We start from the raw sequence: 72089 nt of genomic DNA on the forward strand, positions 1-72089 counted from the left end.
GCTCCCGTCTGAAGAGACCAGGTTAAAAGAAAACTGCCATTGTTGTTCGAGAAAAGCCCACTCTCAAGACGTTCGGGACCCACGTATTCCTAGAAAACCAAACGTGCTGCTTTACATAGCCACACATATACAAGCGCACGAAAAAAAAAAAAAACCTGATTATCAATTTGGATACATGGTGAGGAACATCTCGGACCGCTTAGAAAGAGCGGCTAAGCGCGTCCGCATTCCCATTTAACTTCCCCTTTTTGTATCTTATTTCAAAATTGTACTGCTGTAAAATCAAGCTCCACCTAAGAAGGCGACTGTTCTTCGATGTCGCAGTTTGCAGCCAAGCCAGGGGACAATGGTCCGTCTCTACGGTGAATTTGGCCCCTCCAAGATAGCACTGCAATTTTTGAATGGCCCATACAATGCAAGCGCACTCTTTCTCTGACGCGCAATAAGCCCTTTCTCTAGAACTCAGTTTTCTGCTCAGGTAGAGCACGGGGTGCTCATTACCGTCGTCATCTCTCTGGCAGAGAACAGCACCTAACCCTCGATCACTGGCATCACACTGGACCGTGAATTCTCGGGCATAGTCTGGAGCTCGCAATACCGGACGGCTAATCAGCACAGCCTTCAGGTTTACGAAGGAGGCTTCCTTTTGTTCGTCCCAGACTACATTTGTCGGTTCTGTCTTGCGGAGAGCGTCGGTCAGAGGGCTAGCCAAAGCTGAATAGTTAGGGATGTAGTGATTGTAGTATCCCGTCAGACCCAGGAATGCTCGAATTTCCGTCTTCGTGCTCGGCCGCGGGTAGTCTGCTACCGCAGAAATCTTAATCTCGCTGGGTTTCCTGAAACCCTGACCTACATTGTGACCCAAGTAGTCCACGGTCGCCCTTGCCAGGCAACATTTCTCGGCCTTTACGGTTAGTCCAGCTTGACGCAAAAGGCTCAGTACAGCTCTTAGATGTACCATATGGTCCGGCCATGAGTCGGAAAAAACCGCAATGTCGTCTAAATAAGGCACCGCGAATGTTTCACACCCCTTTAAAACCCTATCCATGAGTCGGGAAAAACAAAATGGAGCATTTTTGAGCCCGAAACTCATCATTGTTGGCTGGTAGCTGCCCGTCGGAGTGACGAAAGCCGCGTATCTGCTGGCGCGTTCAGTGAGCGGTACTTGCCAGTATCCTCGAGTAAGGTCCAGCGTAGTCACATATGCCGCTCTACTGACCTGTTCTACTCTCTCCTCAATATTCGGAATAGGATACACTTGATCCCTGGTGAGAGAATTTAGCTTTCGGTAGTCTACCACAGGCCTAGGATCTTTACCTGGAGCTTCTACTAAGATCATAGGCGAAGCATAATCGCTTTCCGAGGGTTTTATTACTCCCAATTCCAGCATGCGAGTTACTTCCCTATCCAGAATTTCTCTTTGCCTTGGAGAGAATCGGTAGCACCTTGATCGCACTGGCACGTCTGAAGTCAGCTCAATATCGTGCTCAGTCAAATCAGTCCTGCCTGGCCTGTCCACGAAACAGGCCCCAAACTCTGTTATTATTTCGCCCAGATCGGACAGCTGGGATTTCTTTAGTTCTCCTCTCTGCTCCGTCTTTCTGAGAAGCTCCTGAGCGTTGCTTCCTTTTCCGCTGAGGCAAATCAAGTTGTCCCCCATCTCCTCGGGAAGGTTTAACGTTAGATTTACCATGGTTTGCTCCATAGCTAAGTCCTCTCGGGTTCCACTTAAAAGTCTCGTGAGATTACTAGACACTGGCGGCAAGAGGTTACTCTCAATAACGTCCTCATTCCGCGTCTCATCAAGCTCACTTTCAAGTTGACTTATCTGAGATGCCTCGCTCTCGAAGTTTTCTGACCCGCTATCTTCCACATCGACCACTGTTTTAACTGCCGTTTCCTCCGCTGTGGAATTTTCTGGTGTGAGCAGTGTAGCTAGTTCTCGCGCCTTTGAACGTGTTAAGGCTTGCACAACTCTGTCTCCGAACAGGAGGCCCCTCTTTCGCAGTAGCATGTCCGATTTGTTGGAGAACAAATACGGATAGCACTTAGGAAGCTTTCCTGAAACGGCAGCCTCGGTTATTAATTCGCCGAAAGGGCCCTCGATGACCACGTTCGCGATCGGCAAGCACACACTCTGTTCCTCAACTACCTGTCGGATCCATGCACACTGTCCTGTATAGTCGGAAGGCGACACATACGCCGGATGGACAACATCCATCGTTGCGGCCGAATCGCGCAGTACCTTGCAAGGCTTCCCGTTGACTACTAGGTCATGCAGGTAGGGTTCTAAAAGCTGCATGTTTTCATCGCAGTCACTGACATACGAGAAAGCAAACTTTTCTTTCCGGCAGTTGACGGCAATGTGACCCTGCTCATTACACCTAAAGCATGTGAGCGGCTTCCTAGCGCCAAGCTTGTTCTTTGTGTTCTGCGCGTTGGTCACTTCCCCACTTTTCTCACTGCCGTCCTTTCTAGGGCGTTTGCCTGAAGAAGCCTTCGTTTCTTCGTTTGCAAATCTAGCAAAGTGCCTTTTCTGACGGTTGTTTACACTCAACTTGGGATTGCGGGGCCTATCCACTACTGGGTTGCTGAATTGTCGGCGCGAAGTGTACTCCTCAATGAGTTCGGCAGCTTCAGTTGCCGACTTAATGTCGCCTCGGTCCTGTAACCAATTTCTTTCTTTTTCTGGGAGGCAGGTATAAAACTGCTCCAAAAGAATTCGCTCGACTACAGCGTCCCTATCACGGTAGGAATCAGTGCTCTTTAGCCACTCGCCCAAATTGACTCTTAAATTATACAGGAATTCAGGGTAACTCTCGTCCCTGGACTTAGTAGCGTTCCGAAAACGTTGTCTGAACGCCTCGGCGCTAAGCCTATACTTTCTCAGAAGGCAAGCTTTGACCTTCTCGTAGTTGTCCGCGTCCTCCTTGCTTAGCCGCGCGACAACCTCCGCTGCCTCGCAGGGCAGAACCGTCAATAATCTCTGAGACCAAGTGTCTCGCTGGAAGGACAGTTTTTCGCAGGTTCGCTCAAAGTTAGCCAGATACAGACCGATATCCCCTGATATCACATATGGCTGCATGTACTTAGACATCTTGAAATCTGCCTCCTTGCTGAGACGAGGTACCGCTAGCTGGGGACGATCGCCCGACCTCTTGCTCAACTCTAGTTCTAATTTCCGGAGCTCAATGTCTAGCTTCTTTTCCTCTTTTTCCCTCTCACGTTCGCGCTCCTTTTCCTCTTTTTCCCGCTCAAGTTTACGCTCACGCCTCGTTTCCTCTTTTTCCCGCTCTTTCTGCTGTCTGAGTTGTTCCTCCTTTTTTTGTCCGATGAGGTTCCATGCTTCACTGAGCTCCTCATCATCGGCTCCCAAATCTGTGATTGCCTTTATAATCAAAGGTTTTCGTGCCAAACCACTTGTATCAATTCCCAGTTCCTCACACAATTGCAACAGTTCCGGTTTCTGCAGCTTTTGTAGGTCCATGATCGCTCCGAGTGTCGGCTACTTCCAAAACAACAGTGCAAACTACCAAACCTAAAGGCGTTTCAACACTTTTTACCAGTTCTAAAATCTAACCCTGTTCTAGAACCTGGTCCACATCAGAAGAAAAGCCAAGCACTCACCCACACATGCGATCGATGTTCCGAGCTGCTCTCTTGTTGGCCGATTGTTGCTCCTGCTTGTTGCTTGAGATGCCACCTCCGATCACCAGATGTTGTGGCTTGTAGATTCTGATCCACCTCGAATCACCAGATGTTGTAGCTTGTAGATCCAGATCCCACCTCCAGTCATCAGATGTTGTGGCTTGTAGATTCAGATCCCAACGCTGGTCACCAGTTGTCGTGACGCTGGGGCTATGTCGACCCGGCCTTCACTTGGTAGCGTGCAGAGACTCGGGGTTGAAGTAGGATTTAATCTTCGAAGTTGGTGAAATATGTACAAGCAGGTTTAATGGCACTTTGAGAAACTTATTTACAAGATTATTTACAAGAATATTTACAAGAAAAAGAAGGGTACATCAGCAAAATGGCAAACGTTAAGAGTTCATAGCGAGAAGCGACTGGATGAGCCGTTTACCCAGGGCCCAGAGCGACATTTCGTGCTCTGCAGCGTCCTTAAAACCCCCTATGTCCAGCCCCTCTCTGAAGATGCTGACCAACCAAATCCAGGGCACGCCCCTCAGGTATCGGCATCCAATCGAACACATCACTGCACTGATGGTCTGAAGCACTGACTGGTCCGGCATTCATTCGTTGGGCGTGATCACTTGTTGGCGGGAAAAGCTTGGGAACGGCGAGGAGAGGAGGTACATTTCTATTCTTCAGCAAAGAAACCACAGGCTGGTTCTGACAAGTGGTTTTACTTCTCAGAAACCCGAGTGCACGTGGCGCCGCATCCGCTCCCAGCATTGTCCGTTTTCGACAATTGCAAATCTTTCCTGCATTCCTGGGAAATCACTTAATGGCTGCATGCGTCATGCTCCTTTCTTGTCCTGCACGTCAGCGGACATGTCACTCTGTCGTCTCCTTTGGAAAGTAGGCATTCCTCACTGGACGATAGGGCTTATCGACTGGAAGGGTGAACAAAAGAAAGAAAGCACTTCCTGCATTTCCCGCAGGGGGACGTTTCTTTGTGTTTTTCCAGACGTTCTCTTGGCAGGGTCAATTTGGCATTTGCAGAGTGTCCACAAAGCAAAACAGGCTTACAAAACAGGATTCCTGGAAACAGGCTCACTTAGAGCCATTGGACCATCACCACATATTCACAGCACTTATCCATGCCCACAGGCGAACAATAGAGCGCGCAAATGCGGATGCTTGGTCGTAACAGGAGTAAGCGACCCTTTGAACGCGGAAAGTGAATTGATGGACATGGGTGACCATATCGGAAGTGCAAGAAAACAAGTCGGCTGCCGCCTTGTGACCAAGGAGGTTACTTGTGTCTAATAAATAGTTTGGCTCTTGCTCTCTCTGTCATGGTGCTGAACAAAGCTCAAGCCTGAAAAAATAATTGGGGGGGGGGGGGGGGAGGGGAGGGTGCTTAGGATCGAGTAAATCAGGTAAGTATCTTTCCAGTAGTGTGATGAGCATGCACACATCGGACGAGCTCACGTAGCCTTTGTGGGAACAATGCCTCCTTTATTCTTATAAAAAATGAAAGAGGTGTTGGTGCGGATCGCTAGAGCAGTGAAGCAGAGAAAAACAGAAATTGTACGGCACACCACGTGGTTTGTTTTCGAAATGGTGCTATTGGCTCGAGGGCTACGCACATGCCTGGTATATAGCGAGTTTTGATTCGATTTCAGCAAATGAATCGCGCGAACTCTAACATGCATATCAAACGAACGGAACCATTTGTTTTGGCGAATGTTCCGATGTCGCTTTCAATGGCAGCCGAGTTTGAACTGGGTGAAAAAAGAAAGGAAAAACGAGAACATGAACGAAATACGTACAACTGTGCTTCGTATTACTGTCCTGGATATGTGTCCTGCGGTAACAGCTAGTTAAAACGCTGGCAAAAACATCCTTGTACGCGGGCTTTTTTATTGTAGGTAATTTAACATGTCAATTGACTGCATTTTCTCGAATCGGAGAAAACTGGCAGTCGGCTGAGGTAGAAACTTGCGTTGTTTTCATCGTGATGGGCGCAATGCCCGCCTCTGCTCTGCTCAGTGATCCATTGCTTCGCAATTCGCCAAGATAATGAGCGCATGTTCAGGTGATAAATCACTTATCGAAAACATCGACCACCACGCGGTTCCGTATTCATCTGTTATACAACAGATGAATACGGAACTCAGTACAATACGAACGAATGAAGTGCGCTCGCTGTCTTGCGTATGTGCCATGCTAGTCTTTCGTTTCGGAAAATTACCTATGTACGCGCAGGCCTGCATAGGCAGTGATTCGAAATCAGCTGAATGACCCAACGTTGCTGGTAATCTCGGCCGTCGGTTCGACTGCGGTTGTGCCATGCACGAGAATTACGTTTGTTTACACGCTCTGCAAGAAATAGGCTTCCAAAGCACCGTCGAGCGGCGCTGCTGCTGCTGATAGCGAGCGCCATCTCTGACAGAAAAATAGAAACTGGGTATAGGCTCCCAAAGCATCGCTGGGCGGCGCTGCGGCTCCTGAAGGGCAGCGCCATCTGTGGCAGAAAAACACACACTGGGACGCCGCCGGCTCGGCTCGCTGCCTTCGCGACGTGCGCCGCGCGCTTTCTCTCGAACGAGCACGCGCCCTGACGCGCCCTGACGCGCCCCCGCAGGCGCATCGCAACGTGCCGCCTGCATTCCGTCTTGATTATTGGACAACCTGCCGCGTATTTCCATGGAGGAAACGTAATTATAGGCGAGAAAATTTTTATTCACGTCAGCACTGTAGAGAGTAAATTGTGAATGCGTTTCCCACGTTAGCGAAAACGTAGGAAGTTTATCTCGAGGTAAGTCAGCTATGCAACTATATTGTCGTATATAATATGTTTAAAAACTGCGGAAATATTATCAGTACTCTGAGATAAAGTTGCTCGCTTGTTGATTATTGTTTTGGCCTGTAGCATGAGATCTATATACGGTTTTGTTTTTATTATTACGATGTTACTAAAGCAAATCTTGCAGTAGAAGAATAAGCTATAGTCCGAAGGAGATGTTTCTTCAAAGGCACGAACGCTAGCAGTCTCAAAAGCACATGCGTGCTCCGCTGGCTCGCTGGCTCGGAAGGGAGGTGAAATCCAAGCTCGTACTACAGTCGTGCTTTATTTCGGTTCTTACTGAATGGTTGTGCTTTATTTATATTTGGTTTGCATTTACGAAACCTGTGACGCGAAGACGCGAATAGGGTGCTCCGTGCGAGTAGTGTCAATCGAGCCATAACTAGGATCGCTTTTGTATTGCACTTCCAACATATCTTGGTTATGAATAATGATAATGTTGGTTCATTTATTGGCCAATTTGCGGAAATCTGTAAAAGCGGCTCAGTCAAGCAAGTCCCCCCCCCCCCCCCCAAAAAAAAAAAAAGGCCTCGTTCCTAGATATTTTCTTGGTCGTAGGGCACATTCAAACATCATTATCGATCGCGGACGTCGCACGCTGGATATCTGTTGATTTGGTTGCTTTCAGAGCACTCGCAAAGCAGGGAGAGAGCACAGAAAATCGGCAAAGCAAGACACGCGCGGAGCGAAGAGCAGGATAATCCTCTACCCCTTTCACTGTGTTAAACCATTGTACTCTTTTGATGCCTCTCTAAGACGTCTTTGTCAACTGTCGAACATTTCTGAGTTTATGGAGAAGGGTAAAATTGGCCCTTTTCGTTTCCACAAAGAACGCCAGACTTCTCAGAATGCTGTCATGCGGTTGGAAAACAGGTCTTGTGGAAACGCTTCCAATGAAATCTGCAAAGTTCCACACGTGAGCCTCGTCTTTTGGCGCTTCGCCTACTATTGTGGCTACCCATGACACAATGCTACTTAGTACCTCCGTTTCGCATCAGCGGAAGCGTTTTTGTATCGCCAAATAACCACCAGGCGCAACTCGATCGCCGCACGTGCACAGGGAGCTAGCGGAGCGTCTGCTACGGCGACGTCCCATCGTTTCCCATTTCGCCACCATGCCAGGAATGCGGCGCTGCCATCGCGCGGCGAAACTTGAGCTTGGGTTCCCTATACACGCGGCGGTACCACCTAGGCATCCCGTGCAAGTTTTCTCCTTTTGCTCGCTCGCTTCCGCGCACGTGCAGACGTCTCGCGCTGCTTTGTCGCGCGGGCGCACACTGGACGCTGCCGGCTCAGCTCGCTGCCTTCACGGTGTGCGCCGTGCGCTTTCTCTCGCACGAGCGCGCGCCTTGACGCGCCCCCGCAGGCGCACCGCGATATGCCACCTGCATTCAGTCTTGGTTATGTGATACACCTAAAACCATCGAACACTGTTTCATTGCCTGCAAAGATGCAATATTATTTTGGGACATTCTACAAAGAACATTGAAGAAAGACTTTATTTTGAATTCCCACAGTGTGCGTTCCTTGATGCCCATCGAACATGACCACAAACCCTATGACATTATTTTCCTCCTTGGACTGCACAGCGTGTGGAAAACGCGTATGTTTGATCGGAATTTTGAGTCTCTCGTCTCCCCCGCTGCTCATTTTGGCCAGTTGGTGGACGAGCTTAGAGAAAAAACGAAGATGGTGATAATCAACCGGACTGGCTGCCATTGTTGATGTGTTGTCTTTCCTTGCCACCGTTTTAGTGAAGTTTTACTAAGTCGTATCCTAGCTGTGTGTTGCTGTGTTGTATGCTTCAATTGGACTTTCCGCCTACAGGCTGATTACTTTGTAAATAATGTATATAGCTCTATGCTTAATTTAGAGACATGTAATAAATACCATGCTGAAGAAAACAAATTCTCGGCATGACCGAGTGGTTAGCGTAGCAAGCTAATGAGGTACCGAGTTCGAGAAACGCTATTGCAGACATTTCTTTTTTTTTGTCTGCTAGCTGTTTTTTTCCACGTTTTAGCATATTTTAATGTATTTTAGGTGCTTCGTTACTTTCTAGCTTTTACTTTTTATTTGCGGCCTTTTTTTTTTGTCCGGGCCTCCAGTGTCGCCAGTGCTAAGCGTGCCAGTAAAACAAAAAAGAAAAAGGTCAAATGTTAGTCTCTTGGGGAGCATCTGCAAGAAGCAACCGTTCCTCCTCCTACAGCTCATCCTTTGGAGACTAAGTGTTTATCCCCTTGCAGTTGGTCCCCAAAAGGATTAATGGTGCTGGCAAACCAGTTGGCTCCCAAAAAGACTAATCTCACTACCCCTTTTAGTTCTTTTTTCTTAGAGTGATGCTTTATTGGATTTGCCGCGTGCTGATATTGTTTTTCCTTTGTTTCGAGTCTCCGTGCAGTTCTTCAGACATTTGTATAAGATGCGCTAATGGCCGATAAATTGCGATGCACTGCGCAATACGCGGCGCCATTTTTATGTAACTCGGAACTGTATATATTGATCATGTGCACTCCTCATGCACTGCGACTTCGAAAGGTGATGCAGATATCATGTTTCAGATACAAATCACAGCCGATTTTGCGCGACCGAGACAACTCGGTTATGCACAGCAGGTTTTTAAGACAGACTGCCCTACGAAGGGCCACGGCGAGCAGTTGGCTACCTAGTGGCCTCAATTCGACGAATGTCTCTCCTCTTAACACTCGTGATTGACAACACGTGAGCGCTAGTCAGCACAATGTGATCGAGAGCACCGGAGAAAGCGCGCGTGCGTGTGCGCGAGAATACTAGCTGCTACTTTTCCCGTCTTGGTATTTTTTTCCTCCAAGCCATCGTACCCGTCCTGCGGCCTCGTTTCATTGCTGATGAAACGGACACTCAAGCTGCGCGATTATTCCGGTGCTGTCCACTACAGTACCTCGCTTTGTTTTCGCTCACGGATTTGTCGCGGCGTTCAGTAAGTGGGGCAGTTACTTTCCATTTAATTTCATTTTATTACCTTAAAGACCCATGAGGGGTATTTAATTAAGGGTCTTACTTTGTGCTCTTGCCTTTCCTACCATTCGTTTTTCTTTTTACGTGAACACGCAAAAAGTATGCAAAGTAAAAACTCTGCTCAGCTTTTGGTCTATTGATGTGCAGCGTTTAATGACGAACCGCGCGTGAGAAAGTACAAATTTTTGGAGTGTGATTCCTAACCTGGGAAATTACCTTTTCTTACCTATTCCAGGTAGGGAAATATTCGGCGTGTTCCGCAAGCAGTTGGTACAGCGTATGAAGGGAGTAAGCGACCCCTTGAACGCGAGAATTGAATTGATGGACATGGGTGACCATATCGGAAGTGCAAGAAAACTATTCGGCTGCCGCCTTGTGACAAAGAAGGTTACTTGTGACTACTAAATAGTTTGGCTCTCGCTCTCTCTGTCATGGTGCTGAACAAAGCTCAAGCCTGAAAAAATAATTGGGGGGCGGGTGCTCAGTATCGATTAAATAAGGTAAGTTTCTTTTAGTGTTGAGATGTGCATGCACACATAGGACGAGCTCACGTAGCCTTTTTGGGAACAATGCCTCATCTATTCTTAAAAAAAAAATGAAAGCGGTGTTGGTGGGGATCGCTAGAGCAGTGAAGCAGATAAAAGCAGAAATTGTACCGCACACCACGTGGTTTGTTTTCGAAATGGTGTTATCGGCTCGAGGGCTACGCACATGCCTGGTATATAGCGAGTTTTGATTCGATTTCAGCAAAGGAATCGCGCGAACTCTAACATGCATATCAAACGAACGGAACCATTTGTTTTAGCGAATGTGCCGATGTCGTTTTCAACGGGAGCCGAGTTTGAACTGGGTAAAAACAAAAAGGAAAAACGAGAACATGAAAGAAATACGTACAGCTGTGCTTCGTATTACTGTCCTGGATATGTGTCCTGCGGTAACAGCTGGTTAAAACGCTGGCAAAAACATCCTTGTTACGCGGGCTTTTTTTTTTGTTAGGTAATTTAACATGGGAATTGACTGCATTTTCCCGAATCGGAGAAAACTGGCAGTCTGCTGAAGCAGAAACTTGCGTTGTTTTCATCGTGATGGGCGCCATGCCCGCCTCTGCTCTGCTGAGTGATCCATTGCCTCGCACTTCGCCCAGATAATGAGCGCATGTTCAGGTGATAAATCACTTATCGAAAACATCGGCCACCACGCGGTTTACTAGTTTTCGTGGGAGAATGTTATACAACAGATGAATACGGAACTCAGTACAATACGAACGAATGAAGTGCGCTCGCTATCTTGCGTATTTGCCATGCTAATCTTTCTTTTCGGAAAATTACCTATGTAAGCGCAGGCCTGCATAGAGAGTGATTCGAAATCAGCTGAATGACCCAGCGTTGCCGGTAATCTCGGCCGTCGGTTCGACCGCGGTTGTGCCATGCACGAGTGCTACGTTTGTTTACACGCTCTGCAAGAAATAGGCTTCCAAAGCACCGTCGAGCGGCGCTGCTGCTCCCGACAGCGAGGGCCATCTGTGACAGTAAAATAGAAACTAGGGATACACGCGGCGGTACCACCTAGGCATCCCGTGCAAGTTTTATCCTTTCGCTCGCTCGCTTCTGCGCACGTGCAGACGTCTCGCGCTGCTTTGTTGCGCGGGCGCACACTGGACGCTGCCGGCTCAGCTCGCTGCCTTCACGGTGTGCGCCGTGCGCCTTCTCTCGCACGAGGACGCGCCTTGACGCGCCCCCGCAGGCGCACCGCGACATGCCACCTGCATTCAGTCTTGGTTACGTGATACACCTAAAACCATCGAACACTGTTTCATTGCCTGCAAAGATGCAATATTATTTTGGGACGTTCTGCAAATAACATTGAAGAAATACTTTATTTTAATTCCCACAGTGTGCGTTACTTGATGCCCATCAAACATGACGGGTGGCCGTGTTATGAAACTGGTTTCCTTCGCCTATATGAAATAAACAATTTTTTAACGCTTGGCTAAATATCTTTGGGCATATCAGCGTGGTCTTAGTCTTTGCAGCAGCTGTTGCCTATTGAAAATGTTGCCCCAAAAGCAGGCAAACATGTAATTCCACTGATGGCAATTAAAGGCTGAGACCAAAAAGGGTTTAGTGCGAGTGCACCACAGCCGCCATAGGCGGGGCGGCCAAACACTAAATTATAAAGCTACAAATTAAAACCCTAAGTGCCATCATAAGAATAAAAAATATTTCAATAAATTGTTTTATGAAATAAATAGGCTTTAATTAAATGCTTCTTTTCTTTTTTTAAATAATCTTCAACACTTTTAATGCGCCCTCTCTTAATGTTAAGTGGACCTTGGTGAATCTTTGCAGGCTTTGTTAGTTAGGTGTTTTCGAAGGAGGACCCCGCTGTCTGCGATGATGCTCCCGGGAATGGTACATAGTTAGCCCGCTTGTCTCAAATGTGCCGGTTGTAAATTTATCGTCTTAGATGCAAGTTGCCTCTCAGTCATTACTATTTGGTAGGATGCTTCCTAGTTTTGTAAATCCGTCTTTTTATTTTTCTGCGTGTGGCCAGTGCCATCTTGTCTCGATGTTACGGCATGCTTTTCGTTCCTTTCAGAGTGCTTCTAAAACTGAGCTCGAGGCATGCAAACGACTGATGCGCCGTGAAATATCGAGGACTTTGCCGTCGGTGCGAAATACATTGTTACCCGAGGAACTTTCGCACGTGAGCTGCCGTCTGCATGTTTTTCGGCTTTACGTAATGCACAATGCTCACATATATATTGCGCGACTGTGCTGTACATTTTGTTGGCATGCTTGATCATCGTATGGCGTGATTGATATAATAAAGCACGAATACATACGAACCTGTCTTGTTCGACGCTGTATTACGCATTGCGTGGCTACGCCAGCGCTTTATAGGTCGTACTGCAATGAGTGCGCAGAGCTCGTCCTTTCTGAATAGGTGCTGGTTGGCTCCCTTCCTGTACCGCTTTCTTTGCCAGCTAAATCCCCCTTAACAATAATAGGGCTGGGCCTATTTTGCGAACGCTAGCTGAGTGCAGGGCTGGCCTCGCGTAGCCTGTACAGAGACGCATGAGTGACCTGTGGACGGGATGCGGTAAAAACGTGTCCGTTTGCAAAGTAGGAAAAAATGTCCCTAGGGGGTGCAATAACACAATGCTGTAACGCAAAGCTTCCCCTCCCCTGGCGCCCAGCTTATCACAGATGATTTGCTTTTACCCTCGCTGGTTTTTACTGATTTTACCCTGACCCCCCCCCCCCCCCCCCCCCCCTTTACTTTTTTATAATGCATGACAAGATCCTTAGCCAACCCGGATTTGTCTTGAGTGGAAGAAAGGAACAGCTCAAACGGTCGGGACGTGTAGGAAGGCAAGACAGACACATGAGCTGAGTCAGCTCATGTGTCTGTCTCGCCTTCCTACACGTCCCGTCCGTTTGAGCTGTTCCGTTCTTCCACTCAACGGGAACCAACCAGCCCGACAAAGCCCTCTTCCTGATTTGTCTTCTTTTCAGTCGACCTAGGGACGGCAAAAATACACTGCATGAATTTTTCCGAGGTCCTAGAAGATGCTATCGGAGGCAATTGTTCCACGCATCGATGAAGCGAGGGACGTCGTTTCGTGGAAAAGTACGTGCAGCGAACTCCTCCCCACATTTTCGCATAGCATCCAGGAGAAAATGCCGGCCAGCAGGCTTCGCCCATGCGTAGCAGAAACGCACGCCAAAAATTGTCAAAGCCTAGCTCCGATGTTTTTCGATGCTAGCCTTGATTACGCAAGAAATCTGAAGTAGCGCCGGCGAATAGTGACGAATTAAAAAAAATACAATAACACCAGGCAGCTCTTTTAATGTCGTTTGCGCATCTATGTTACGTGTCCGTTCCTTTTTAGGTTGCTTTTATGTTACGGGTATTTGCAATTCCACTCCTTCTCGAGATTACCATCTTGAGCGAGAATATGTATGCGGGCTCATGTCGTCTTCGGCTGCACAATTCGAGTACTGCGAAAGACAGCAAAGTTATGCTTGGTAACTGCATTTTCAGTTTAACCTAGACTGTGCGCCTTATACGCATGCGTGAACCTGTGACTGTGTCAAAAACAGCACTCGAAGCAGAGCAGCACCCTAAAAGCAGTACGCGATGCGACGAGTAGCATAGAAGTAGCATAGCCAGGCGTCTTCGCTGCTACCACACTTTGCACTGTTCCAGAGGCAGCCGGAGCTTAGTCGAAGCAGCGGCACAGCGAGATCGTACGTGGAACTTGCGAATGGGAGACGTGTAAAGGCGCAGTATCTGTCACCCATGATGAAAATCTCGCGGCTGCGAGATGTGTCAATGATATTCCGCGACTGACAGGTATAAAGCAATTATAGAACGCAGGTGAACTTTGATGCGTGCAATGGAACTCTGGTTGTGGTCGACAAAAGACGCACGATGTATCGTGTGCAGCAACGAGTGGAGTGGGAAAAGGTATTTTTCCACGGCAGATTCTGCAGTGTTCTCGGAAAATTGTTTTTTTTTTATTTGCGGCGGTTTTTTAATAGCTAAAACTAGGGAGCCTTCATGTCTCGTCGCACCGCATGCGGAAAAAAAAGGCTCAAGAAAAAACAACGAAAAAAAAAGCCTGCCAGCTGGCTCCGCCCTTTTACTTTCGGCGCCTTCAGGTTGGCCTTTCCAAAAAAAAAAATCATGGAAAAGAAAGGCGTAGTCCTCTGCCTTGTGTTCACATACAGTATGGAGGGAAAAAAAGGCCAAAGGATTGGGGAATGCCGTCAGTGAGCAAAGCTGGTGGTAGGGAGAAATGAGTGTTCACTTCAGCTCAGCCTTCCCTCCCCCATCGCGGAGGCCATGGGTATGCATTCTACATCTCAAGCTGCGTCTGAAACGTCCCCGAGTATTTTCTATTCCCACCTTGCCCCTCACCCTTCCGCCCTTTCCACATGTCAGCCGAGGAAGTACTTTGCATTTGCGCTCGGGAGTCGGGTAGGACGGACAGAAGGAAATCGTCGGGCTTCGCCGCAAGTGGCTTTGGCGGCAACGAGGCTCGCAGGCCTGGATGCCTTGTGTAGTGCGCACATTCCGGCGGTAGTGCTCGTCGACTGGGCCCTTTCTTCTTCGGCGCCGTCCATTTGTTGCTCGGCGTCTGGAGTGGACTCTGCTGCACATTTCTCCAAAAACAAGCGCCCCGCATCTCACGTGAGTGACGCAACACTTTTGGGAACGCTCATCTGCCTGTGCCGTAAGCTGGTAATATTCGTAAAACGAAAATATTTCGCGTCCGCCGAATGGGCGCGACACTGTTCTTTTTATTTTGTATGGTACGTGAACCAGTCCGGCTTTTTCCGCAACCAATGCGAGGTTTGCAAATCGGGAAGATGCTGTCCATGATTGTGAAATCTACTTCAGCCAGAGATAAGGCTGGAATTTGTCCTAACCAGTGGCTGCTTCGCTACGAAACGCAGCATGATATTTTTCAGTGGATACTTGTGCAATACTAATATCACACACACGACGCATGCAACTGAAAACTTGTGCGCGCACTACGTGGTTGGCAGAACTGTCTTACACTCGCGTAATTAAGTCCGGTTCACGCTGCGGAAACATTTGGTCGACTCTGTCTGGCGACAGCCTGTTCGCATAATGTCATCTACCCTGTCAAACTGCTTCAACACGAACTGTCTGGAAGTATGTCTTTGTCGCCTGGCTCCACAGAACGAAAAGATCTGTAGGAATGTTTGGCGAACTCCTTGTCACACCGAAAAAATAACTTCGGCGACGCTCCTCTGCTGCCTGTCTAGCCTAGCCGCGGGAGACACCGGAGACCGGCGCACCAAAGAAGAGGAGAGCCAGGGTGACCCCACCACATTTGGTGACAATTACGGCCCCCCGCTCAACTGCTTGCAAAACACAGTACTGCGGCAGACAACACAGCGATGAAGGGGAGCTTTCTTTTTTTCAAGCACTGTTTGCGAGTACGAAAACCATTAAAAAATCATCAATCATGGTTAAGCGCATGCTAGGGTGGTGTATTATCACTGGGATTTTCGCTCGGCCAGCGAACGAGCCAAACACTGCTAGCGGGTGCTGTTCGCATTTAGTCTTCGGGACCCAACTCTGTCACACCGATGTAACACCCCGGCAACCTGCCTTCTTTCACAGCTGCTTGTGTAGTGTGACAAGCTGTTTGGAAACAAGCGTCTCGGGAAACAAGTCTCCGGCTTGACGGCGGGACCTGTTTTGGGCATTTTCCTAACTGGTGTACCTTATTTCTCCTTACCACTCCCGACTGTCCTCCTCTCTCTTTCCTTCTCCCTCTCTATTTTTTCACTCTCCTGTCCACCTTTCATGACTCTTCCTCCAACGGGGGGGGGGGGGGGGGGGGGGAGGGGGGGCAATGGCGCAGAGTTGGGGGTCACGTAAACTGGTGGTGGTGCGCGCCGATGAATGCGCGGTCTCCTCCTCTCATGGCTCTCTCTCCAGCTGTCCGGGCTCGTTTGCAAGCTCAGCGGCGTGCGCTTGGTGGTGGCTGCGGTGCTTGCGCCGATGGATGTCCAGCCCTATGCGGCGTGCGCTGAGTTTGGGGGCACGTTGCGCCGATCTAAAATTCCTCTATTTACTGCTGGAAACAGAGACGCATCAGAAGTGCCTTCGGCATACAGAACCACGTCGCAGGGGTTCCATTTACATTCCCTAGCAACATCAAGTTCCTTCTTGGACGCACCTTAAAGAAAAACATTATGCAACGCCAACTAGGCCGGCCGACCTGCGAGCATGGCGTGCGGCGCTGGACTCGAAATTCCTCTATTGCCTCTCACATACTCCTCCAACTAAACCAATCCTGTGCTAGCTGCATCCGCTTGACCCCTGCAGACGTCCTAACCTTATCCTCCCACCTAATTTTCTATCGCGCGCTGCTACGCTTTCTTTCCCTCGGAATTTAATTCGTTACCCTTAGCGAAAATGTCCGACCCATGCCCATGTTTTCTTTTTGATTTAGACTAGAATGCCATTGACTTTGCACGCTGCCTATTTCGAAATGTTACGCCTACCACATTTCATACATTACCTTTCTGAGTTGTCATCAACTAAAGTAGTTAGGACCTTTTTCGTTACCCTCAAGTTACAGCCCTATTGATGAATACCGGTAGGATGCAACCGTTTTAAGCTTTCCTCGTGAGCGATACCACTGCTAGCGTTGATCTGCAAGTAATTACCAAATGGGATGCATCCCCATTCTATTCCCCTCATTATTTACCATTAATGACCCGGATCTGCGGGTACTACCTATTCCCAAAGTAGGCATATTCGCTACCCACTGTACTGAAAATTACAATAGGCAGTGAAAAAGACACTACTTACCAAAACAGCAGTAGCAGCAAAAACGCCGGGTATGGGCATAAACGCCACTTGGTGTAGAGAGAGGAAGTGGGGCGAGAGACAGTGGTGCGCATCGTGCCTGCTCTGCCAAGGCTCGTTTGGTGGCCCCGAGAGGGACCGTTAAAAAAAGAAAAAAGCTGGCAAAGCAGCTTTGCGGCCCATAGGGTCTCAAAGTGTTGATGGCAGATGACGACTGAACACTTCACATGGGGTAGTGCTTTGCGATAACCTCCATCAGTCGAAGGAAGGGGTCATGGCAGCGCCGTCCACCATTTAGAGACAGCCACCAAAGCCACCCGAGGTAGGACTCTGTAAGCGCTGGGGTCAGCTTGCGGCCGCTTCTTAAAAGACGGGCCTTGGCCTTCCGCCAACAGCTCTCAATGTCCTGAGTGTGGGCACCAGTGACGGGATTCACAAAAACTGTGAGTGATTAACGGTGTTGTGGGTGAAGTTCATGTTAACACCGCTGCTGTCCTGCAGCCCCGGTACACACTGGTACGCCGCCCACTCATCACTGACTATCATGGTCCCCGGTCGAAAGTTGTCGGCAATAATCTTTCCCAGGGTCGCCGCGTCTCGTCTGTCGACTTTAAACAGGCGAAGTTCTTTGGTGGCCACCCAGATCATCCCGAAGATCCACGGTCCGCGGTCGACTACACCGCCATAGTTGTTCTGGCGGTGTGGTGGCACATTGTCGCCTGCCAAAAGCCGGCCACGATTGTATTTGCGTTTGCCCCTCATGAGGCATTCATCTACTTGCACTTCTTCCCCCGGTCCACTCATTGGGGGCTGCTCCGCGAGCTCCGCGCAGCAAATTTCGCGGACGTAATTGGTCCAATCCGTACACGTCTGCTTCGAAATCTTCTCGTTCTGCATCTCTCTGGCGAGGGACTTGGATATCTCTTTAGACATGCAGAACGTCAAATACAGTATAGTTGACCGCGGCAGCTTTACATTAGGACTGCCTAGGCGGTCCTTACGGGCAAAAAAACTGGCCGAATCACCTCCGGCGGCTTGTAGGCCAGCCGATCCTTGCAAAGCAGCGATGCCGTGAAGTTGCGACAGTTGCTTGCGGCACCTGTTGCATCGGAACTGTGCACGTCTTCCTTTCGTCGAAGCGCGATAGTACTTCACCACTTCGCCACTGCAGTTCGGCTTGGTGTCGTTAAAGCCCAGTTGGCCGCAAACTCCCCAGTACTCTGACGTAGCCGGATGGCCTGCCGATGTGGAGGAGGGATGCGGTCGCATAGTAGACGACTGAGGTGCGAGTCGCAAACGTCGCACAAATTCTTCTTGCAACGCTTCGCCCTCCATGATGTGGCCCATCTCATTGAACTTTGGGTCCCAGCGAACCGACGACATCCTGAATTGGCGCAGGAAGCACAAACGCTTCGCAAGGTATTGCACGAAAATGGCACTTCCAAAAAGTGAAGTGACTCGAGTCGTCAAAATGCCGTGTGTAATGGGTGTTATGACCGTGCATGGTATGCACTTGCGCGCACTATTGTTCGCCTGTGGGCATGGATATGTGCTGTGGATATGTGCTGTTGGTGCAAGAGCTTTAATTGAGCCTGTTTCCATGAATCTTTTTTGTGTGAGCCTGCTTTGCTTTGTCGAGACCCTGCAAATGCCAAATTTGCCCTGTCAAGGGAACATCAAGAAAAATACAAAGAAACGTCGCCCTGTGAGAAATAGCCGGATGTGTTTTTGTTCAATTGTTCACCCTTCCCATCGAGAAGCGCTTTTAAGTGAGGAATGCCTATTGTCCAAAGGAGACACCAGAGTGACACGTCAGCTGACGTACAGGACAAGAAAGGAGCATGACGAATACGGCCATTAGAGGAATTCCCGGGTATGCAGGAAAGATTTGCAATTGTCGACAAATACGACAATTAGGCAAGATGGGGCTGTATCTGTAGACAGCATTGCTGACGCAGGGGCTGAATAGTTTCGAACATTTGTCCAAAGTACCCAAAATATATCCGGAATCCGCCCGGCTTTGCTGACCTATCCCGGAGGAAAAAGCACCGGCCTAGTTGGCGCTGCATAATTTTTTTTTTTTCAAGTGCGTCCACGAACGGACTCGATATTGCTTGCAAATGTAAATGGGGCCCCTGCGACGCAGTTCTGTATTCCGGAGGCTCTTTTGATGCGTCTGTTTCCAGCAGTAAATAGAGCAATTTCGAGTCCAGCGCCGCACGCCATGCTCGCAGGTCGGCCGGCCTAGTTGGCGTTGCATAATGTTTTTCTTTAAGGTGCGTCCACGAAGGAACTTGATGTTGCTTGGGAATTGTGTATTAGGTGCTGCCATTGTGTATTAGGTGCTGCAAACGAATTCTTGAATGCCACGCAGTACGCACTGCCAAAACAATTGTAAAATACTAATTTGACTGAAGACAAAGCGCACGGGAAGACACACACAAGAGAAGAAGACACAGGACACGCGCTAGCTCACACCTGGTTTATTGCAGCAATAACAGCAAATATATGCTGAAAAAGGGGCATGCGCAGTACATAAAAATCACATAAAGACAGAGGAAAAAATATAAGGAATATTACAAAACATTATCAAGGAATATCACAAAACCCGATCAAGAAAACTGATCTCTGCCTTCCAGAGCCGCACCGACGTATCGCTGACACACCTATCTCCCCTTTTCCCGATATGGAATGCCTCCAAAAGCTCACGCGCTGTCTTGTCACGGCCTCTGCCCAGAATCTTAATGTCAGCCAGTCGCGGCTCGCACGCAGTGCAGTTCGCGCAATGCGCTGCCAAATTTGACCCTCCACTCCTTAAAGCCCGCAAATGATCCCCTGCTCGATCATTAATACAGCGCCCAGTCTGGCCAATGTAGGCCTTCTCACAGGTCAGCGGGATCTCATAAACGACCCCCATGCAGCAGTCGACAAACCGCTTAGCATGTTTTTTCTCACAACCGCTCGGTTTTCCAGCACGCGAAATGCGTGAGCAAAGCTCCGCCATCTTCTTCGGAGCGGAGAACACCACCGGCACGCCGTGTCTGTTCGCCACTTTCTTCACGTGGTGCGCAACCTTATGCATATACGGTACCACAACAGGTTTAGCCGTATTTCTCACCGGAGCATTTTCTTTCCAAACATGGCTCGCTTGGTTTTCTGGAGCAGGGCTTCCGTCACTGACATAATGACCGCGCAGGGGTACCCAGCAGACAGCAACCGCTGTGTTTGCCTATTAAAACTCGACTGCACAGCATGCGGGCACGACTTCGTGAGGGCAGACCCTAAGCATTGGATAGCGATAGCTCTTTTAACAGTTTTAGAATGTGCCGAAGAGTAGGGCAAAAGTTGTTTCTGTGCCCGCGGAGCGTACACCCAACAAACATGATCATTCCCTAATGTAACGTTAATATCTAAAAACTGTAATGAACCCTGTGAAGGAGTTCATGAGTGAAAACCAGACCTCTCCCATTCTGCCGAAAGTTGTCCAAAATCCCACCCACCGCGTCAGTGTACGTCGAGTTTGGTAGCTTGTTAAGAACAATCAGAAAATCATCCACGTACCGGAATACTTTTAGAACACCTTTCCCATTAAAGTTCTGCTCAAGGGGCGGTCAACAAAAGCTAAAAACACATTACAAAGAACCGGAGCAACACAAGAACCAATACATATCCCTTGTTTCTGGCGATAAAATCTGTTCTCAAAAGAGATAAACGTAACACCAATATAAAACTCAAGAAAACGTATAAAATTATCCACTGTTAGAACACTAGAGTTCTGAAATTGCACAACCCCACTTTCTTCAATAGCATCTCTCACAGCAACGAACAGGGCAGCATGAGGCACCGAATAATATAAATCTTCCACGTCTACAGAGAATACATAGCCAATCGACTTATTATCCTCGAGAAAGCTCACCACTTCATTCGAATTCTTCGTTAAAAAGGGGTCTTGAAACTGCAGTGAACATAAATGCTTCTGAAGGTACTTGCTTAAAACATGCTGCCAAGTACCATTTTCACTAACAACAGACCTAAAAGGAACATTCAGCTTATGTGTTTTAGCCGTAAAAAACACTGAGAGGGCATTGCACCTAGTACTAACAATATCATTTGCTAACCTGTCGAGAACCAAGTCTTTGCACAAGGCAGCCGCTTTACCCTTCACTCTAGTGGCGCTGGACTTTACTTCCTCGAAATTCTTGGCGATCGCATCTTGCGCTCTCCTGTGGTATTCCTCTTCAGTCAACACCACGAAGCCTCCTTCCTTGTCAGACTGAAGCAGTCGTAACTCATTGTGCTGGAAGAAGGAAACAACCTTCCCCCACCCATCCTTGGAACGGCCCGCGGAGGTCAACATGTGTGTTTCCTTCATTGCCGTCTTAACCTGCCGTGCAAGATTCATTGGTTTCTGCCTTCGGAATAGTCTGTTGCCGATGGACGTGAGTGCCTTTCTGGGATTTCTGAGACCGCCTGGAAACTTTTTGAAGAGTTTTTTTAATTTGTTGAGGTCCGAGCTGTGGCGACAAGTGCGAAGATGTAAGGACCATTTGCTGGCCCTGTGTTATGCATTAGACCCTGGTTGGTTAGCCGAGATCAAGCTACGTGCCTTTAGACGCCATGCGGCTAATCTGACGGAATTCCTCTGGGCCCAGACCTTGAACCAAGCCTTGCATTCGACTGAGGGCAGGCAGAGCTGTGTTCGTCGGGCTACTGATGTGGCAGTGGTTGGTGATGCGGTGTTGCCGGGGGACATTTCCTAAGCAAGGGTCCCAAATTCTGCCAGGAACCAAGTGTACCGGGCCATGAATTGCTCGCCCTCAATCGGCAAATAGCTAGGAAGGCTGCAGGAGAAGACCAAGAAAGATGCCTTCTTGATGGTGTGGACGCGCTGATGAAAACTGCCAGGACCTCCGCGGGCCGTTCCAAGGATGGGTGGGGGAAGGTTGTTTCCTTCTTCCAGCACAATGAGTTACGACTGCTTCAGTCTGACAAGGAAGGAGGCTTCGTGGTGTTGACTGAAGAGGAATACCACAGGAGAGCGCAAGATGCGATCGCCAAGAATTTCGAGGAAGTAAAGTCCAGCGCCACTAGAGTGGAGGGTAAAGCGGCTGCCTTGTGCAAAGACTTGGTTCTCGACAGGTTAGCAAATGATATTGTTAGTACTAGGTGCATGTGCCCTCTCAGTGTTCTTTACGGCTAAAACACATAAGCTGAATGTGCCTTTTAGGTCTGTTGTTAGTGAAAATGGTACTTGGCAGCATGTTTTAAGCAAGTACCTTCAGCATTTAAATTCACTGCAGTTTCAAGACCCCTTTTTAACGAAGAATTCGAATGAAGTGGTGAGCTTTCTCGAGGATAATAAGTCGATTGGCTATGTATTCTCTATAGACGTGGAAGATTTATATTATTCGGTGCCTCATGCTGCCCTGTTCGTTGCTGTGAGATATGCTATTGAAGAAAGTGGGGTTGTGCAATTTCAGAACTGTATTGGTCTAACAGTGGATAATTTTATACGTTTGCTTGAGTTTTATATTGGTGTTACGTTTATCTCTTTTGAGAACAGATTTTATCGCCAGAAACAAGGGATATGTATTGGTTCCTGTGTTGCCCCGGTTCTTTGTAATGTGTTTTTAGCTTTTATTGACCGCGCCCTTGAGCAGAGCTTTACTGGGAAAGGTGTTCTAAAAGTATTCCGGTACGTGGATGATTTTCTGATTGTTCTTAACAAGCTACCAAACTCGACGTACACTGACGCGGTGGGTGGGATTTCGGACAACTTTCGGCAGAATGGGAGAGGTCTGGTTTTCACTCATGAACTTCCTTCACAGGGTTCATTACAGTTTTTAGATATTAACGTTACATTAGGGAATGATCATGTTTGTTGGGTGTACGCTCCGCGGGCACAGAAACAACTTTTGCCCTACTCTTCGGCACATTCTAAAACTGTTAAAAGAGCTATCGCTATCCAATGCTTAGGGTCTGCCCTCACGAAGTCGTGCCCGCATGCTGTGCAGTCGAGTTTTAATAGGCAAACACAGCGGTTGCTGTCTGCTGGGTACCCCTGCGCGGTCATTATGTCAGTGACGGAAGCCCTGCTCCAGAAAACCAAGCGAGCCATGTTTGGAAAGAAAACTCCTCCGGTGAGAAATACGGCTAAACCTGTTGTGGTACCGTATATGCATAAGGTTGCGCACCACGTGAAGAAAGTGGCGTACAGACATGGCGTGCCGGTGGTGTTCTCCGCTCCGAAGGAGATGGCGGAGCTTTGCTCACGCATTTCGCGTGCTGGAAAACCGAGCGGTTGTGAGAAAAAACATGCTAAGCGGTTTGTCGACTGCTGCATGGGGGTCGTTTATGAGATCCCGCTGACCTGTGGGAAGGCCTACATTGGCCAGACCGGGCGCTGTATTAATGATCGAGCAGGGGATCATTTGCGGGCTTTAAGGAGTGGAGGGTCAAATTTGGCAGCGCATTGCGCGAACTGCACTGCGTGCGAGCCGCGACTGGCTGACATTAAGATTCTGGGCAGAGGCCGTGACAAGACAGCGCGTGAGCTTTTGGAGGCATTCCATATCGGGAAAAGGGGAGATAGGTGTGTCAGCGATACGTCGGTGCGGCTCTGGAAGGCAGAGATCAGTTTTCTTGATCGGGTTTTGTGATATTCCTTGATAATGTTTTGTAATATTCCTTATATTTTTTTCCTCTGTCTTTATGCGATTTTTATGTACTGCGCATGACCCCTTTTCAGCATATATTTGCTGTTATTGCTGCAATAAACCAGATGTGAGTTAGCGCGTGTCCTGTGTCTTCTTCTCTTGTGCGTGTCTTCCCGTGCGCTTTATCTTCAGTCAAATTACAATGCACCATCTAGCCCAACTTCAAGTTTTGGTAAAATACTAACCTTATTATAAAAGAACATATGTATGTGACAAACATTGTGGCAGAAATAACTGGCATCAATGCTTCCCTGATTCTGTCTGTTGAATAAGTAAAAAATATTAAACGAAATCTAGAACTATATCAGCTCAAACCAGCAAAGCAGTGCATACCGCTGATATGAAAACGTAAAGGCCAAGAAATGAACACTTTGACGGGAAATGCTTTATTGAATCTGTCATCCAAGAAGCTTGTTTACATTTTCGTACACGTCCAATGGCCAATGACGCTGTCCTTTTTTCCACTTATTGCACAGGAACACCTGTCACCGGTCGTATACTGTGAATAATTTAAGTGAAATTATAGTCGCAACAGAGAGCGCACAGAAAAAGCAGGAGAGTTCCGAAACATATGTACATACAAATGCGAAGATATAATGGAATATTATAAATGAGATGATACAACTTGATAAGGGCAAAAAATTACCACTGGAAACAAACTTCACTATATGTATGCACAAAACCTCGCAACATGACATTTAAATATACGTACAAGTCTCCAATATATCTATGCAACTAAGCAAAGTCACTGCATATGATGCGTCAAACAAGGCACATAAACATGTTGCGCAATAACAGATAGTAAAGTTTAAGCACAGAAAGACAGACGATCTAGGCAAGAACAAAGCTATGATCGCCACGCTTCGGTAGCGGCAGCCCCATATGGGTAGAATAATGGAGGAAGAATGGAAAAAATCAATACATTAAATGTAGATTTTAACTGCCTGCACAGCGACAACGGTTATTCTGTACCCAAAATTAAAGAAGGGTATTGCTTTGGTTAAAAAAAGTGGCAAAAAGCAGGACAGGTGTGTTTAGAAAAAGTTTTATTACACATTACACATTCAGATTAGACAATCACATGGGCGCCGACAAATGACCGAAACAGGAAATGCACATGATTAAGAACAAAGGAAAGTGCACATAAAATACAGCCTAACGAATAAATACATCACAAATCAGTATTTACATGGAGAATAAAATTTGGCTGTTTGTGATGATATATACAATTTTGAACGCCACTGTACATGAAGGTATAGACATTAGAATAATTTGCCAAATAAAATAGATATAAACATATACAGGAATCAGATGCACAGTATATATGGCACATTGTTGCGGTGTATACAGCTGTGAGTTGGCATATATATTTGCATTATATTACAGGTACCAAGCATGACGGACAGGTAGCTAAAAAAGAAAGAAAGGGACAAACAAAACCCTGACACGATGCGACAATTCGAACTACCCATTATCCGAGTGTGCTTGTTGAAAAACGCCGCGCTGGCTGGGTTTTCAATGAGCAGGTCGGTCAAAATTGGTTATTGATGTCCTCGCAATTTTCGCATTCATGTGATAATTTTGATCTAGATGCTGACTGTTACAATAAAAGACAAAAATGTCTGCGGTTTTGAAAGGTAATGAACAATCATGTTTTTATAATTACGCGTTTATGAACCCCAAGGAAGCGTGCTTTTACTTGCATTATTTTTCCTGCTTCGCTATCTAAAGGACAAACTTTACTCGGCGGGGCAGTTTAGCAAAGCGGTCAATCACTTCGGACACGTTGATGTCGACGTTTCTGTGGGCGTATAGCAGCGCCAGCCCAACCATGCGTTCTTCAGACATTGTAGAACGGAAGTAGTTTTTTAGCAATCTCATGCTTGAAAATGATCTCTGCACTGGCAGTGGTCACTGGAAGGGTGACTAGAATTTGCAGCAGCTTGTACACATTTGGGTAGAAGCTGCCGTCGCAGTGAGAGAGGGCATCTATTCCTGTGCGGGGACGCTGGCTTGCTGTTTTGTTCGCCCACTTTGTCCACCATAGCCGCAGTTCCCCCAAAGCAGCCTTCACATCCACGTCCTGCGCAAAAGCGGACAGGAGATTTTCTTCTCCTTTCTGTCGGTCATCTTGAATTGGTGGTACTGCCGATGGTACAATTACAGAAAAGCCCTTTAAAATTGTCCTGCGCTTTTCGAACCGTTGCTGTAGCTGTGCTAATACGTGGTCCATGAATGGAATGTATACAGTTTTCCGGAAATATTCCTCAGCATTTTCTGATGTAACGCTCCCACGATCCTGCTGTCGGACACTGGCTCGTCGGGTGGTGATTTCAACATTCTTTTTTTTTGCCAGTTCTTGCACTTGCGCAAAGGTTTTTGAAAAAGAAACATTCGAATTCTTGCGGTGATTTTCGATCGCCTGCTGCACCACATCTATGTCGTCAATGGCGGCGCTCATGTCGATGTTCCTGGTCTGCAGCTTCTTTGACAGAGGCAGGGTCATCGCTAGCACATGCTCCGCCAGCAGGCTCACAAGGAATGCCGGTGACAAAAGTGCCAACGCCAAACTATTTGCCTGAACTGGACTTTCGCCGTTGCCATTTAAGTTTATCTCCTCTAGTGCCGCGATCACCGGTTCAAACAGATTCACAAATGAAAGAACTGCATCATGCTTTTCCACCCAGCGCGTTTCACATAATCCCAAAAGTCGCTGCCTTCTGGACTCAGGAGAAATCAAGCTTATCATTTCTCGTAAAACGTGCGAGCGGTTAGGAGATTTGCGGAAAAAGTTTGACGCTGCCTTTAGCGTTCCAAAACAGTTTCGGATATCTGTGATGGAGCACGCCGCACAGAGAACTAGGTTGAGGGAGTGGCTGGCGCAATGGGTGTATAATGCGGCTGGATATTTCTCCCGAACGACAGCTTGCACACCATTCGCTTTACCAACCATCGAGCTGGCACCGTCATAACATTGCCCACGAAGATTATGCATAATAATTCCAAGGTCTAGCAGAAATTTTATAATGGTGTCTGCGACGGCCCTGCCACTTTGGTCCTGAATTGGCACAAAACCTAAAAACACTTCTTCGATATCGTTGGCATCCTTGTTTAGGTACCTTGCACAAACAGTGCACTGTTCGATTCTAGCAATATCTGCCGTTTCGTCAGCAAGTACGGAGAAGCTGCCTGCAGCGTTTATTTTTACAACTAGGCTTTCTTTGATAATTTCCCCACAAATTTCTATAATTTGGTTTTGCACATCTGGACTTAAATACTATGCATTACTGGGACAACTTTCTAAATGGTTCTTCAGATTTGTATCTCCACAATCAGCTCGCATGCGAAGAAGCGCTTTGAAAATGCCAGTATTTTCAGAGCAGCCTGTGCTTAAATCATAGGACCACTGTCCCTATGGCCACGAAGGGCCAGACCTTGTCGCCCGCAAAAAAGAACTGTCTCAATAATAGGCCCTAACCTTCGTCTGTTGTCTCTTATTTGAGTTTGCCTGCCCTGGTCGAGCTGGTCGATCACATTCGGCGCGCTTCCTGAGAATGTTTGGAGAAAATTATCAGCCGCCAGCTGACAGTCACGGTGATGTTTAGTCTTTTCGTGAGTGTCAAAGATTTCGAGGGCGTGTTTCCATTTCTGGAAGGGCTTGGATACGAGAGCTCCAGTGCGCGCATGCTGGCCCTTACCAACCTCGTGTCTGCAGGAAAGGACACACACTCGGCAAAACGCACCTTCTTTAGCGCTGAGTAGCTGAGCCATCGGTACCTGTCTAGCCAAGCGGACTGAAACCTCCGTTTTTGCTTCAGATCTTTCGTACATTTGAACACGTAACCTTTCGGAGGAATCCAACGAGAAGTTAACAGATGATATCTGGTCTGATTTTCTATTCTGGAGCCACTCTCGTACATCCCAATGTCAAACTTGCTTGTTTCCACCTTCTGGGGATCTAAGGGGAGTAAAGATTTAAGACACCACTATTTAGTACGGTATATGAACGCGCTGTTTTCATAGTTCGAACTGTGTCCTGATTCAACGAATAATAAAGATTAGGCGCGGATTCTCACCAGAGGAGCATGTTGGAACAGGCGATGCAAGCGCCGGCGGCACAATTTTCAGGTGAGTCTCTGAAGCCAGCCTCTCGTCTTCAGTGGCGGTTGTAGTGTTTTGTCTAGAAGCAGTACCTGTGTAAACCGGAAGAAAAAAATAGTAAGCAGCGGCTTGGAGATGTCGTTGTTCCCCTTGTATGTTGCAAGCCGTACGAGATGTCACATTTGTTTTTTAATTTCTTAACGTCATGCATGGCAGCAGTATTGTGTGTGAAATGCATCTTTGCCTCCATGAGTGAAGTCTTTCCTGCATCTAGTAGCGTAACGCGATGGCTGGCGGTTTCGCGACTTCACTGAAAATCTGTTTCCGAACAAACTGGCGGAAACCGCCCGTGTTAAGTTTTCTTTGCGATGATTTTTTTGCGCATGCGTGAAGGAACACAGATAGCGTGAGATATTCCGCAAGTGGTGCGGGATATCACTGTAATGGGTGACAAAATTAAAGCGGCGGATGTACTATGCTGCCAACATGCATCCTGCCATCACCGCAAATTATCAGTGCTAATATCGCGGTACATCTTTGTCTATACCCTATAAAGAAATAGTTAACATTGAAGGCCTCGCCTTCAGAAAAGGGGTTCGCAAGCCGTGGTCTTGCCCTACGAGTGACAATTAATTCCAGTCTCTTTTAAAAACACCGGTTTAGTTCCGGATAAACGCAAAACCATTCAATAAAAGGGACAACAAACGAAAGAAACGCCACTGCGCTGTCGACGCGCACGACAATACACTGCCAAGGATAAAACCTAACGAGGGTCAGGGCTTCACCGCGGCAAACAAAAACACACTGCGGCGCGAACAGGGCCAGCAACAGGGCCAATACACTAGCTGCGGCACAACAGACATTGCTCCTCGCGTGGCAGCCACTCACGCGATTACGCCTAGGCCGTTTCTGCAGGCACTCCTACCATGTTCGTGTCGCCGGTCTTTCCGTTGTCCGTACACACCTCGTTGGCCCGTGACGCTCGCTGGCAGCCCCACGCTAGCCTCCCCGCAGGGGCGAAAAGCCCCGCGCATTGCTTCCGACGCGCTTATCTACCCTCGTCTCTTCGGTGCTAACATCACGCCCGCAAGATTAGCTGCTCGCTCATGCGCACTCGCGCTGCCCACGAAAACAATACAAATAGGAAAACGCGCGCGCGGTTTAAAAAACTTCAAGGGGCAGCGAAGCCCCACAACATCTAAAGGTAATAATTGTCTGTCTTACGTTTCGCACGATTCGGCAAGCAGTGGTGCTACACGGGTAGGTTAGCTTATTAGGTAGCTTCACCACCTCAGAATTAAGAACGCTACGAAGAGCAGAGTTGGTAGATTACCGGGAGTAGGTTCTTCACCCCCTTGAAGGAGCCGGACTTGCGGGACACCTTCCTGCCCAGCATCAACTTCGGTACTCGTCCGATGCCCTAGGCAAGTAAATGTTTCATTGGTGAATTATTTATCTATGCCTCGCAGGCCTCGAGGAGCATGAGGTGAGGGGGCATAACATATAAAGGAAAGTGCACAAGGAATTTAAAAACCAGGCTATAGGTCACAATGAACGCGGTACAAGGCCTCTACATGAAAGGAGCGTTGGTAAGAAAGTAAGGGGTAGCAATTTCGGACCGCAAGAACTAAACATGCACACGAAATTCAGCAACAAACGCAACGTTTTGAAAAATTGATAATCACCAGAAAACAACTTTAAACAATACTGAACAGATAGTTTATGGTGAAGTATATAAATTTTTGTATTAGTGGCGCTAAGCACAATCTTTACAAAATATTTATGCACTCTATCACAACGTTCGCAGCCCTAGTTGTTTTTAAAACACCGGTTATTCGAACGCAAAGACAGCAAATGGTCAGTCAGTCATGAGCGACATTTCAAATTGTGAAGCTGTCAGTCTCTTTTATGATAAACAAAAGAAGTACTTATCGAAATTATTTGTCTATCTTATATATAAATGAATTAATGGACAAATGGTGTGGTTTCAAGAGTTCTGGGGCATGTTTAGAAAAACTCATAATTTCACCGAAAAGGCGAAGCAATGAACTCGATAGGAACACATTGGAGAGCTAACTCGAAGAAGCATGGCTGAATGCGCGCACGATTCACGAACATAAACATATCTCATCCCATGAAAACGAAAACTCGCTGTGAAAATGCACGCCTGAGCAAGATTGGACGCAGCAGCAGCTACCTTCGTGCTGCAACTCGAACGGCCATAGCCAGAAAGCATTCAAAGGGCTGCCAGGCAAAAACGGGGTGGCGGGGCGCCTCATCAGGAGACAAACGGTCACTCCGCCGCCATCGGCGCCGCTTCGATGCCTTTTGGTCACGGTCGCTCACCGGCGTCCGCAAGATGCGTAGGGCGGCGTAGAGCGGTGCAAAAAAAAAAAAGACCAAAACACTCCTGGGCCAATGTTCAGCTTCTTCTCTTCGGCGCGTAGGAAGAAGCGTTAAAACGAAAAAAAAAAACAACCACAAACAAGAAGCGCAACCACCGTGAGAGCTTAGTGTACGGGGAGAATGGCGAGGGAGTACCACAAAGAGCTGCTACAGCACGGTGAGGATTCGGAGAAGGCGCGAGAAAAAAGAAAGCCCCAAAAGAGAGACACAGGGATTTTGAGGAAGCGTGGAGTAGAAGGCGAGGGAAATACCGCCTTTGAAACACTGAGCGGGAATGGAAACCTGTCTTGTTTCGTCGTCCACCCCCACCTCCGCGCCGGCGCGAGTTGACGCGACGAGCCCGCTCGCTATCTAAACGCCCTTGAAACTTAGGGCTCGGAAATGGTTCCTGGCTTTACGTGACTTCGTCTGCATGGGCGTTGCTGCGAAATGTAGCCCCCATGTTCGTAATGTTCGTGCCAAAATGTATTTTCGAACGAACCGGAAAAAGATATTGTAGACAAAACCCAGAATGCTTTCGAGCGCCGGTGGTTGTTTTGGTCGGCGGTGCATGACAGCACAAAAATATTTCGGGGGGGGGGGGGGGGGGGCTGAAGCCCCCCCCCCCCCTTCCCCCTTTGGCTACGCGCCTGGGATTCTTTTTTTTTCACATTGTGGTTCATGTGCTGGTAGCCTCTTCATGCGTTCTGCGTGCAGCAGTCACGAGTGTTTGTCTCATATGTCCCGAGAGGAACGAATAAAGGGGGGGGGGGGGGAAGGAATCTTCTCGCTCGCCGATTGCTGACGTGTTTCTGGCCGCTCCGCGGAGCACCGTGCTCCAGATGTACGGCGTCGAGTAGCCTCGAGGAACATGCTCCTGAGAGGCGCATGCTGAACAGGCGCCACAAACACTCAGTTCAGCTCAGTCGTGTCCGACTCTTCGTGACCCTATGGACCGTATCACGCCATGCTTTCTGGTCTCTGACTGTCTTCCTAACATCACATAACTTCATCTGCAGCGCCTCGAGGATGCCATCTAACCACCGCGTTCGCTGCCTACCCCTTCTCCGGTGACCCTCAACCTTTCCCAACATCAAATCTTTCTCCAGCGACTCCTCTCTTCTCATCAGATGACCAAAGTAGCTGAGCTTTAACTTTAGAATTTGACCCTCCATTGAGCAGTCAGGGTTTATGCTGACACGGATACCGCAAACACTACATGGTGTCAGAAGTGGGATCGTGGTGGCCGGACGGTTTTTCACCTGAGCGACACATGAAAGCGGCAGCGAAAACACAACGGGTGTTGCCTGCAAAAGCCGCCATGTTGGACGGGGAAAACGCTCTACAGTTCAGTGGCCAAAATTCGACTTTGCGAACCCCAGCGCATGGAAAGAATAGGATTTCCCATTCGAAGACTATCGCGATGCTTCGGGCCTGTAACAAGCACCGGGCGAAGTTCGAGTCAGGACATTGCTATACGCAATGGGTTCCCAAGAAGCTCGTCGCGTCTTTGACACTTGAGCGCTGACCACGGAAGAATGGAGCTCGCTAGGGGCGGTGAGAAAAAAACTCACCGACCACTTCATCCACCTGGCCAACGGGGTCTACGAAAGCGTCCGTTTTCACCGGCGCATGCACGAGGAAGGCGAATTCATTGACAACTTGTACACTGCACTACTCGAGCTTGAGAAAAAATGCAACTACGACTCAGCCAATGTGGAAGAACCTCTGGTTGGAGACAGATCCGTCGTCGGTCTTTGTGACACAAACCTGCTGGACAAACTGTGCAGCAGTTGAAAGTTGACACTAGAGAAGGCAAGCCTCTAAGCACGAATTTATGAAGACGCCGTGAATGCCCGTGCAGCGGTTTTCCAGAGGGAACAGGATCCTGCAGAATGTGGATGCCGTCGACCAAAATCGTCCCAACGTAGATGCCGTCTACCGACGCAGGCGACAGCAGCATGGCGGAGACGCTCATCCGTTTTCTGTGTGTCCAGCTCGAGCACAAAAATGCTACAAATGTGGCAACAAGGGGCATTTTAGAAAGGCGCGTTTATGCAGTCGGGGAGGAAACGGGAGAAAGGTTCCTGGCCACTGTAGAAGCCACGGGAAGTAAGACACGTTACGCGCAGGTCCAGATAAATTCGGTGCCAGTTTTTGCAAAGGTAGAGTCTGGTGCTGAAGTTTCGGTTTTGCCAGCAACGTTTCCGGGCAGCCTCACAAAACTCGATAAAGTGCACGAAGTTTTAACTAGCATAGGCGGAACTCGCCTCAATGTGCTAGGCAAGTTTGTCGCAGAAATCAGCTGGAAGGGTAGAACTTTAAACCAAATGTGTTACGTAGTGAGCCCACTCAGGGAAACACATTAAAACACAGCAAAAGGAAACACATTAAAACAGCTAGCTAGGTAATATACAGCGGACAGCTAGTGCTTCCTGCTATTTGCAACCATATAGCTTGCTCCTAATGAATGGTAATTACAATTGCAAGGCAGATGCAAATTCTTCAATTACGACAGCAACACAGGTCAGAGGGGTGCAGGAAATGGACACGGCCATTGTTGTCACAAGAGGCACCTTCTGCGCTGTGACCTATTTCTGCCCCCAAAACAGGTTTGGCCGCCATATTGAAGGGGGTTTACTGTGCAGAGAAGCTGACTTCCAGAGTTTTGTAAGAAGCGCAAGTGCTAAAGCACTACATATTTGTGTGAACACACATTTGGTGCGCTCAATTTGGTTGCATTTTTCTTAATGATTGCCTCCTCAGTGAAATTAATTCCTTGGATGATTTGAATTCGTTTTCATACGAAATCAAGGCCGGATAATGAAGAATAGATGCCCGAGGCCTATTTATGCGCAAATAGCACCCCCTCCCCCTCCTTCTTGGCTGTCCTTAACCAATTTAATTATGTACACTACTGGAAGTACTCAAAGCTTCATTTGAGCAAATTTAAACAAAAAAGATGCAATCAATGGGATTCGTGCGGTAGCAGTGTAGCAGCATTACTTTCCCAACACACAAATGGGACCATGCCCAGTTGAGAATTCATCATCAGCTGGACTCTACCTACGGCAGGGCGAACTTGATCTCCCATATTGCGTACCCCAATTAACCTCATCCTGGGCTAGATGCATCTACTTGACCCTTGCGAAGGACACTTTCTTGAAGCAATCAATGTTCCACGGACTTTCATTTTAGGCACATTAGCAAAGCTACGCAATTTCTTGAAATAAAAAAGGCAGTCATGGGGTGCCCTAAAGAAAAGAAGCACTGTCTTATGTGAGGAGGAAAAGTATTGTCACTTTCCACATCAACGAGTTTTTTGCTAAGTAGCACAAGCTTATCATGCGCCCGCCCACATGAAACTTGAACAATACGGTTATTCATGTAACATCTGCAATCTTCACACTGAAAAACAGTGCAATTTTAAAGCTTATATTGGCAGCTCTAAAATATTTTCACAATACAAAAAACGAAAGTGTTCTACCACACGGCCAAATCCACTACAAAGCGTGTTAAGGGCCAATGCTTCTGATTCTGACAGCCCTACTAATGACGATGATCCAAACACTCTAACATCGCCAATAATTCATGAGTTAAGCATTCTCTTATGGCCCAAATTCTGGCAGAATTCTAAAGCTTTGGGAATAGGTGGGGCTGTGACAGGATTCTCATTCAGATGCTGGGCAATGGCGATTCACTCAATTATTTGATTGGGCACACCTTTGGCTGATGTCATGTATTTCATTATTGTCCCATTTCTCCTTTCGAATACAAATGCAGAATTGCACCACAATGGTCCCATGTTCCTTGCGCTGCTGGCAAGGTGCTGCAGGAGATGCACATTAAATGTCATGCAGCACACACCATAACTTATGAAGGATGTCATCTGGAGCCGTAAAATATTACAACACGACCCCAGACAACAGCACAGAATATTCCTAGTTACCCATGGATGCGTAAAAGGATAAAAAAAATGTAAGTCAAGCTAAACTGATAAGCTAAGCTTTCTTATGGCAACAAGAAAAAGTTACATACCAGTGATAAGCATGGAGACTATTCATATCAATCAAGCACAAAAGCCTCATGAGCATTATAGTGAAAAGTGTGCCAAGAAGAATTTTTACTGAGTGAGGGCTTGTCGCAGTCTCTTGAAGATGATTGTGAGCAAATATGAGCCTGCATTCTTCCTCCATCCCTCAACGTATAGTGGAATCATGTTTCTCTCTTAGCACCTCCTATATTTATTTCTACTCTAGACATCATAACTGCGCACCACGTGTGAGTGCGGGCAACATATGAATAAAACCTTCCACATGAGTTCCCGTCTTGAGCCTGAGTGTTGCTGTGAAAATCTGAATATGAAGGTTAAGATAGAGTTGAGCCTATTTTATTGCTTGTTTGCACACAAGGATAAAATTTCACTGACATTTTTCTTCAAATACTGAATTTACACTACTTTTTTAACTCTTGCAAGGTGGCTTTACAATAGCCTTTAGCTTTTTGGCAAGTGAGTCTGATAATATGTCTCAGTTATATGCTTTATGTTTGACAGCTTTACAAGGGTACTATTGCTCAGTGAATGGATAATCCAGATGTCCTCATGATTATGGTGCGTCCCGAAACTTCAGCGTCCAGCTGCTCCCTTATAGAATTTACCTCATATGCAGTTAGTGCTACTCTGTGATATTAGGAATCGGGATGTGGTAGCTTTTGATCATGCGGTAACATTTAATTTAATCAGGTGCGGTGCATGTGCACGTACATAAGATGTGGGTAAATATGATAGACAGTAGTCACTAGGCTTGTTTTGCTTCAAGAAAAAGAATGTTTAGAAAATGTTTCCCTTTTTTCGAGGAAGAAGTTTTGTGCATGACATTGTCATTTTTCTGCTCATTGAGATATCATTTATACTTTATAATTGAAGCGAGCATTGGCGTGCCTTTGGGTTTCATGATGTTGCCTTTTACTAAATAAAAGTAAAGAGACTGCAACTGAGCCATCTCAAGTTATGCTTCCAATTGTAGCATGCTACTGAAAACATAATTGAGCTGCTGGTGGCACCTGAAAAATTAGAGTAAATAATAAAAAAAGGCAAAATCTTCCAACATCTTTTATTTAGTTTTCTGCTAATCATGCAATGCTTAGAAAACTGACAAAAATAAAAGCATCCTTCTGTTTATATTTTTCTTTTCAAGATGATATGCATTTCAGAATCTCCTAAGTTCCCTTAAAGATGGCTATCAGGAGCAGAAAACATTTCCTTGTCAATCCGTTTTGCACAAGCATGGAGCCCTAGCCGGGACGACATATTTCTGCCGAAATTGTGTCGATGCTTTTGCACAGGTAATAAAATTAAGCTACAAGTTTGACTGTCCCAAGAAACAAGGAAATTATTTATTTGTTTTGTGTACTTATACATGATATAAAAAATGCCTTGAAATGCAGATCCTCCCAGCCAGATGAAAACGCAGCCCTCAGTCATTTCATTTAACTTTCTGAGATGCATTTAGATATATCAGACTCTAGCCATACATTTTGGAGCAGCGCTTTTCTCTTGCGTCAATAGTAGCAGTGATTGCATGTCTTGGTTCATTACATACACAGTATGCGATTTCAGTCACAACTAAAAAGTTGCAAGTCTATGCCTGTGATGCTTTTTGTTCCTATATCACCTCTGCCTTTTTTTCACATAGTTATTTACAATGCTTTTCACTCTGGTTGGGCAGATAAAATAGCTTACTAGCATGAGTAAGGTCGTCAAGGCATTGTTGTTCACTCAGTGGAAGATGGATGCATTCCACAATGTGGGAAAAGTGGTTCCAGTACCCACATGGAAGAATGCCGTGACAGCATAGCAGGCAGTAGTATAGTAATCAATTCTCTCCACTCAGCTGCCTTCCAGAAGGCTGTTTCATGCAGCGATCTAGGCAACCGTATCACGAAATAAGGTGGCCATATTGCTGTTATTAGTTGATCTACTTTTGCCATGATTGACTGACTCCCTACAATGTTTGACAAATTCTCCATTACGATTTAATGAAAGAACTAAACTATAATACGTAAAACACATAGTCCCACATCAGCAGATAATAGCGATAATGTATTGGAAATTTGCAATTCAATTTTATTTACATTTTATTCCATTCCTTTTCTGAGAAGGTATGAGCTTTGCCGATAAACCAAACCAACCCATCTTCTGGCGAAATCTTACTTTCTCTTCATTCATTTGAAATCAAATATACTTTGCGTCTTCTTCAATGATTTTGTCTTCTGAAATTTTCAGGTTTCAGACAGCCGGGTCTTTATTTTCCTTGTCTTCAATGCGCTCAAGGAGTTTCTCAATGAGGCGCCGCTGAGCCTCTTCATAGCAAAGCGCTGCTTGCGTTCTTCAGCCACTGCAAGCCGTTCTTCGTGAGCTTGGCGCCGCTCTGCAGCCCTCGCCTCCCGCTCTTGCCGTCTCTCCTCAGCTATCGCCTCCCGCCCTTGCCGTCTCTCCTCAGCCATCGCCTCCCTCTCTTGCCGTCGATCTTCAGCGAGAGTTCTCTCCTCCGCCCTTTCCTAGGTTTCAAGCTTTTTGAGCCTTATTTTGTCCTCGTGTCTACGCTGTTCGAAAGCCAGCTTTCGTTCTTCAAGAGCCAGGCGCTGGCTTTCGATGTCGAGTTCCCGTTTGGCTCCTTCGTCAAGGAACTAAAGCTTGCCTACGTTCTGCCTTTGGAAACCTAACGAAATGAGTTGAGAATGAAAGCTGTACGCTATAGCCCAAAGGCGATGTAAGCAATGATGCATGTGTCCTCTAGCAATGTCACACATAAATTTTCTTAGCTAAAATGCCGATTGCATGGCATTTCTAAGATGCAATTATAAACCAATTTTGTTCGGCTCAAACCATCATAGCTTGCATGCTACAGGATTTTAGGCACAAGTGTGCCTTTATGAAAACATTTTTCCAAAATGAATGTGATGGTCCTTTGCTTACCTCTTGCTGCTGTAGGCCGTGCATAAAGAGTCAGGGCCAACTGCAGGCTTTCATGTGCTGCTGGCCTAGTAACCGCTGGAGTTACTTGCAGTTCTCAAACGACAAATGCAGAATGGCATCAGCGTATGCTTCATTTATTTCATGCAATGTTGAAGTGCTAATTTCTATCAATACTCTGCCATATAGTGCAAAAATAATCTCCAAAAGTAGTTTTGAATACCTGTCTAGTACTTAGCATGCAGGTCAGTCTACAAACGGAGTGATTTAACCAAACTACACCACAAAAACGCTTGAACTTTTATTTGGAAAATTCTGTAGTTAGCTATCCAGTCTTTTAGTACAAAAAGTAAAAGTCGCATATTCCCATATATGAGCAGTTAGAACGCCCCGCAGCGTTGGTGCAGTGGTAAGACGCTCGACTACTGTGCTGGAGTACCCGGTTTTCTATCCCGACCGCGGCGGCTGCGTTTCGATAGAGGCGAAACGAAGAGACGTCCGTGTGCTGAGCGATGTCAGCGCACGTTAAACATCCCCATGTGGTCGAAATTACTCCGTAGCCCCCCAATACGGCTCCTCTTTCTCTCTTTCCACTTTCACTGCCCCCCTTCCTCCCTTTTTTTATGACGCGGTTCAGGTGTCCACAGAAAGAAGTGTGACAGATACTCTGCGCCTTTCCTTTCTTATGATCCAATTATTATTATTATTATTAGAACATTAAAAGCCCTTGGAAATATGGCAGTTCCTGCTGCCACCTGTGCCGAGAGATCACTGATGTATGGAGGTGTGCTGGTGATTCCCAATAAATATGAAATTCCTAACAAATATGCAGGGCGCAACAACTCAAATAAGATTTGTAGAAATTGTTAGAGCAGCAATACCTTAGTTTCGGAGAAGTAAAATTCATGTTTGCAGCCGCTCAGAGATAAAAAAAATATTGCACTTTGCAGCCCGAATTCAAATTTTGGAGCCATAAACAATGCAGAAACCTTACTTTTGGCACAAAAAATGAAAAGATGGGAATATCGGACTGTATGAATGTCATCAAAAAAAAAAAAAATCTCGCAAGGGCCACCTATCACCGGCACAATGTGTACCTATTGTTGTAAATAAGGCATACTATCACACAAAAAAACTGCAAAAGGAATGTGAGCCATAAAATTGCTGTTAACTTTCCAAACTTCGGGTACCGGAAAAAGAAAACAAAGCTAGAGAATATGCATTTCTTTTTTTTTACATGTAGCGCAGTTTGACAGTCTTAATCACTGGACGTTAGATTGTTCGCAAGACTCATAAAACAGTGTTTTACTCTCTGCGAAATCGACAGCTTGTGTCGTGCGAGGGTGGCTCCGGAAGAGCTCAATTCAAAGTCGTAACTGCGATCAGTCTGAGTCCAATTGTTAGGCCAGAACACAATTAATTAAAAGCGGATACACAAAAATTAAAGAAGAAAAACACAAATGTCGAAAGGGCAAATGGTGAAAATAGGTAAGAAAGCAAGTCGTAAGCAAACAAAACTGATGAGCGAGCGAGCCTTCAGCCCGTGATTTATGCTTTCTATGGCCTGGCGAGGACTCGGTGGTTTTAGACACAATATTTTGATTAAGGGGAGGTAGGCGATGAATCGGGAGTTTAGGCTATATATCTCGTGCACAGAGCAGAATTTATAGTAATTTGACATTTCCAGCATCCATAAATGTTCATTTTGGCAGCCTTGGGCTCCACTCTGGCATTATTGAATTCAGTGCTGTTGCACGTTTCCCAACCTGCTGGCACCCGAAATAAATTACACGTGTACCAACACAAGTTATATTAGCACTAACACAGAAGCCATAACTGACGCACCTCCTACACTTTGTGAGGACGGGAAAGTGAGTCTATCGACGAGAAGGCATAAGAAAAACATTGCTGTACATGAATTGCCCAGCAAAATACCGAAAACTTGCAAGAGCCGCATAAAAAAAACGAGCTACACCCGTTAAAAACATGCAGCACCTAAAACACAGTGTTTAACAATTGCTCCAAAATCACAAGTACCCTAACTGCCCAATTCTTAGTGCGATGCAGTTGCAGTGGTGCAATTGGCAAAGCGGCACAAATGGCGCAGCTGTTGCACCCCTGAATATGGAGCTCTTGGGGCACCTCTGGAAGTGATTAAACCCCTCTTAACTTCCTAAGAGAATGAGTGTAAACAGCATGCTTGAGTAATAATCAGCTGAACGATCTAACAGTCACTAACAGTGTTCGACAAGGAAGCCTGCTATGGACACTGTTGTTCTAAGTGTTCATCAGACATCGCCCACATCAATATCTCCATAAAGCTTGTCGTACATATATAGGGCGGATCTGGAACATATGATGCGAACATGTCCAGAAATAAGCTCCATAAAACCCCGGCCCTCAGTCACCAGCGGCTGCGGAGCTGCTGACCACGGCGGCGGTCAGACCTGTGACGCAGCAGGGGGTGCTAAGAAAGCCTGGCTCCGCTGGACAGGCCGCCATTGGAAACTGACCCTGGCAACGTTTAATGGTAGAACCCTAGCTAGTGAAGCTAGCTTAGCAGTGCTGTTAGAGGAACTAGAGGGCATGAAATGGGATGTCATAGGGCTTAGTGAGGTTAGGAGGCCGAATGAGGCATATACTATACTGAAGGATGGGCATGTACTGTGTTATCGAGGCTTACCAGAGACCCTTACAAAAATGGATATTGAATTTCTGTTACCCACGTAATGTGTTTTTGATGAGTCATCAACCACTCAAAGGAGATTCAAGATTAGATGTGTTTTAACATCATATCCGCAGCAGACTTGCCTTTGAGATCACACATGAAGTTTTGTGCTTGGAAAACGCAACAGTATTTTTGGGTAGGATCTAATGTGGAAATACATTGACTTTCTCAAATGAGGAAATGTATACATCACTAAGTGAATATATAATATTTCCTTGTTAACTGCACACTTTCAGAGCCCTATGTTTTCATTTCTGATTAGCATATGTAGGGTGTTGCCTAAGAAACAATTTTTATGTGTTTTAACATGAGATCCGCAACAGACTTTCACTTGAGATTACGCAAGAAGTTTTGTACTTGGAAAACACAACAGTAGTTTCGTATAGGAGCTAATGTGGAAATACATTGACTTTCTCAAATGAGGGAAATTATACATCACTAAGCGAATGTATATTCTTTACTATGTTTTCATTTCTGTTTAGCATGCACTGTAAAAACAAAAACAACTTTTTGGACATTTGTTTCATTCAAAACACGCTTACACCCTGCGTCTTGGGTGTTTGTGCCATTGTAAATCACTTCTTGCCAAGCGAATGGGTGCTGTGGTTGGACAATATGCTTGAGGGTGTTACGGGCGAGGATATTGTTGTGTACGCGAACCGACGCACTGCCACACCGCCTCCAAGCAAACGGACGCAAGGCCGCTCCATTTCCAATGCCTTCTCCCTTATAAAAATTTTATGTGTGTGTCTGATGAGAGTATGTTGCTCTTTCACAATGGAGACACCAGAGTATCTTCTGAGTTTCAAGTGAATTTTCTCTTGAGTTCTTACTGTGTGTCTAAAACAAATTGGCCACCGTGTTTCTGGTTGGCACTTAATGTGTGCATTTCTTGTGAGTTCTTCATGAGTATTGACCATTGAGCGTCTGGTGGCTTTCACTTTAGTTTTTGATGTGATCTTGGTTGCCGACACTACATGCAAATCAGTTAGTGCCGGTATATTTAGTTACAGAAACCAAAAACAGACATTGCATTTTGTGAAAATGGTCTTTTTTTATTCATAATGTGCAGCACAGCTTGGATGCCATTCGCATCCCTGTTTTCTATGCTATGCATGGAAATAAACTTACTTTATTTTCCTGCACAGCATAGAAGACGGGCCATTTTTGAGGTGAAGCGGCACTGTCATGAAGTAGTCGCACGTGTACCCTAACAAATACAAAATGAAATCGCTTTGTATTACTGTTCGCAATACTTAAAATAATTCAAGCTTCATTTCCAACTCATGGATAAGCTTACACATACTTCAGCACATGCCGTTGAAGCATTCATATGTGGAACCAAGTTTTGTGGAACAAGACTCACGAGATAATTTCAAACACAAGAGGCATGACCCATTGTGTTTTTCTGGCACCTGTACATTTCAAACCCTCATAGTTAGCAGTTGGTGGAAGAAACATGCTGCACCGTTTACAGAGAAAACACAAAACCATAACTTTCAGATACATCATACATGGTACAAGGTTTGGTTTTGCTATTCACAACAATGCAAACAAGTTTTCTTCAGAATGAGTTTTTTCACTGACTATACCATTAGTAAAACAAAGATTTCAAAGAAGAAATAAAGCAACCAAACCAAGGCAGCTATCCATTCATACCACCATTTTTAGCTATGCTTAGGATGTGTGCTTAAACATGCATCCCTGAACATGTCATAGAATGTGGTGATGGCTTGCAGAAGGGCACTGCAGTGTGCTTGCTGGTAGATGATTTAGTGTGTTCCTCGTTTGTGCTGTGGGGTGTAGGTGAGCAGCAGGTAGGCTCCAGGCATCGGCCAGTCTGAAGTGATCAGGTAACTGGGTATATAAAGAGAGAAAAACCGACAAGTGAGACCGAGCACACAACTCCTTTCCTTGTAATGAAAAGTGACACAGCTATATATTCAGTAGCTACAATCATAAGGATTCTGGGCAAACAGCTTTAAGACGAGTGCTCAAAGCATAATTAAGTAAGTACTGGACTTCAACCTCAATGCAATGTACTGTTTGACAAAAGTAACCAGCCTGCATGGTGTGCTTCTCGTTTGTATAGGAGAGCCTTTCCAGTTTCCCTAAAGATAATAAGGTCATTTTCAAAAGAGCCTATTTTTTCTCCACGAGTGTGAGGTGCACCTACTTTAAAGGTACAGAATAGATAAGAAAATTGGTGCTTAAAAGGAGTACGAATGTTTCTGTTATGTATAAAATGAAAACATGTGAAACATTTTCCCAATTATGGCATGTTTGAACAGAGCATATTCCTTCAAAACTTCCTTCAAACCACCTCATCAGCCCATAAATTACTCTTGGAGGTAATGAAAAAAAAATAGTTCAAGAGAACACATTGCGTTATTCTATTTCCAACAATGTTATCAAAGGTGAAACATGCAGCTTCTCAAGCATCATTGCAAGTGTTTGAATGGAGGTGCATAAGTAGCGAACACAATGCCCTTTGCTAAAATTTTACCCTTATGTCAAGACTGAGACCTGTACTGTGAGGAGATTGCATATGAAACTACACCATTATGAGCAATTGTCGGATTGTTACATAAGCAGTATGCAGTGGTACAAGCCATTTGTGGGAGCAAGCAGCAGCTTAAAGTGACACCCATATGAAAGCATAAACACAACTGTTTTGAAATTTCCAACCTTCAGACTGCAACTATGGCAAGTTTCTTCATTTAGCATAGCTAAGTGCATTCTAGAGCAAAAAAAAAAAAAAAAAGGTGTGTATGATGTCATTTCAAAGCGAATATTTTTAAATCACTCCAACATGACCTTGTCGGATGTTCCACACGTCCCCATTCTGTTTAAGCTCTGTTCAAATTTCTCAAGCAACAGAACCTGATTTCCTTATCTAGTATGACTTCTGACTTGCAAAACTGAACAGTAAACTAATAAATAATGTGGAAATTACTGCTCTAGCAAAGCTACGAAGAAACAAATAAATTTACCTAATAGGGGCAAAAAGATCCCAACATGTATTTTATGAATAAACACCTATTACAAAAGAAAAATAAAGCAAGTATGTCAACAGCAAAAAGACACAGCAAAGAACTGGGGATGCGAAGGCCATCGTTTATGCACTGCGAAAAAAAATACTGAAAACTGTCATTTCCAACTGAATTCCTAAGGCGGTGCTACGAGCGTCTATGCACACTCACGAATAGTGATGCCGCCACACCCTGCGTACGTCACAGATCAGCATTGGCTCGCAATAACGTGATCAGGCATGCTTTTCCTTTATGGCCAAGGTCACAGGGTTAGCTTATGGGCAACGTTTTGAGGAGCAGGGAGCCTATTTGCTGCTTTTGTGCCGTCAGTTTAGGCCGTTCTCCCAATGAGAGAAAAAACAAGAAGTTTCAGCTTTGATAACATTGCTGGAAACAGTACAATGCAACATATTGTCTCATATTCATTTTCATCTCCTCCTAGAAACTTGATTATTAAATTATAAGAAAAATTAGGAATGGTGTTTCTTCCTTTAATTACTGAATAAGACTACTATGCTTGATTGCGCCAAATTTGGGACCGTGTTTAATGCGTTGCATTCCATATATGAAAAAAAAAAATTTGTAAACATTTTACCATCTAAGTGGTTGTATATTCTGCAATTCTTATGTAGGTTTGCCTTACAGCCGCAGAGAAAAAATAATTAAAACAGCCTCCTTTCAGATCTGTAGCACCTCTTAATTTTTTTTTCTAAGTCGTGACTTTCACACGCAATCAGAAATATGATTAACATTCTACACTTTTTCTTCTTTTTACTCTGAGCACATAAAATATGTTTATCAGTGCCTGCATATCTCAATCCTAGGGGATATAAAAGTTGCAAAAAAATGTGCATGCAGAGAAGAGCTGCCCATGATGTCGGCCAAACTTTTTTCTTCCGAAATACTAGCAATAGCACAAAACTAATTTCACTGCTGGTGTATTGAGAAATGTGTGTACAATGTGTAAGGCAACTAACGAACTCTACACAAATAAAGGCCTTTAAAGTCAAATTACCTCGAACCATAGCAGACATAACATTAAGGAAGGTAAAATGTTTTTCATTTCTGGTTTGAAACTGTTTACTACTGCATCATTTCAACGCTTCCATGAAAAGCCACGACACAAAGTACCAAAGAATGCAACTGCCCACTGAAAGCTCATTTCTGCCTCTGTTGTGAACACTAAGATACATATAATTTGTCAAAAATACAAGACTATGTAGTAATGAAAGCAATTATTCTTGACATGCACATTTTACTACATGTGGTCACTCGAATAATTATTTCTAATCGTCATTCTACTACAGTAGTACTACACGAGCTTGTACCTTGGCGTCAGCCATGATTTAGATTATTTTTGTTGAAGCATACAAGCACCAAAAATAAATGCAGCGACCACTGTGAGATATGCGCCACAGCAACAACCTGTTTCTCGCGCGCTGGTTGTACTCATCGTATTAATGCACTCACAGTTAGAAAAAATAGGCGCTTTTAAAAAGATTGAAAACTCGTTCGGGGTGCTGATCACAATCGCGAAGCCGGTCGTGCATCTAATACACTGCAGCTACAACTATATCTAGAAGTATACACCATAACATTATACAGTATTGTGCAACTTTATCGGAACCGGTCGAGGCGGCCAAATTTTCCATGACGGTTCCGATAAAGTTTCAGAACACTACTTATATCGTACAACGGCTTCACGTTAGGGACGAGCATACATATAAAAGTGGCGGCTTTTGAAGAGTTGATTTGAACGGCGCGGCAGGAAGAGACGAAGACAGAGAACACACACGGACAAGCGCCAAATCTTTCTGCCGCGCCGTTCATGTCAAGTATGTCTGACCAACTCGCCCAAACGTTCACGCTTCTTGTTCCGAAGAGTGACTGGCTCGCCCTCACAATAAAGCAGGCTGGGTCGAGTTCGTAGCTTGTATTACGAAGGAATTTTGAGACCACACACAACAGTATTAACAACGCGTACTTCATTCAATAGCAATATTAAATAAAAATAATTTCAAGCAGTGTACTCACATTTGCAAACAATCACGCCAGTCCATTTCCTTCTTCCGTGTTGATGCCGGCGTTGCCACGGCGCGGTGCAAGCGGTGTGCGGCACAGAACCTATTTATCACTACATCACGTACTTCAGGACGTCTATCAAAGTGCACATATCAAATATCAATTCTGCGGCCCATTCCAAGTACCACGGAACAAAAAAACAGCACAGCGTGAGGAAATAGCGTTCACAATCACACCGCATGACAACAAAGGCAGCATGGCGCCGTCGCTAGAGTCCCTAGAAGTATTTGCTAGTCTGCCGTCCGAGCGGGGTTCCCTATGGAACCGGTTGGCCGCTTCCCGGATGAAAGCGCAGGGGGCGCTGTACGCATTCGGAGCGTGGTCGCGTTGTGTACGTGGTGCTGTGGCGGTTGTGCCGTACTGCGAATCTGCGGCGCGCTTATCCGCTGGTGCCGTGACAAGGCTCGTGCACCACGTGCGCTTTTTTTCGCTCGGGGGCCGGAATGCGCGCAAATTAGCTAGCATGTGTGCAAGTGTGCCTTTTTTATGGATGTGTGATCGCGTCATGTCCAGAAAACGGGGTAAGCGTGATAGCACGTGTTTCTTGCCCGGGTGCAAGACCGGGTAGCGCTCGTGCAAGGTGAAATGTTCTCTCTTCAGGACATCGAAAGACGCAGGGAAGAGGCAAGAGTGGGAGCGCAACATCAAGCGCGGCTGCAAAGGCAATAACATTGTTTATTGTCTCAGCTAGCGCATAAAGGAATATGCAAAACGAAAATTAAAAGGCGTAATAAATGAAAGAAAATAGACTGGCTGTGTTCTAATAAAATTCAAGAGAGAACGATGATAAGGCCCTTCCGTGCAAGCAATGTACGAAGATGGGTTGCTCGGTGAAAGGCCCACTGCCGTCAGATGCCGATATTGTCGGCTTCAGTGGCGGACAAACCCACAAGTGGTGAATATCTTCCTCATTATTTTGTGAGTTGCAGACAGGGAATCCTGGACGTTGATATTAGCTATGCGACAATATAAATATCGGTATATATAAATATCGGATGATCCAGATCGGGGTTGCCCTCAGATTACTGTAACACGAATAAGCTAGTATCGAAGTTTGTGAGCGACCCTTCAAACCCTGCTTTATTGAGCGAAGTTTTAAGACAGGTAAAGGTAATTGAGATTCCACGGGATGTTACGCAACTCACGAAGGATGCCATCTCAACGCTGTTTCCTGACACTCCAAAATACTTGTTGAAACCCCTGCCTCTCAAGAGAAAGGAGCGCAACTTGTACGAGCAAAAACAGCCAGCAGGGAGACCTGCAGAGAAAAAAAAAGTGCACTGATCCTGAAGCATCAGTGGAGCCAGTTGAAGAATACAGCGGTGGTGGATCGTGTGACGTGAGCCTGCTCCAGGAATGCAGAAAGCTGCATGCCACCGCCACTGGGGACAAATGTCGATCTTTCTGATGTTGAACAATGAACATTCGCATAGTGCCACTCAAGCGAGGACGAATCTCCGGAGGCAATTGCCATCGGCGAGTTCTGTTCCATCGCAGTGGTGAAGCTGCCATGAATGAGGAAACAAAGTCAATGAGATAGCTGTAAAGTCAACAGAAGAGGTAATTAATCTTATTCAGGACATTGCGAAACTCAGCTTGTGTCCTGGCAGCGGATTGAAGCCTATTACCAAGACCTTTCCCACCTACAATGGGCGTTACTTAATTTGCGACGAACTGTACCATTATTTCTGATGCAACATGCATACAGCCTGCAAATACTTGCGAAAGTTAACTCAGAACACCCTGTCAAGAAGAAAAAAAAAATAAGAAACAGACTTCTATGCCTCGAGCAGTTTGTCGTACGAAGGACAAGGTGGCAAAGCTGGTAAAAGCTCTCGGTGAAATGAAAAATGAAAATGAACACCTTCAAGGAGAGAGTTTGAAAGAAGTGTTAGTGCCCTTCGTCTCAACTAAGAGCTGGCTGTTAAAATATGTTTTAGAGGTTGCAAAACGGAAGTCAACAAAAGTGATGGCATATTCTGATGAGTGGCTACTAGGCTTCCTAAGTACCAAAGAATGCCTATCAGCAGTTTGCCTGAAGCGCGGTGCGAATTGAAGGGCTCGGATTCCCATCTTGCGTGCTTTAATTGTGCATGCATCCGAAAGTTTCTAGTTCTACATACGTGTTATAACTTAGCTAAACGTCCGAAGAAGTTAAGATGAAACTATAGCGTGAATGAAAACGCCGCCGACAGCGCTCTGTTGCTCGCACACATGGTCCTTGGAGCCTAGAATGTGCGTCTAGTATAGTGTTCCATGCAAGCGCAATTGTTTGCACAAAATCCTCAGAAGTCTTCATTACACTACGGCACGGCGGTAGCTTCAGCAGGATAATAGGTTATAAAAAGCAGCTTCGTTTCTACATCGGCTCAGGGGCATGCGCGCAAAACTTCGCTCACGAAAAAAAAAAGTCGCATCCGTGGATATGCCAACAACACGGCTGCGAATTCAATATTACGACTAAACTGAAATCAAAGACTAAAGAGCGGCATCGCATGCACAAGGCACCTGACAATGAGCATGCAGCGAATGCATTTCGAAGCGCACGGGCGCGCGCGTCGTCTGCTCCGTCAGCAGTGGCGCACTCCGGTTCACCGCAGCGCCACCGCGGCGATCATTCAGCGGCAGCCCCCGCCGCGGCCGGCGGACGACAGACTAGCAATATTTCTAGGGACCCTACCGTCGCGACTCGCAACTTTTTGCCGCTGGCGGCTTCGGATCGGATCGGATTGACTTACCGGTGGCTTTTCTGGCTTCTTTTTACTGCCGGCCGCTTCCTAGAGGGACTTTCGGTTTCGAAAGGCAGTTTGGCTGGTTTGGCGATAAATGTTTTTTTTTTTTTTTTTTTTGAAAGGCAGCGTACAGTCTCGTCTAGGGCCATAATTAAGCACAAAGCTGGCGGGCTGAGGTAATAAAAACCAGTGCCGCTGGGTCCCAGCAAACGTGGCATACCTGATTATGGGCCCAGTATGACGCTGGAGACAGTTCGTACCAACGTTGTTCGTACTGGGACGCGGCATGCTGTCAGGCGCGGCACTGGTCTCTCAAACAGAAAAAAAAAAACGCCTCAGATAAAAAGTACACGCTAAAAAGTAACGAAGCACCTCAACTACATTTAAAAAGTTAAAAAAAAAGAAATAATTAAAACTAGGCAAAAAAAAAAAAAAAAAACCTGCAGCACTAGCGTGGTTCGAACTCGGTACCTCTTCCTCCGTAGCATTCCACGCTAACCACTCGGCCACGCCGGATTTTTTTTTTTTCTGTTAACGCCGGAAACTGAGTCTGCTGAAAACTTTTTTGCTTGTTATCCCATGATTGCATTTATAAGATTTGCACCATGTTTCGAAGCATGTTTCGAAGTGTACAGGCCCCATTGCTGCCGCTCTAACAATTACAAATTCTTCGCCATTGAAACTTGCTGCCTGCTCCCACGACTTGCAAAAAATGTTCTGGATACTATGCGCACTATTTTGGGCACTGGAATCATTTTAACATGTCGAGTTTGGCATAGCAAATTTACCAGCGCCGGACGTTCGGGGGTGTTCAGCTACCGTGGGCGTAATTTTCGCTGAACACGGAGTTGTGGCACAATCCTTCAAGGAAAAAAGAGCGACCAAGCTTCAATACCGGCAAGCGCAGCAGCGACGACACTATTTTCCTTGTAACTAAATCTTATTCGTATGCAAAAATTTTGCGGAACGATGCGATGACCGAGGGCTCGGCTAAGCTATACGCAGAGCAAGAAGGAGCTCAAAAGCTTGAGAAACACGCAAAATATCATGCATTACAAGCGCTGTAGTGTTTTTTGTTTTGTTTTTTTCACTCATGGGCCCATCACTTGGTAAACTACTCTCTTCCTTGTCTCCTTTTTAATGATTACTTTGTAAACATAGCATGTGTGAAAGGAAATGTAAACGCACATTCCTGTCAAATGATCAATTTAAAGCTTAGTTTTGAATTCAATCATTTCAGGCCACCTTCCTGTCCAGTAGTAATGCAAGGGCATGTAGCATTCATTAAACGATTTTAAAATTATGTTGTTCCTCATTAATTATGTTTACGTCCTCCAAAATCATCAAGCAGTAATAGTAATGCACATGTAGTGATTGTTGCACTGCGTTTCAAGTTGCACTGCGTTTCAATTTGCACTGTGTTTCAAGTTGAAACACACCGTGTTCTCTCAATGGGTGGTCGCAATGACTGAGAAAATACACATCATACTTTCCGTTGACTTTTCACATTCTGTGATTACACATTAGCAGTTCACAAAAAAAGCCTTTGATTTTTAAAACAAGAAAAAATAATGTGAAATGTCAATTGAAAATCTGGTTTAAAGCTGTTGCTAAAACACAGAAGGTATTGAGTGTCTGTTGAGTTCATTTGCACTCATTAAGAAAACATTAAGGCCAAACCAGAAACTCAAAACCCATTTTCGTAAGGGCTTGCACCTGCGAGCAGGCCGTTTCGGAGAGACCAGCAGGGGTACCCCGGCCTGCGCCGACGACGACGCGCGGACGTAACCCGAGCCGTGCTTTGACTCGGAACTGGACCGTCCTGGGAGCATGTGCGCGACCAGGGCACGAGAAGCAATGCCTTCTTTATAATGCATGATATTTTGCGTGTTTCTTAAGCTTTCGAGCTCCTTCTTGCTCTGCGTATAAGTTAGCCGAGCCCTCAGTCATCGCATTGCTTCCCGAAATGTTTAGATACAAATAAGATTTAGTTACCAGTAAAATAGTGTTGGCGCTGCTGCGCTTTTCGGTATTGAAGCTTGGTCGCACTTTTTTTCCCTAAAGGTTCGTGCTACAGCTCCGTGTTCAGCGAAAATTACGCCCAAGGTAGCAACCACCGAAGAGCCATGCGCTGATAAATTTACCAGCGAGGCCAAACTCGACATGTTAAAATGACTGCAGTGGACAAAATAGTGCTCATAGGTATCTAGAACATTAGATGCAAGCTCTAATGGTCAAGAAGTTGTAATTGTTAGAACAGCCGCAATGGCCTGTACACTTCGAAACATGCTTCGAAACATTAAGTCCCAATCTTATGAATGCAGTCCAGACATAAGAAGCGAATACGCTACCAACGTTACCAGTTCCCAAGTGGCCGAGTGGTTAGCGTAGAAAGCTACGGAGTAAGAGGTACCGATTTCGAATTAGGCCAGAGGTGCAGTTTTTTTTTCTTTAGTTTTATTTTTTTAGCTTTTTTATTGTAGTTGAGGTGCTTCGCTACGTTTTAGCTTTTACTTTTTATCCAAAAGTGAAAGCCATCAGGTGCTCATTGGTCAACACTCATGAACAACACACAAGAAATGCACACATTAGGTACCAACCAGAAACACGGTGGCCAACTTTCTTGTGAAACTCATCAAAAATGCATCAAGAAAATGTATAGAAATGTTAATGTGCATGATGAGGAATGTAATTAACATTTAATCAGAAACTCATTAAGCTTTTTTGTAAGGGGAGGCGACAACTAGGAGTAGGTTTCCTTGTCAATAAGTATATAGCGGGTAATATAGATGAATTCTATAGTATTAATGAGAGGGTTGCAGGCATCGTAATTAGGCTTAATAAGCTGTATAAACCGAAGGTTGTACAGGCCTATGCACCTACATGTAGTTATGAGGACCAGGCAGTTGAAAGCTTCTATGAAGATGTAGAATCGGCAATGCGAAAAGTAAAGACGCAGTATACTGTACTAATGGGCGATTTCAATGCCCAGGTAGAGAAAAAACAGGCAGGAGACAAGGCAGTAGGTGACTATGGCATTGGTTCTAGGAATAGCAGGGGGCAGTTACTAGTTGAGTTTGCAGAGCGCAATAACTTACGAATCATGATTACCTTCTTCAGCAAACGGAAGAACCGGAAATGGACATGGAAAAGTCCTAACGGGGAGACTAAAAATGAAATCGACTTCATAATGTGTTCAACCCCCGCCATTATGCAAGATGTAGAGGTAATCGGAAAAGTGCGATGCAGTGACCACAAGATGGTGAGGTCCCGAATTAGCCTAAATCTGAAGAAGGAACGCAACAGATTAGTAAGAAAGAAACCCATCAACGAATTAGCGGTGAGGGGGAGGGCAGAAGAGTTCAGGATCTCGCTACAGAATAGGTTTTCAGCTCTGACTGAGGATGGCGACATTACCCTAGAGGCAAGGAACAATAATTTCAGAGATATCATTACTGAGTGCGCGGTAGAAATAGGCGGTAGGATAGTTAGAGAGGATACCGGCAAGCTGTCTAAGGAGACGAAAGATTTGATTAAGAAACGCCAGAGTATGAAAGCTTCCAATCCAACAGACCAGATCGAATTGGCCGAGATATCAAAGCTAATCAATAAGCGCGAGGTGGCCGATATAAGGAAGTATAACATGGAGAAAATTGAGCGTGCTGTAAAGAACGGGGGAAGCCTTAAAGCGGTAAAGAAAAAATTGTGCATAGGCAAAAACCAAATGTATGCGATAAAGGACAAGGCGGGCAATGTCATCACTAATATGGAAAAGATAGTCACAGTAGCCGAGGAGTTCTATAGAGATCTCTACAGTAGCAAAAGTAGTCAAGACCGTAATGAGATTGGCGGTAGGGAAAAACAGTCAGACGTTCCACCAGTGACAAAGGACGAGGTCAAGAAAGCACTAGAAACTATCAAAAGGGGGAAATCATCTGGAGAGGATCAGATAACTACAGATTTGCTGAAGGACGGGGGGGGGGGGGGGGGGGATATCGTGCTAGAAAAACTGGCCACCCTGTATACGCAGTGCCTGGTGTCATCGACGGTACCGGAACCATGGAAGAATGCAAACATTATCCTTATTCTCAAGAAAGGGGACTCTAAGGACCTTATAAAATTACAGACCAATCAGCTTACTGTCTGTTACGTATAAGGTATTTACTAAGGTAATCGCTAATAGAATCAGGACAACCTTAGACTGCAATCAAGCAAAGGATCAAGCAGGGTTTCGGAAACGGTACTCTACTATCGATCATATCCATACCATCAATAAGGTGATAGAAAAATGCTCGGAATATAACCAGCCCTTATACATAGCATTCATTGATTACGAAAAAGCATTTGACTCAGTTGAAACCTCGGCGGTGATTCAGGCATTGCGAAATCAGGGGGTAGACGAGGCGTACGTGAAAGTGCTGGAAGATATATATAGTGGCTGCACAGCAACCATAGCTCTGCGTAAAGAAAGTAACAAAATTCCCATAAAGAAAGGTATAAAAAAGAAGAACCGAACAAGGGTAAATAGGGTACGCCTCAGGTCGCAGATGAGCCAACGTTTAGACAAGTGGACTTCTCTTCGTCTGGGCAAAGAAAGGTGTTAGGCAAGGAGACACAATCTCCCCAGTACTATTCACAGCTTGTTTAGAGGAAGTATTCAGAGACTTGGAATGGGAGCAGTTAGGGATAAGGGCAGATGGAGAATACCTCAGTAATCTGCGATTTGCTGATGACATTGCCTCGCTAAGTAACTCGGGGGATGAACTGTAAATAATGATTGATGACCTAGACAGGAAAAGTAGAAAGGTAGGCTTGAAAATCAATATGCAGAAGACTAAGGTAATGTTCAACAGCCTCGGGAAGGAACTGCAGTTTACATTAGGTAGCGAAATACTAGAAGTAGTAGGCGAATATGTCTACTTAGGACAGGTAGTAACTGCAGATCCGTACCACGAAAAGGAAATAACAAGAAGAATACGATTGGAATCGAGCGCATTTGGCAAGCACTCGCAGATTATGACTAGCAGCTTACCGGTATCGCTCAAGAGGAAAGTATACAACAGTTGCCTCTTGCCTGTACTCACCTATGGGGCTGAAACGTGGAGGCTAACCAAGAGAGTTCTACTTAAGTTGAGGACAACCCAAATGGCTATGGAACGAAAAATGGTAGGGGTAACATTAAGAGATAGAAAGCGTGCAGAGTGGGTCAGAGAAATAACTCAAGTTACCGACATTCTAGTAGAAATTAAGAAGAAGAAATGGACATGGGCAGGACGTGTAGTGCGAAGAGAGGATAACCGATGGTCGCTGAGGGTAACAAACTGGATTCCAAGGGAAGGAAAGCGTAGCAGGGGGCGGCAGAAAGTTAGGTGGGCGGATGAGATTAAGAAGTTCGCAGGGGTCAAGTGGATGCAGCTAGCACAGAACCGGGTTAAGTGGAGAAATATGGGAGAGGCCTTCGCCCTGCAGTGGGTATAATCAGGCTGATGATGATGATGTCCAGAAATGTAAAATTTAATGCGAGAGAAAAAAAAACTTTAGGAGGCTACTGTCGAACTCACACCCTGAAGCCCTGCTAGGTCTAATCCGAATGGCCGAATACACCGCCCATGTTCAAGGACTCCAGGCTGCTATCTATACGAATAGGTTGACGGCTGTATCGGTTGGATATTAAAGTTATACCACCACCACATGCAGACAACTGTTCTATTATGCCTGGTACAGATGCAGACACATTGACAAAGCAATGCATGCAGTCTTCCTGTTCACATTATTGTTGGGCTTGCAATCAAACGAACTTAATATAAATCCTTCGAAGATGACGCTAATTATTTTCCGCGAAAAAAAAATATTTTGATCATACTGTCACCAATGAGGGCCAGGACATTACAATTGTAGGCTCGCAGAAAATACTAAGCGTCACATTCGATAGCAATCTAAACTGAGCCTTGCCTGTGGCTGGCATATGCAAAATAATTATCAAGGTATTTGATGTTATTTCATGTCATTTCAACGCTCCTATTGATGTGCATTGAAAACAAGTCGAATTGAATCATTTATTCTATCTACCACTGCATTAAGGCCACAGTGGAGGGTGGAGTAAACAAAATCATAATTTTGCCATTCCTTTCTTGGGGATATATAACATGCACTGAATGGGTAATTGGGGTAGAAATGTCTCCGTAAAATATTACTTCTGAGCCTTCGCGTTGATTATTCATATGCTGCAATGACCTTAGAACTGGAAATGCATCAAGTCCAGCCAAACAACACACAAAAGCATAGCGCCGCACGAAAAAAAAGCATATGGGAACTTCTCACGCTTTGCCTGATGATGAATACACCCTGGAGAGGGGTGCCTCAGGACACACCACCCAAGAAGAAACGGTGGCTGTTTGGGAGAAGGGACATGGTCATAAAGCCATTACACTGATTCATTAGGAGCATAGTTCTACAGACGCTGTCCTGATCCGCTGTGTGTGACATCAGACATGTCCTGTGTTTTTGTGGCAGATAGACACCTTGCACGACTACTGCTACACTATTTAAGTGAAAAAGGGAATTTGTATGCCTCCCCACGCATTCCCAAGATCTGACTACAGGAAAATTGCTTAACAATACTGTTTGAATGACCGGCTGATTGACCTGGAGAGATGTGCCGTGTATTATTGGCCAAAGTTCCGATAGAGAGCTGAACCAAGTGTTTAAAGGTTTGTTGTGGTGCAAAAAAAGACGACATTGACCCCAAGAAAGAGGCGCGTCAAGTCTATCATTGCTGTAAGCTCCTTGCTCTTGACCTGCTGTTCAAATCTTTTAAGTATCTACATAAGTCTATGGAAAAGCTATCAAATTTCATTGCTTTTGTTCTGTTGTCTTCAAAATATTGTTCTTCTCTCAAACCAAAAACTTAGTCACGCCACTAAATGGAGTGCAGGTTCAAAACATAGCATACAAGTATACCAATTCATAAAGCATTAGAATGGTCTCGTGAGTGTTTACAGTGAACATGAAAATGTGTGAATGATTTGTTTTCCCGCTCATTTATTTTCATTTATTGCTGACTTCATAAACCATTACATTTTATATAATGCACTGTTGATGCGGCTGGTCCGCGCATAGTTCTGGCATGCATGCAAAAACTAACAACCACGTTTTACTGCAGCTGTACTAAGCAGTCTTGAATTTTAAACTTTACTTCCTTGTTGATGTATTTGGAGGAATAAAATCATTTAGAAATTGGTGCTGCTCAAAATAATGTAAATATGTCCTCACCCCTCAGTGGCGCTGACTCCAGGCTTGGAGTCGACTTTAACGGCTCCACCTCGTGCAGACTTGTGGCTGTGCCATAGAAGCAAGCACCAAATCGAAAAAATAAATATTTCTGCAGCCATGAGATCTTGGGCTGTTTGCCTGCGCATACACAGCAGCATTGTGTACAGTTGGTGCATAGCACTTTAATTATATATGCATGAGCTTAACTTTAGCTCCCGAGCTACACCTTGTTCACTGCAGTAATAGAGACTGAACATAATTGAACTGAAAATAACAGTGTTTTATAAATAGCGCAACATGCTCAACAAGAACATAGAAGGAAGTAATGTGCCAAGCGTTGTCGCTTACCATCCAAGGAGTTGTCATGATTGCTTTCGTCATCATGTGTCTCTCCGGATACCATGTCATTGAGGAGCTGCTGCGCTGAACTTGCAGGTTCCTTTTCATATGAAAGGGAATAACCATACGATAGAAACCGTTGGTAATTAACTGGCCAACATATTGTAGGATCCAATAGAGTAAGTGAAAGTTGTGCCAGGACACTAGCAAAGTACCGTAATGCAGACACTGTTGTATTAATTCGCTGCAATGTTCCTTAACAAGAGTCCTTATTTAATTTTCAGGTATTTTTATAGCACAGTGAGTAAACAAGCTCAGCCTCTGCCACTTGTAAATGCACGTAGGACATTGTTTTACGCAAGCTTGCCATAAGGCATATATTAGAAACTCGTGTAAATTATTTCTACTGCCCGAATTTGTCCAACAGTATAAAATACCCAGCGCAATTCATTCCACATGCTGACACAGCGACACAAGTTCATAAGCCTGGAGCAAGAAAAAAAAAAACGTTTGAAAAGATCTCTTGATATACTTGGCTGTGGCACTGCATTCTGCGTGCGCTGCTAATGGTGCCAGTCAATTGTCTGAGAAGACAAAGCAAATCATCTTGGAAACAATTTTCATTTATTGTGGCTCCTGGCGGCTGTGCACATTTGCATGGACATTTAAAGCAGGTGCGTGACGTGTATTATATTATGCAACTCGAGCAATGCTCAGTAAGAGAAAATGCAGAAATATAATGTATCTAATTTGCACATAAGTTTTTTTTTTACTATGGGAAAGCATCATCCACCACTCCTTTTCAGAGAGCACGCGATCCGGCGGCACCGAGTCACTGCGTTCTGAGCTGCTAAAAAGTGTCGTTTTCTTCACATATGGTAATTAATTGTTCCGCTCGGACCATCCGCTATCCGTTGCGCTCGTCTGAACAGAGGACGTAGTGACTTACCGGAATCAAGCTGTTTTTCTGACGCTGGAGGATTCGGAAAAACTTTTGTGTACGCCTTCATTTCTTCCAGTGCAGTGGAGCGCTCGTTCACTTTGGAGACCTCTTTGGAGACCGAGACCTCTTTGGACGACGCCTTCGCCTTGCGCTGTACAGCGCGCGGCTTATAGCCGCACTCCCGCGCCAGGTCTGCTGCCTCCAGGAGCAGGAGCTAACGCGAGGTGTATTCTTCCTCTGTTCAGGATCTAATCTGGAACAGGTGGGGGTATATCAGCATCTTGGCACTGTATGCAAGCGTTTAAGAAGGGAGGTCGAAAGTACTTACCTCCTCACGTTCTTCATGTCATCTGCCAGAAGTGTAAGATCATTAGGTCAAACCTTTCTCTTGCACTTTGTGGAGTGAAGATTTTTCCTGTGGCACCGCACAATATGGCAGAAATCTCCAGCCACTTGCTGGCGTCGTGCAATTGGTCAAGCTCCAAAACACTTGAGTATAACGATGTCGTCCCCCGCACTGAAGCGATTACGCGAGATGTTTCTTGGCGCGGGCAATGGCTTCGCAGCACTCGATGACGCCATTCCTTTTTTTTTTCCTTCGGGATGGCCGGGAAAACTTTGGGAGGACGGGAAGCACGTGCTCACAGTAGAACGTCATGGTCGCCAAAGGTCAAAGTGTTCATTGGCTCGGCTTGCCTTCCCTCGTCCTCTCTCTTTGCTGAAATCTCGAGAGATCTCGTGAGATTTCGCTTGATTACGGCAAGCTGGACATACGGCGACATACGTCTCCGGAATACGTCTCCAGCCCCTGTACGTATCGGCAGTTCTCACGCATGCGCGGTAGGCGTCCGATACGGCTACGTCTGTACATCTCCGGCAAACGTCATACGTCTCCGGTAAGCTAAATCTATCTAATATCCCAGTCATGGTTATCATCCGACACGTACATTGACAAAATGTCCGTGAGCGTGCGGTTGAGGCATTCGGTGAGGCCGTTCGTTTGTGGACGGTAAGCGGTGGTAAAATAGTGCTTAATTGAGCAGTACCGAAGAATTTCGTCGACTACTCGAGCAAGGAAGCAATGGCCACGGTCAGTGAGCAGCTGGCGTGGAGCACCATGAAGCAGGATGGCGTCGGGGAGAAGAAACGCAGCCACGTCAGTTGCACAGCTGGTGGATATCGCTCGGGTGACAGCGTAGCGCGTAGTATAATCCATGGCCACCGCAATCCATTTATTCCCCGACGCAGAAAGGGAGAAAGGCCCGAGGAGATCAAGGCCAACTCGGGAGAACGGGTCTGCTGGGATGTCGATAGGCTGCAGGGATCCAGCAGAATACCCTCGTAGGGGTCTTTAAGGTTCAATAAATGATGATAAATGATGATAATGAGTTAGCTCGAACAATACAAGCAGCAGCTTGTCCAGCCTATCTTTGCATTTTCCTTCAAAATAATTTCTCTTGAAGTCATTATGCATAGACTCAATATGGTTATTTGTAGTAAGACCAGTCTACGCTCCTTTGCGCAGGGCTCACTGCTCTCGGTGGTTGTTCACCCTTTCAAAGTATTCTACGAATTTCATCAGTCTAGGTTCAGTTTTCGCTGAAATTTTGACAGAAGTGCCTAGAAATATGACTCATCTGGGCAATATATCAATGCATGCAATTCATTTACAGATTTTTTTGTTTTCAGATTCAATTACTTTGTTGATGTTTGTCTCCCAGCTTCGCCGCACATGGAAGTTGCAGAGCAAACATCTGCCAGGAGCTCCCATGACTCAAGTCCTGGGTCCCCTTATGGGCATATGCATATGCACTATTTCAAGTAAAGAATTTGCACTTTAGTGGCCCACCAAGCTTTTCCTTGATGGCTTCAAAAAATCTGATCATTGTCATCTCTGGCGTACTTTTTGAGAGAAGGTAGGCATATGAAATTCCTGAACCACTGTCTCGAATTGCCATCGATGTTGTCAGCTAGAGGTTGTACCCATTTGTGCCATATGTTGAGTGAATGCGCACTGCTTGTGGACTACATTGTATCAACTCATCTTGCTGCGAAATGTTCATGTGTGCTATTTCAAAACTCACCCACTTCTTGGTTAATCAGCTTATCTTTACACCATGATTATTCTATGGTGAGGCTACCCATAAATAATAAAAATAATATGCCTCTGTCCGTGAACTTTACTGTATACAGGAGAATTGCGTCTGAGCTCTTTCTAAGCTGCTCAATCTATATATCTCCACACTTACAATATATTTTTTTTCTACTTTTTGAAGCCATTTTCGTGCCTCACGCGGAGGTTTCTCACCTCTTTTGATGTTAGCAGATGGCTCGATCAGCTGGCCAGAAAATGACTGTGCTTCCCCAACAACAACTCTTGATGACACGCTCAAAAGAAGTTTTTCCTTCATGCAAATCTTATGAGTCTCTGACAAGCACTGGTGCTTCAGTTCTTTTTGAAGAACATAGTGTTCAGTCTGAAATTATATATTCACCTCATTGTGTGTTGTGGTAACTGCCATAGTAGGAAAACAGTGACTGCTGTACTTTACACTAACACCCTCCATTTTCCTAAACCTTTTTTTTCTCGTAGAAACCAGACCAATGGCAAAGTAACTCTTTGTCACACCTGGTGTTGGCTGTTTTGGCCCACCTGAAGTAACAAAATGACTGTTTCTCGAGTTTCCTGGATGCCTTTCCAAGCTTTGAACTCTGCGGAAAGGGAAAATTTTTTATATAAATAAACAAGATTCCAGAGGCAATGAAATGGTACGACAAATAAAGTGAGGTAACATTTGATAAGGTGCACAAAATTCAATGCACCTAACTGTTCATTCACGACACTTCTTAACCTTGCTATGAAAACAGTCATCACAAGTATTTGTGGCAATTCCAGGCCACACGCTCGAAGAGTCATCATATCTGCTATATTACACTTTTCATGATTTCCAGTTTTGATAAAAATTTTAAATCTGTCGAAAGTGAAACAATCCATGTAGTTCGAGGCTGCCCATTTCCAGACTCCATAACGCATGCTTACACTCACTCCACGGCATGGATGGATGAGATGGAATATAGGAGCGTCCCCTTGGAAACGGGGTGGTAGCGCCGTTGCTATTATGCTAGTTTTTTCTCTATATCTTAATTATTGTTTTAGATTGGTTAAAGGTCCACAGAAATGGTCATAAGGAAGCCACTGATAAACGGGTTCAGTGTGCAGAACGAATATTTTTGAGCATTAACCCAAAGTATAACGCCATGAAACAAAACCAGCGATTTATTATGATTTTTTTAAAAACAGCGTTTTTTGAAATTCGCGGGCAGAGGTGGTCGCTTAGCGGTGTAGCATGGAACTATTTCCTTAAACCGTGACGTCACGGTTGAGTTGATTGGTAAGGCTTGCTATAAGCTGCCATTCTCTGCGGCCACTGCAGCAATGACGTCACGGACACACTTCCGGTAGCTGCGAAAGTCGTGCGCTGCGCGAGCTCCTCAGGCGCCTATTCAGGCGGTCAAGCACCACACGATGGCTGCAATTCCTCGACCGCCGTAAACACCGCCGCTGTGGCCCCTCCTCCCGCATACTGTACGCGAACGACACGGCGGATCGTTAGCTCCGATGTCCGAAATAAAGCGTGCTAATATTTGTTGCCGTCTGGAATACTGAGCCGAATATCAAGTATGAAGCCCTAGTGATGATCGCTGACCAGCAGCAAATTGCTGGCAAGAGCGATAGCCGTGATACAAGCAAGTTTCTGCTCAAGCCAGCTGCCGCTTGTGCATTTCGGCTCATCCAATCTGCTCGTACTAGCTCTGCCTTCAATGCGTTGCCAGAGTTGATCCTATGATTATTTTACTATGGTAGGATAGGATTCACAATAAGGGAGTTTCATATTATGTAGACGAGTTACGACAGCATTGATCAGTTCTAAAGCGCCGACGGCCGCGGCTTCGAAGCGAAACAATTTAGGCCTAGAGACGACCAGGGGCGATCACGCACGGCGCCGTCGTTCGCCGCGCTCGCGCGCCCTACCCCTGCGGTAAAGTATAACGCACCTCAGCCTGCTCGCGGCATCCCGTGCTGCAAGCATTGCAAATTCGTGTACTTTCATTACAGCTAAGGCCACGCATTGTTTGAAGTTTTTGAAGTTCAAACGATACTGCAGGCAGGACAAGGCTTCAGTACGCAGTCGCAGCGCTTTCGGCCGTAATCGAAGACGTCGGGCGGCACAGTAGACACCGTATAATCTAAACATCGATCTTTAAACGTGATACAGTGGGCAAATGAATAACTTTGTGAAGCAGACCCGCTAGTATGTTTCGCGCACTCTGGCGCTTTCGAGTAGCCTCCGTCAACAGACGCCGCCATAACTTCTGCTAACGACGCAAACCTAGGTCGCCAAGCTCGATTTGCGAAAACCGCGGTTAGTGATGTAACCAAGGTTTGGTCGGCCATGTAACATGGACCAACCACTTTTTCACGTAACCGCGGATATACTGTGCGAACTGGCAAAATCCTCAGGCGTGTGCTAGCGAGGACGGGTTCACCCGAGTACGCCAGCGAGCGAGCGAGCGCGTGGGAACCGCAAGTTCGCCGAAGTGACGTATTTCTGGGCGGAGCTTTGAGCTTGCTTGTATTTATTTTTTTTTATGACTCCCTTTGGCGTACGAGTTGCGAGGGAAAATTAGAAGGGTCATTTTTAATCGCCGATAAAATTTTTGCTGGATAATGATGGGTGGTTCATTATCTATCAGTGTTATGACGTTGTTTACCCTTCTTGGTGACCGTTTCTGGGGACCTTTAACTAAACTATACCATCATTCTCTTTATCGAATTTTTGTGTGTACATTACTAACATTATGTTATTTTCCTGCTCTTAAGCCACCAATCTTCCAATCGTTTTTTGCTGGCTTCCACCCCAGGCTGGTTCACCCGACCACTGGTATCGCTAAATCCCAGAGCCTCAGGAAGAGTGACTGCGACTGCATCGACTTCCGGATGGATGCCATCACATTCTAGTATAAGATGGGTAATTGTTTTGTGGACTTACCGCATACTGCATATGTGTCATCTTCATGGTTAAATTTCTTATTGTAGCTGCGTATTCTAAGACAGCCTGATCTAGCTTCAAAGAGCAGGGCACTGCCTCTTGAGTCATAAAAGAAAGCTTCTTTCCTGATCTGCGTTTTCAACTTTCGGTATAATTCTACACTCTGTTTCTTTTCCATCGAATTTATCTAAGTTTTACCTTCTGTGTTTTTCACCTGTTGCTTAGCGTTCTTTATTTCTTCGTCCTTGTAACCAGCATACTTACTTGTTAGTTTCCTAGTTCTTTTCCTCCATTGTGAGACAACGCTGTTTAGGTATAGGTGTTTAAATACTTTAGCTGCCCACTTGTTACTGTCCAATTTATTCAAGCGTTCCTCATACTGTTTTACTCTGAGCTTCTCGTACTTCGAAAGATGCCCAGCCTATATCTCTCTTGCGTTTTTTTACGTGGGCATAGCCCACCAACCACCGCGGGTTCGAGCGTCGCGCGAGCCGAAGCCTCAATCAGCCGTCACCACGCGCACACTAAAACACCACAGCGCTCACTCGACCTCCACAGGGAGGAGAGCATTTCGCTGCAAGGACGCAAGCCTCCAAGTTCACAAAGGAGACGCTTATTGAAACTCCATCCTCCAGCGGTACACACACAAAACACTCAGTCACCGCGTACCGGAAGCGCGCAAGGAGCAATGCTCACCTGCGCGCTCGCAGTGATAGGGATTGCGCGCCGCGAGCACGCAAGGGCGTGCTGTGATCTCTCTCGCTGTGATCAAAGGGTCTTTTTTTATTTCACAGAAACTAAGTTACAAGAAACTCTGAACACTCGTCTGGGGGAGTGTTACCCCGTACATTTCTGCTTCCGCAGCGTGGGCGCCGTCCCAGGATGTTCGGTGCTGCCACTTCACACTCTCGCGTTCATCATTTGATGTAGGCGAAAGGCGCCGGAGCGTCATACCCAGGTCCCGCAGGCTTCGGACCGACTGCGTAGCCCAGCAGCCGCGGTACAAGATGGTGGCACTGGTAACCTCGACAGGGCCGTCAGCGTTCTGGTTTGGGTACTTGGACGCCCTTTTCTTGTGTCCTTCGGCAAACGAGATTCAGAGCCCCACGACTTGAACGTCCAGGATCAGCGCCCGGTCCTCCCTTCTGAGTACCAGGTCGGGGATTTGCTTACCCTTCGATGTCTTGAAGTGGAGCTCCTCACGCACTGGCCAGCCTTGGGCACGAACACGGTTGGTAATGTGCCGCACTATATCATCGTGACGTCGTATTCTTCTTGCATGATGGGAGCGAGGACACTGCTGGATTATGTGTCCCAATGACTCCTGCGACTGGCACCCGGCCCGGCAGCTGGTGGGAAGGTCACGCCCTCTCTTGGTTCTCTTCAGGTTGGGAAGAGCATTCATCCGGAGCTTCAAGAGGTTTATGAACTCTTTCCTGTTCAGCAGTGTGGTACCGTCCCCAATCCATCGGGTCGAGTCAGGGCAGCTCGCAGAGTCCCGGAGCCCGCGTCCGTCGGCACTCTGGTGAAGCTTGGTGCGCCAGTGTTATCTTGAGGCAGGGACATAATTTGGTTGGACTTTTCCCGGCATTCCCGGTAGGATCCTCTGAGCAGCGTCACCTGGCGACAAATGCAGAAATATGGTAGAAACAATAAGTACTTTATTCTGGGCGAGTTTGTTCTAATTAGCAAAAGGAGATAAACTTGCGCAAAAAGCTTATTTCCTTTTGGTAGAAAGAAAAAATAGCGCAATTCAAGCTTACTAGTCTCGTCGCTACTGTGGCACAACGGATTAACAATGCGTTTCCAATCCTGAAAGAGCGGTTCGAATCCACTTCCTGAATTGCTTTTTGCTTCTGCTCTCAGTTTTTTACAATTTACAAAGCTGAAATAAATAACATATTTAATGGGGGTTTGTTCCCTTCTTGGTTTGAATTATGTAATGTTTTTTTTAGTATAAGTAGCCATAAAACCCGCAGTGTACGAGCCGGCAGGCATCATCAAATGCGGTTGTATGCCAAAGCTCGCACTATTTAATTCCGTCATTACTTCGATAATTATTTCCAGTCTTCAGTGGGTATGTGTTAGGCTTGTGTTATGTGAGACACGCTTATGCACTGGAATCACCGTTCAACTAGCTAACTTACAACTAGTAAGGAGGAAATAGTAGTTTCGAGAGCCTACCATTTGGTATTACGCCTGCTTAACCAGGCCATGAAAAAGCAGTCATAATATCCCGGGTTCTCTCCAGAAAAGTTTCAGAAGTAGACATTTGAGGACGAGGGGGCTAGGAACAGTGGCATAAAGATAATAATGACAAGTCCAACTTGTTAAGATGATATGAGGGTCTTAAAAATGCCTCTTCCACTTCACATTGCCTTATCACGAACACAGAAGACATATAACTGATGCACCTCCTACACTATCTGAGGAGGGGTAAGTGAGTCTGTCGACAAGACAACACAAAGACAACCCTTTCTTTCTTTCTTTCTTTCTTTCTTTCCTTCTTTCTTTCTTTCTTTCTTTCTTTCTTTCTTTCTTTCTTTCTTTCTTTCTTTCTTTCTTTCTTTCTTTCTTTCTTTCTATTACAGAAAGCCGGAGCGAAAGCTAAAGGCTACAAAGCCTGACAAAGGCTCCCGCTCCGGATGACGTTCAGCGTGCAGTTTGAAAAACGTATACAAAACATACAAAAGAGCACTTCGAATCATAAACACAACGCGCAAATACAGAAATTTGATTGCATGAAACTGAGTCACTCCAGATAACTATGGATAGGAAAAAAGAGATACAAAAGATTGGCATTTTATTGCAGGTTGCTATGTAATAAACCAACTGCAATTAATGAAACAGATTAAACATACCGCCGTAGGCGATATCAATAAAACCATTTGTTGAACTTAGTGATACAGCATAGAACACTTGCAAAATAATAAAGAAAAGCACATGTAACCTCTGATACAAAAAACACAAAACAAAAAATTAACTATGCAATTGCGATGTCATGCTTGAGTAATAGGGCTTTAAGAAACTTTGGTGACAGGTTTGTTAAAGTTTACGAGCGTATCTACACGATTCAACAGAAACGGTATCTGGTAGTGTGTGTGTTGCCGGTCGTAGTTTGTTCTTGTGGCAGGTGTCCTTCTGAGTACTCGGCGAAAAGAATACTGTGAACTTGTGTTTGAATCAGAAGCTTTATATAACTTATTGTTGTTAATGTACTGTACGAGCTTGTAGTAGTAGACCTGGTTTGCTTTGATTATTAAATGTTGTGAAAAAAGCGGATGAGTTGGGAGAAGATGGGGCTTGCCATAAAAGTTTTCAAATATTCTCAGCATTTTCTTCTGCAATAAAATTAAGTTCTTATAATTTTGGGCTGTCGTAGTTCCCCAGACGAGTGCGCAGTAAGACAGTCGAGAGTAGAAGAGGGTATAATACAACATTTTTTTCAGCCAAAGTGGAACGAGGTTTTTAATGTTGTACAGACACCCAAAAGCCCGAATTAAGTCCCCTGCTAGACGACTAACATGCGTATTCCAAGATAAGTTATTCTGAAACCACACACCCAAAAATTTTTGTGGCGATACCTGATCTAGCAGCTTATTACGGAAATTGATGGCGATTTTGCAACATAGAGGCTGATTTATTGGTGCAAAGATTATATATTTGATTTTGTGTATGTTTAACCTTAATTTATTAACATCGAGCCAGAGGGATAGTGAGTTGAGGTAGTTATTCACTTTGTCCTGGAGCGAAATGAGCGATCAGTCTGCGAAGAAAAGATTAGTGTCATCTGGGTACATAATTAATTTTGGCGAACTTGGTATATTGCAGATGTCATTAATGTATAAATCGAACAATATCGGTCCTAGAATTGATCCTTGCGGTACGCCGTACAGTACATTTATTAATGATGAATGCGCATTATTTATTGTAACATATTGGGAACGATTAGTCAAATAATTTCTTATTAGATCTAATGCGACACCTCGTATACCGTAGCCGGAAAGCTTCATTAATAATATTTCATGGTCCACTGAATCGAAAGCCTTCTGAAGATACAGAAATGTACCTACTGTGTAGAGTCTTTGTTCAATATTGCGCATTATATTTCGTTTTTAATGTTTAGTAAAGCCTGTTCAGTTGACTTATTCTTTTGGAATCCGTGTTGTGTCTCATAGATTATGTTATGTTTTCTTATGAAATCTTCCATTCTGACATTTATAACGCCCTCAAAAACTTTTGACAAAAAGGGGAGCACTGATATGGGACGGAAGTTGTTGACTGAGTAATCACTCCCACCTTTATGAATTGGACTCACCCTTGCTATTTTGAGTTGATCAGGAAATATTCCAGTCTCCAGCATACTATTAACTATATGGGTAAGAACAACAGAGATTAGATCGGAAATATATTTTATAGGAATTGCCTTAATATCATCAATGCCGGCCGCAGTGCTATTTTTAAGATTTTCTATCAGTCGCTCAATTTCAAGTGGTGTGGTTGGCGACATTGCCAATGAGTTCAGAATATCAGGTTTCGGTAAGACAAGCTCTTGTACAGGTGGGCAAGTGGAAGTGTATTTTCCGCTTTTTATGAAATGGTTGTTGAGGGTATCAGCAGCTGTTGTGTCACTAAGATTTCCGTGTGGCGAGGAAACGGAAACCTGAAAAGTTTCCTTACGAGGACTGCAGTGCGTAAGGTTTCTGACCTCTTATCAAATTTTCCTAGGGTTATTGGAAACACGGGTAAACAACTTTTCATAGTAATCTAACTTTGCTTGCTTAAGTTCTTTATTAAGTCGGTTGGGATATTTTTTGAATTCTACAAGCCTACTGACATCACGAGTTTTTTTAAAGGAATGGTACAATTTGTGTTTGTGTTTAATCCTATCTAAGAGTACTGCATCTATCCATGGTTTCCCAATTTTGTTTTTGTATTTTATGCTCCTTGCACTCAACGGAAATGCTTTATTGTAGCAGTGTTTCAGTTTCTCGGCAAATAGAGTGTACGCAATGTTCTGGTTTGATTCATTGAAATACGCAATGTTCGGGTTTGATTCACTGAAAACAGATTCCCAATCAGTGTCTTCTATCAAACGGCGAAAATCCTTTAGTGCCTTGCTAGATATGTTACGACATGAAGGTGAATCGTTTTTAATCTTTTCTTTGTGTACGATCGGTATAAAAGAGAAAATGGGCAGATGATCACTTATGGCAACTGATAATACGCCAGACGAAGCGTGCAACGGGTCCACGTTTGTGATGCAGACGTCTAATAATGTAGCACTGTGCTCCGTAATGCGCGTGGCTAAGGAGACAAGATTAGAACATGCATAGGAATTCACTATATCGCTAAGAGTTCTGGAATTCACATCCCCCGCCATTAGGTTTACATTCATGTCACCCATAACAACAAACTTAGTCCCGGTGTTACTTAAGTGGTTTAACATATCATCGGCAAAAGAAAAGAAATTTGTTTTATTTCCGCATGGTGGTCGGTACACCACTGCGACGATAACCGATTTGAGACGCACGGTTAGACACTCAACATGTTGGTCGATAAAAGAAAATTCAGACACTACTTCATGAGATAGATGCTTTCGAACGTAGATAGCGACTCCCCCACCACGCCCAGAATTTCGTTCAAGGCCATGACACACGTAGTTATCAAGATGCGGTGGGTTATCATTTGTTGTCAACCAGGTTTCTGAAATAAGCATGAGATCAAACTCAACTACAGTGTTTTCGAATAAATCGAGTAGTTTTTCGTGTTTGTTTCTGATGCTGCGCATATTTAGATGCAATATTGAAAAACACTCATGAATATTTGCATATGTGTCGTTAAAGGAATGATAGTCGTAATATCTGCACATGCCATCACAAGGCATGGTCGTGGTGGCATGCTCAGCCATTACTTGTTCTCATTGTTTTTTTCAGCGGCATGTTTTTTTTTTTCTTTTTACGCGGTCATGCTGTCAAGGTCATCGCCAGAAAAAATGCGCAGGACTGTAGATGTCTCATTTTGTCGGGCAAATATTTTGCCTCCATTAGTCCACACAAACTTCCAATTAACCTCTTTCTTTTTCTTGGTGGCAGCTCCAAGAAGCTGTTTGCCGTACCTTGTTAAGTGTTCATGAATAACCCCTGTACATGAATAACCAACAAACTACGGAAAACCTCCAGTAGCCGCATAAAAAACTAGACATATTGATTACAAGCATGCGGCACTTAAAACAGCGCAGAAGTACTGCTCTAAAATTATAAGTACCACCATGGCTCTTTTGCAGTGCGACGCAGTGGAAGGGATGCCTCGTTTCAAACGGCCCCGTCGCGTTGTGACCCGTGCAGTGAAGCATCCTCGAACCGAAACGGTTCAGCGTACTCGAAGAGCGGAAGAAGCATTTGCATGCAAGAGAAAAATATGAGTATGCATTAGAATGATGTGACACCATCCCGAAATAAAACTATAAGGCCAGTGATGCGCGCTGCAGCATCTCAAATGGCGTGACCGGCCACATCACAGTCAAAGAAAGCTGTCCCTGACTTCGAAGTCCGAGATATGGTCGGGTGGTTGGTTACATCTAACATCTGAAATGTTAGAAAGGAGAAACTATTTGCAACTGCCTCAGAGGTAGCACATTGTTAGCTTTGCATAATTCATAATGTTTGCGACTTGGGCACAGAAGTTTTCTGCTTGCTCTTGTGTACATAGAGGAATTGATTTATTACTACAAAAAAAATTAAACCCGGTAACACTTGAAATGATTTATAACCTGTCAGCTACGCACCCTAACTATATAACAAATGTATTCTATTGGAAGCTGTGCACGGGCTGAAATTCCGAGCCCGGTCCGGGCCCTACTGTACAGGCCCGAGAATGGCCCAACACTAATAAGGGCTTAGCCCGGATCAGTGCTCTGACTTAAGGCCCGACCCGACCTCAATCCGGCAGCACTGACGTTTCTTCCCCAGCTGTAACTTGTGAATGGAATGACATATGTTCCCCAGAAAGAGTAGGTTTTGTGTACACAGCCTTCTTGCTTCTCTACAATCACTAGGCAACTTTAGCATCGAATGCTTTGACTCTAGCGGTTATGACCAGCTTTCGCCAAAGCTAAGTCGGGGTCAGGAGCAAGCAATAACAGAGACGCGAGAAGTGGCAGCATAGCGCGAATCTCGAAAATGAAACGTCTGTTAACAGCAAAGGCGCCTTGTGAACAGGCATATCGATTTTGCATGGGAGCTCGTACAGATGCTCTCGCATTTGGATGGCACAGGAAAGCATCCAGTTTGAACTGTGCTATTTATTACCTATGCCTCCTGACTGTGCTAAGCTTTATTGCCACAAAATTTCCGGGTACAGCTCGCTGCCCTTGCGCATGATGCTGCCCGGGGAAAACAGCACTCTGTTAAATATAGCGCAATACATTCTTTTAAGAGTTCAGCATTGGGCAGATGCTTGTACTGCTATTTGTTAATAACTGCTGCTGCTTTCTTTAAAAAGGCGCTCGTTGATCTATTCATTCAAAGGTAGGAAGTGCGTATAGGAGTGCATGCATACATATAGTTACCAAGAACGTTAGAATGTGCTCTTTTGATAGTGAACCCCATATTGCGCTGCATAAATAAAGGCATCACTAGCCACCAGTAAAGCGAGGATAAAGACCTTAACAAATATGCTATATTGTTTGACAAGTGTAAGTTCTAGTCCGTTGCAAAATGGACTTTATTCAGAATCGCATCCCTCTTGTCCCTGCAGGCGAGGTACGGTTGGGTTGGTCACCGATGCTCTCTGGCATGGTTTTTGTCAAATTGGTTCGCAATAGCGGGATGCGCTTACTTTCCAATGAATAAACCGTACAGCGCTGGTCTCCCGCTTAGCATGTGTAGAGACGCGGAAGTCAACTGTGGTTACACTCTCACACACGTTTCTCCTGCACTTGATCTACTTAATCCATGACAAAAGAACGCCAGCAAACCTTGCCGTGTCATCTCACTTGAGGCGAGTGAAGGCGGGAGCAATACGTGCATTCCCATGGGCCTCGAATATGCTACCGCTACACGTAATATTGCCGCGAAACCTTCGAAACAGTATTTGTTGTTTTTGGACAGCCGCCGGCATACAAGCTTATCACTCTGATTCTGGACCGCGTATCAGTTCCGTAAACTTTGTTTGTTACTGCTCGATGTCGCGAGTCACAACTTTATCAGTTTTTGTTGTAGCGCAAGACGCACCGAGATCTGCCTCGAAGGTTCCGGCCACTCGGGTGTCTTTCCACAATGTTCCAGCCCGTGCTGGTAGCTGTTAGCAACGTTATCTAGATTGTTCTGTGCAGCCTTTAAATTGAGCGTTGCCGAGTGTAACGGGCCTTCTTTGTTCAACGATCGACGAGCACGTTTGTTTCTATCGCCGCCGCCGAGTTGTTTAGTTCTGCGGGCGCAAGTCAGCCCAAATAAAGTTTCTTTAGTGCAATCATCGACCCCTCATTGGTGTCGTCGACCTCGTCACCACTACGTGACATCTGGTGGAGGTGCTGCCTTTGGTGCTGCCTTGAAGCGAAGACCCAAGCCGTCTTCCTGACGCCCTGGAAGACCAGCCTACAGGTCACCGAGCCAGACCAATGGCCTTACGGAGCGCCTGAACAAAACGATCGCGGACATGATCGCTATGTACGTCGACGCTGAACACAAGACCTGGGATGCCATCTTGCCGTACGTGATCTTTGCGTATAACACGGCAGTCCAGGAGACGACCAGAGCGACCCCGTTTAAGCTTGTGTACGGCAGGGAGCCCACGACGACGCTCGACGCAATGCTGCCGCACGTAACCAGCGAAGACAACCTTGACGTTGCCGCCTACATGCAGCGTGCAGAGGATGCCCGACGACTCGCACGGCTGCGTATTAAAGACCAACAGCGCACCGACAGCCGACGATACGATTTACGACGACACCACGCAGAGTACAATCCAGGAGACCAAGTGTGGGTTTGGACACCAATTCGCCGTCGCGGATTATGTGAAAAGTTGTTGCGTCGATACTTTGGGCCATACAAAATCCTTCGCCGCGTCGGACCACTGGACTATGAAGTCATTCCCGACGGAACGTCAGCATTACAACGGCGACGCGCACGCCCAGAAATTGTACATGTATGACTGAAGCGTTATTACGCGCGTTAAATAATCTGTGGTGTTTAAACTTTGCAGTGTTTATGTTTAAGTTTCTTTGTTTTGGAACATCGAGGTGGTGTTTTTTTTTAAGGGGGGAGTAATGCCGCGAGACCTTCAAAACAGTATTTGTTGTTTTTGAACAGCCGCCGGCATACAAGCTTATCACTCTGATTCTGGACCGCGTATCAGTTTCGTAAACTTTGTTTGTTACTGCTCGATGTCGCGAGTCACAACTTTATCAGTTTTTGTTGTAGCGCAAGACGCACCGAGATCTGTCTCGAAGGTTCCGGCCACTCGGGTGTCTTGTCGTCACCACTACGTGACAATATTGTCACGTGGTAGACAAAGCCATAGGCAAATGTCGAATGAGGGTGAGATTTTAGTGAAATAAATTTTTTACTCGCCTGACTTGCGCTTGCAAAAGAACTAAGCAAATTCGGTGGCGGCGATGGCAGAAAGAGTGCCCGTTACATTCGGCAGTGCTAAATTTAAACTCGACGCAGAAACGTCTAGATAATCTACCCAATGAATACTGGAAAAGTCCGGAATAATATGGAGAAGTTGCGCTTGCCTGCAACCATTCCAAACCAATCTCAGCGCTTCTCGCACTAAAATAAAGAATAAAGGCGCGTTTCGCGACACTGGTCATGAACAATGAGCCAAAATGGGTCATTTCACCACAATCACAGTGTCAAGGCTGCATGCCGGCGGCTGTGGGAGAACAGCAAACAAGGATTTGATTGGTTCGTGGCAACAATGAGCTGCAACTGCAGGAGTCTGCTATCAAAAGCGCACAGGTAAAAATAATGCACATGCTCCGTCCTCACCTTCGGTTGTGCGTTGTGTACCTCCGGACAAATCCATGCATTGCTGACAATGTGGCATCAGAAGAGAACGGTTAGCAAACAGGGCATCGTCGTAAACGTCGCATACATAAGGCTTTGCATTTGCCACAAAGGATACGCACTCATCAGGGTGCTTTGTTCTTAGATGAAGATCCTTTGCCGAATGAGAACAGTTAACACATTTCGCAAAGCGGGCAAGAATACTTACTTTTCTCTTCCGAAGCTACTAAGTGTTGCTAGATGTCGCGCAGCTCATCAAAGGCCTCCCTTAATTCCTTAGCTCCAACTCGCAACTATACAATAAAAGTAACAGCCCATATGTTCCAGGAGACAGAGGCCCGAATCAGCATACTTTTCTATTTTCTTCATATATTTGAATTTAACAGCTTTTATTTTGTTTATATTCGTATCTTGCATTTTGTTCTAACAAGATATGTACCAAGAAAAATAACCAGCTATTTTTTATTTCACCTTGTGGCATTTTTGTCCATCGTTTTGCTGGTATAGTAAGCAAGTCAAGCACAAAAAACTTGCCCATTTTCGTTTGAGCAAGTGGAAACACATTAAAACAGCTAGCTAGGTATATATACAGCGGACAGCTAGTGCTTCCTGCTATTTGTAACTATATAGCTTGCTCCTAATGAATGGTAATTATAACTGCAAGGCAGATGCAAGTTCCTCAATTACGACAGCAACACAAGGCGGAGGGATGCAGGAAATGGACACGGCCATTGTTTTCACAAGAGGCCTCTCCTGCGCTGTGACCTATTTCTGCCCCAAAGAAAAGAAGCACTGTCTTATGTGAGGAGGAAAAGTATTGTCACTTTCCACATCAGCGAAATTTTTGCAAAGTAACATAAGCTTATCATG

At 45.5% G+C, this 72089-nt stretch overlaps 1 protein-coding gene and 1 pseudogene across 3 annotated transcripts; both read right to left on the reverse strand.

Annotated features, from left to right (window-relative positions):
• Positions 1 to 17056: 17056 nt before the first annotated feature.
• On the reverse strand, positions 17057 to 17971 carry LOC146188322 (uncharacterized; annotated as a pseudogene).
• Positions 17972 to 23672: 5701 nt separating this feature from the next.
• On the reverse strand, positions 23673 to 45072 carry LOC146188323 (52 kDa repressor of the inhibitor of the protein kinase-like). Of its 3 annotated transcripts, none has more exons than XM_084603729.1 (6): positions 44822 to 45072; positions 40887 to 41612; positions 37031 to 37123; positions 29000 to 29086; positions 27642 to 27758; positions 23673 to 24064 (listed from the first exon to the last, which is right to left on the reverse strand). In XM_084603729.1, the coding sequence occupies exons 3-5, from the start codon at positions 37052 to 37054 to the stop codon at positions 27690 to 27692; spliced, it is 180 nt and encodes a 59-aa protein (XP_084459855.1). In that variant the 5' UTR covers positions 37055 to 37123; positions 40887 to 41612; positions 44822 to 45072; the 3' UTR covers positions 23673 to 24064; positions 27642 to 27689. The 3 variants fall into 3 exon arrangements, with proteins under 3 accessions (XP_084459855.1, XP_084459853.1, XP_084459854.1); XM_084603727.1 differs by having other exon boundaries at positions 23673 to 27523; XM_084603728.1 differs by lacking the exons at positions 29000 to 29086; positions 37031 to 37123; positions 40887 to 41612; positions 44822 to 45072 and adding an exon at positions 28592 to 28699 and having other exon boundaries at positions 23673 to 27523.
• Positions 45073 to 72089: the final 27017 nt, after the last annotated feature.

The sequence above is a fragment of the Amblyomma maculatum genome, chromosome 5 (assembly GCF_055883805.1).
Source record: "Amblyomma maculatum isolate TAMU_Amacu chromosome 5, ASM5588380v1, whole genome shotgun sequence".
In the NCBI taxonomy this organism is placed as follows: Eukaryota; Metazoa; Arthropoda; class Arachnida; order Ixodida; family Ixodidae; genus Amblyomma; species Amblyomma maculatum.

Excerpts from the sequence above, each read along its gene's own strand:
- LOC146188323 (XM_084603727.1), bottom strand. The coding sequence starts at position 26,560 with ATGCATAATCTTCGTGGGCAATGTTATGACGGTGCCAGCTCGATGGTT.